Source organism: Gossypium hirsutum, chromosome A10, assembly GCF_007990345.1.
Source record: "Gossypium hirsutum isolate 1008001.06 chromosome A10, Gossypium_hirsutum_v2.1, whole genome shotgun sequence".
Classification (NCBI taxonomy): Eukaryota; Viridiplantae; Streptophyta; class Magnoliopsida; order Malvales; family Malvaceae; genus Gossypium; species Gossypium hirsutum.
Window position 1 is genome coordinate 102,420,722 of NC_053433.1, and position 72,089 is coordinate 102,492,810.

The 72,089-nt window shown below is 33.8% G+C and overlaps 1 protein-coding gene and 1 long non-coding RNA gene across 5 annotated transcripts; one reads left to right on the plus strand and one right to left on the minus strand.

Annotated features, from left to right (window-relative positions):
- Positions 1–8,518: 8,518 nt before the first annotated feature.
- Positions 8,519–9,479, plus strand: LOC107896584 (uncharacterized). Its single transcript, XR_001683783.2, has 2 exons — positions 8,519–8,961; positions 9,235–9,479. It is a non-coding gene; the product is annotated as an uncharacterized lncRNA (long non-coding RNA).
- A 1,312-nt stretch (positions 9,480–10,791) lies between these two features.
- LOC107896585 (uncharacterized) lies at positions 10,792–49,263 on the minus strand. 4 transcript variants are annotated; one of them, XM_016821783.2, is made up of 63 exons: positions 48,987–49,263; positions 48,284–48,365; positions 48,001–48,104; positions 47,722–47,817; positions 47,589–47,636; positions 46,845–46,895; positions 46,387–46,490; positions 46,121–46,238; positions 44,457–44,558; positions 44,119–44,319; positions 43,775–43,935; positions 43,440–43,598; positions 42,216–42,308; positions 41,759–42,110; positions 41,442–41,555; positions 40,691–40,786; positions 40,282–40,349; positions 39,242–39,362; positions 38,940–39,164; positions 38,601–38,828; positions 38,397–38,506; positions 38,122–38,218; positions 35,968–36,066; positions 35,744–35,884; positions 35,539–35,607; positions 33,591–34,052; positions 33,183–33,503; positions 32,831–32,962; positions 32,614–32,727; positions 32,196–32,380; positions 31,289–31,397; positions 31,071–31,214; positions 30,090–30,365; positions 29,217–29,888; positions 28,366–28,581; positions 27,127–27,230; positions 25,928–26,223; positions 25,741–25,825; positions 24,395–25,102; positions 23,960–24,278; positions 23,610–23,768; positions 23,369–23,532; positions 23,070–23,250; positions 22,707–22,973; positions 22,397–22,603; positions 22,066–22,120; positions 21,499–21,629; positions 20,918–21,391; positions 19,986–20,816; positions 19,813–19,889; positions 18,379–18,832; positions 18,145–18,231; positions 17,348–17,503; positions 17,064–17,248; positions 14,980–15,513; positions 14,134–14,320; positions 13,901–14,043; positions 13,676–13,802; positions 13,049–13,270; positions 12,240–12,596; positions 11,852–12,010; positions 11,453–11,737; positions 10,792–11,227 (listed from the first exon to the last, which is right to left on the minus strand). In XM_016821783.2, exons 1-63 carry the CDS (start codon positions 48,999–49,001, stop codon positions 11,078–11,080), a joined length of 12,789 nt encoding a protein of 4,262 aa, XP_016677272.1. In that variant the 5' UTR covers positions 49,002–49,263; the 3' UTR covers positions 10,792–11,077. The 4 variants fall into 4 exon arrangements, with proteins under 4 accessions (XP_016677272.1, XP_040935088.1, XP_040935087.1 ...); XM_041079154.1 differs by having other exon boundaries at positions 21,499–21,632; XM_041079153.1 differs by having other exon boundaries at positions 35,968–36,078.
- Positions 49,264–72,089: the final 22,826 nt, after the last annotated feature.

Sequence of the window (72,089 nt, forward strand, 5' to 3'; positions counted from 1 at the left end):
ATAAATTAAATTAAAGAAAAAAATTACTTTCAAAAAATTCATTGAAGTCGTAGAGAAAATCAGGTAGTAGGAAGGAAGTAATAACTGTAACACCCTATAACCGACCTGATCGCCAGGTCCAGGTACCGAATGTCACAATTAACTTGAGTATCGTATCAAAGTATTAAAATTTGATTTAACTACATACTTAAACATATCTCACTTTTGAAATTTAACTTCTATTAAAACTCTTATCACACGGGTGTTAATCCCACAATAATGGTATTTATTAAACTTAACAGTTAATTACAAAATTTTAAAGACTTTGATAAAGATATATATCCTATTTAATCCCCGAAGCATGACCTCTAAAGGCGCCCCTCTATATACATGAAACAACAACCGCACCCAATACTTCAGTCTAGTTGTGTCTGGCTTGTTCCCTTCATTCGATCCTTGAGTCTTCATGTATCCTGCATACAATCAGTAAATTTTATAAGCTCGAAAGAACTTAGTGAGATCTTGTATAGGAGATTTATTAAAATTTAGGGGAAATGATACTTCATTCGCAAATGGAAAACTCCATAAAGTTTGTAGGAGAATTTGTATATTCCACCAACGTAGCAAATGCTTTGTTTACTTTAAGCTAACGGACAACAGGTAAAACCACTAACCATCACTATGTAGTATCAAGATTACTTCTATCTTTTATTTTGTTATGGGCCTTGACCCTAAATATCATTATTCTAGACTTTTTTTATACCTTTTGTGTCGTATCTCATCTCGGATACTCGTTTTTGCCATCACGGAATGGTAACAACTATTGGCGCAGTAACTAAGACTTTGCCATAATTATGGATCCCTTTTTTGATCCCTTTAATCCACACTGAACTCCATATGCATTTGGTGTAGTATTTAGTCGGTAATCTGGTTTTTGTCTTAACCTATGTTAGAACCCTTTCCTGAATAAGGTCTCGTTCTATTATCCCAATCGGTGGACTCAAATTTGATACTTGGCTGACTGAATTAACACTCTCTTTTTTCCTGTGGTCTCGCACCCACAATGCAACCCTCAAGCACTTATTCACCTTAGTCCAATCTTTAAAGTGCTCTAATTAATGGATAATTCCAGCGGACTATCTCCTATTTAGGCATCCCTTGGTAGTCTCCGCCTTAGGTAGTCTCACATGGTCTATCTATGTTATTAGTACTAATGGATTTCCTTTTTCTTCGTTATTTTCTGGCTGACTTTTCACCCAAGATAGCGGACTTCTTCATTGGATGGTCCTTGTAGATTTTCTCTCACCTTGTAACCCTATCCTGATGTCCATTTTTCTCTGTAGATCTCTGGTGGAACTTAACGATCAGGTTGTTTGGATCAAAAGCTACTTCCTTGACTTATTTTATTTAACCTAACGCTAGTTTACCCACCAACCACTGGCAAACTCAAAATGTCGGATACTTCATAACCTGAAGAATGTGCCCATTTTATTTCCTCTACCCTATTAAGATCGTTTATACCAACTTTTTTCTCCATAGCAATTTAGTAGATTCCCTCATTAACATACTTACTCGTAGTCTTAAACACTTCTTCCAACTTCTTTTATATTTATAGGTTGGCGTTTCTTTTCCTTTCCTGGTTTACACACGTTCTCATACGCACCAAGATCATTCTGTCTTATCATTCACTACACAAGTCATTCCGGGGCTTCTCTTTTTTATGTCCTGGTTAGCCTCCAGGTTCTCCATCCTGGTGAACTTCTTATGTTGCCACAGCCTACCTATGGTCTTACATAGTATTAACCTATGTTTACTGTCCTACTGGACTCTATATGTTATCATAGTCTAGCTATGGTTTTACACAATATTGACCCATGTTTACTGTCTTAGCAGACTTCATATGTTGCCATAGCCTAGTTATGGTCTTACATATCAGATCTCTTTCGAGATGTCGCCCCGTAGGACCTATAAACAACTATCGCAGCGTCACTCCATGGAGTCGATAGACCTTTGCCACGGTGTTTCTCTAGCGAGCCAATCGATACATCCCATAAGGTTGCCCAAACTCCCTCGAATACCCATTTCAAGCTACCTATTCCTTCATTTCACCAATTATTCCTATCTTCATCTACCCTATAAAGGTAAATCCCCCTTACTCCGCATCATATACATACAAGTATTTCAAGAAATATATTGTACTTATTTATTTCTATAATATACAGTACACCACCCATTAATACTTCAATTCATAACTAATTAACATCTAACAAACATACATGGAAGCATATTCAATCACCATGTTCATACACAACCACGAATACAAACAACATTGAACATAAAAAGACACATATCATTTCAGCAGTTCAATGTTATTGGTCGTCTAAAGGTGGGGTACAGAAACTCACTTGAACTTTTTCATCCTCGTCAGCGTAGCTTCTCCATGTCACATCCTTTCTTACTTTGCTCCCTATAAATAGATGGCACCAATAGGACTATTTACACAATTTAAAGATATTGTTACTCTGCCCAAAAATAGAGAGAATTTATTCTCAACTATTAAATTTATTTTCCGGAATAACAATTTCTACAGGTTTCTGTTTGAAAAGAGATTTTTCGTTTTCACACTTAAATAAAGAAAACTATTCTAGTTTTGTGTTTTGATTCGAATTATTCGAGCCCACACTCGAAGCAGTTCGTGGTACGAGAATAGCAGAGAAAGTCGTTTAGTTAAAAGTCGGGAACGTTAAGGATTCATCTAGCCAAAAACATAGACGTGAATTCAATAATTGGTTTATTGTTATAAATATCACAAACTGACTCAGTTTTGAAAATTTTTATTTTTCGCTGTGCAAGAAAATCGTTTCCGAATTGAATTTTTCCAATAGTTTGTCACCTACAACGAGTCCCCATTCGTCCGATTGTTCAACCTTATTTTAGTTTGGGTTATGAGTCTACTTTGCTTTTTTTGGGTTTTGTTGAGAAATTTGAGATTATAGAAATTCCTAGGCTATTTCCGGTTCACATGATTTTCTAATTTTACAAAAATTAAAATTAAAAAACCTGCCTGGAGATGATATTCCATGATCTAATTTCAAATTTAAAAAATTTAACAACCTAAATTACAATCGATCTAAAATTTAGAAACCACAATTTTTGGTAAAATTATTTTATAATAAATTAAAATAAGCAATATCCATACATTCACATATGTAAATCGAAAACATGTTCATAATGCAATAATGACACTTCTCATCAATTTAATCAATCAAGAGGGAGAGGAGAAAATTTATTAAAACCAATTTACACTATAAACACAGTACAACTTGGCTCTAATACCGATTGCTGAAAAAATTCGATTTAGAAAATAATTTTGTTGCATAACAGAAAACTAAAAGTTTCTTAAAACTAAACTAGTTGTGTTATTTATAGAAATAAAATTTTTACCAAATTTGTACTTGTGTTTTGAAATAAACGGTTAAAGTTGATTCTCGACTTTCAACCAACACGATTTTTTCTGCTATTCTCGAACTTCAACTTGCTTAGAGAGTGGACCCTAATTCAGAAATTGATTAACACAATGAAACCTTTCTATTGATATTCTTTCAGAATAACAATAGCTCTCAAATATTAGAAACTGAAAAGTAAACTGTCCGAAAATTAGAATTTTATTAAAAAAATATATCTCATTAAATTTTGACAAAGTGTCGATGCTTAGTCCAGTCTATGTTCAACCTAACATATGGTTTCTATTTATAGAGAAAATCACAAGAGTCTTACTTGAATAAGGATTAACAAAATAATAATGTTTTGATAGAAAATACCACACGTTCTTACTAAGAATGGGGAGGGGAGTTCTGGGATCTAAGGTTGTTGCCCATCATGCTACAAGATGGGTCACAGGGTTAGTCTTGTGTGTTAGGTGTGTGTTAGGTACAATTATATGTATTATATGGTCTTTTAACCAACTCATATAATTAACCAACTCAATAAATAATTTTCTATTTTCCAAACATTATTTATTTAACGGAAATAAATTAAATTAATTTTCCTAATTAAATTATTTTCTTAACCCAATTCTAATTCGGTTAAAGTCATAACTGTAATACCCCAAACCTGGCCTAGACACTATGGTCGAATCTGGGAGTGTTACGAAGAAGGGTTTTGAAACTGATGATACTTCGATAAAACCATGTTTAGTTACTTGATAAAACATCCAAGTTTTATAAAACATATTTATATATATTATTGAAACCATTACATGTTGTCCTTTAAAGTTAACCAATTATTTCACAGCGGAAGTTTGAAAATAGTTTAAAATAAAACCACACTCGTGTTTTCAAAAATAACACATGTTCGCGTAAAATCGGTATTTTGTCGAATCATCGCAATTTAAAAATCATAACGTAATCAACCTAAAAAATTCAAACCAACAGTCCAAAAAGTCCGGAGAGTCAAAAATTACAAAACTCTCACGAAAACCGAAAATTTTAGTAACACTGTTAAATAATTTAATAATAAAAAACCTTTTCATCAAGTGGTCACCGCTGAGCCTCTTTCGCACCAATCCACCTATGTCTGTGGATTACCTGAATACAATAGATAAACATAAGTGAGATTTTGTAAACTCAGTGTGTAAGCTAACAGAGATAGTCATGCAACATATATAGAATTTCATATACAGTCAGATACAAATTCGGACCTAAGTCCATAACAGATACATATATCATAATCAGACAAACAAAACAGATATACATAATCTTACCCCAATCTTCTATACACCATTTCCGACCATCCCATCACACCATGTAGGGTTAAAAAAACCCACCCATCCCTACACGCCATATAGTGTCGATGCGACACATAACAGATAATATGCACTCAAACTACTAGAATATAGGTGAAAGGTCACCGTACAGATCACTTCCTCTACATATACAAATCTACCCCATACACAGATACGGAATACAGATGCCAAAAATAATAGAATAAACATGCTTAACATGCTCGTATACAGATAAATACATACTTAACAGTACAATCCGACATACATATCAATTTCCTACTCAAACAGACTATCATATCACATTAAATAGGGTTTGGTTAGCCCTTACCGACCCTACGGTAGACCCATAGTTGATTAGAATGACTCGTACGACCTTAGGGAAAATTTTAGAATTTTGGGCCCATATGCCTGTGTAACTTGCCAGTGTGGGCCCACACGCCCGAATTGGCTTTGCTCGTGTGGTTTACACGGCCTGGCCCAAAACTCACATGTCCATGTGGCCCATACGCCCATCCTGACCTAGCCCGTATGGCCCACACGGCCACGCTTACACCGTCACATAGCCTTGTCAACTGTACGACCACACATTCATCAGTCACATGGTCCTGTTTTGCACACAGCCAACCACACGCCCATGTTTAGGGTACACACCTGGTTCGTTTTCGAAGCAATCACACCCCCAGAGTGAACAGAACCTAAAATCATCACAAAACGCCTACAATCAAAATGAGTTCACAATTCCAAACGAGACACCCTCTTGAGCACAACGCAACCAAACGCAAAATCACAACAGAAATTCGTACTAAAACGATTCAAAAGCTTACCTTCGACAATGACAGGCCCAAAACTTCACTACGCAACTGAAGGGTTTCGAATTTCCTGAGAAACACCTATCAAAACGATATAACAAATTAGCCCAAAACACCCACAGAAACTAAAGCATTACGCAACCACTCCTTTAACCCACAACGAAATCTTACCTACTAAGCACTCTAAGGGACTGAAAATTAAAGGAAAGAATAAGACCAAAATCAAGAAAAGAAAAGAAAAGAAAAGAAAAGAAAAGAAATTGGTAGTGGAACAGAGAGGAAAACGTCAGAGAGAGAGAGAGAGAGGGGAAAAGAAATTGAGAAATTAAAATAAAATTTCAAATTAATTCCCCCAGTATCTCAACCCCCACATTATCCCACTACTAACCAACCTACTAACTCCTAACTACCTCAAAATTCCACTTCCATCGAACCTTGCAGCACGAAAATTATCACTTTCGCTCATGCATGGATTCAAACACAAGACCTCCAACAAGCTAACTCCTTACGACCTAAACTAGCAAGCTCATTCTAATATGGATATACAAACAATTTTATATAAGCACACCCAACAGGGATAAAGCTTGGATCTAAAATAACAAAATTTCCCTAATGTGGGACTTGAACCCAATGCACATTTATGTCTAGTTTCACAGAAACAAAATTAAATTACTCAGGGCATTACAATTACGATTTTATTGTACTAAAATCTATGAGTAAATATAAAATTAATTGTCTTGTTCAACAAACTAAAATGACTAATTAATTTAATTTTTATTTTGAATTTTAACTATTTAATTATAATCAATTAAATAATGATTTGAAGAAATTAATTTAATCCCGTGCAATAAGACATATTCATTGAGAATAGTGATACATGCGATCTATTTCTTTAATTCATCTCATCAATTCAAATGCAAACCGTCAAGGCTGTACTGAGCTAGCAAAAGGGACCAATTGGACTTATATAATTAGGGTCAATTAATTGTTTTAAGGTTTCAAGGTTTTAGTGTTTTAGGTATTTTTGTTGTTATTTAATAAGTTTTTGAGGTGTACATGTTTAGCTTTATTTTAAGGGAAGGGCTCCACTTACAGTAGTATAAAACTAAAGTAGTTTTACTCGTTCTGTAACTTTTTATATGTTTCATATTTTAACAATTCAACCATCATATTTTATGTTCTAATAATTTAAATCATGCACATTAAGTTTGGCGTAAATTAGAAAACTCTAACAATTTATTTTATGCAAAAAATCTCAACCGTTCAATGTATATTTATATAGATGATATTTTCGTTTGACACGGTAGAGATACCAAATCAATTTAACAATTTACATGTGTTGAAACCGTTTTTTGAAAAAAAGGTCGACTTTTATTTAAAAACGAAAATGGAGTCGCCACCAATCCTTTTTCATGAGGTGTGATCGGATCACCTCGTAATTTGATTGTTTTAATAAAACGATTTGATTTACTAAAACAAAGATTTTGGTCTACGAAATTCGAGAAAACGAGTTCGGGAGTAGGTTACATGCGAGGAAGGATTAACACCCTCGTAACGCTCAAAATTGGTACCTAATTGATTAGTTAATGTCTTAATGTCGAATGTTGAAAATTTGGAAAGAATTAAAAAAAATAAGGTTTCTTTTTATTAATGTTAGTTAAAAAAAGCACTTGAATAAATTGAAGCGAACATTTAAGACCCTCTCGTCTCTAGATATTGAAATGTCACATCCCGTAAGTTATGACACGACATTTTGGACCCTCGAGAATAAGCTTGTCTTTATTTTTATTTAAAAATTATGTATTCTAATTTTAAAAGGATATTCGATTATATAGGTTTGATGAGAAAAATCGAAACTCCATAACTTAGGGTGTGATTTATCGAATCTCTAAAATACGAAACGTTGACTTTATTTTCAAGATTTTCCTTTTCACGAATAAATAATTTATCTCGTTTGGGGTATAATAGAAAAGAATGAATATATTTAAAACGGCTCGTGATGTAATTGTAACATTAATAAAATGATAGCGTGGATAAACGGAACAATGGCACGTATAAAAAATAACGAAATATCATACAATGAAGCATCTATATAATAAAACATCAAATAAACAGTGACACTAATTAATTAAATCTAATATTAATTAAAAATGAAACATGCACGATAAAAACTGAATAAAATATGAAAGTATCAAAAAAATAAAATAAATAAATAAGCAACGAAAAAAAAATAATGAAACTAATAATAAAATTTGCGCGAATGAAAGAATATAAATGTTTAATTTTTAAATGTAAAAATAATAAACGAATAAGTGTATAAATACATAAATAAGTAAATGAATGCATAAATATACGTGATATTAAAATTAAGTATTTTACAAGGTAAAAATAATAAGCAAATAAATATAATAGGTAAAAAACAATATTAGGTTTAAGTGTTTAAAAAGTAAAGAATAGTAAATAAAAATATATATAAGACAAATCATAATAGATTTAAGTATTAAAAGAGTAAAAGAATAATAAACAAACAAATAAGATATATTAAATTAGGTATTTCCTTTTAAAAAGAATATTACATAAATAATTGAAACAAATATAAAAAGATAAAATTAGTTAAATAAAGGACTGAATTGAAACTAAAATGGAATTAAAGGTATAAATTGGAACAAAAAAATGACAAAACCTAAATAGGGACCCAAATGGAATGCTTGCAAAAAAAGGGGGGATCGATTGGGAAATTATCCCCATTCCTTATATGCAGCATTTCAAAATGGGCCAAAGTGAAGCAAAAATAAAATTGTGTGGCCAAATTAAAAAAAAAAGAAACAAACAAGGACTAAATCACAAGCATCTTAAAATCGGAGGGACCGCTCGCGCAAATAGGCCATTCACTGCAAAAACACTCACATCCTAAGGGCAAATGGGTTGGGTCTCGGGTCAGAGGCCAAAACGACGTCGTTTTGGCCTCTAAACTGAGCCTTCAAAACGGCGTCGTTTAATGGTTGCTATTTAAGCCCAAGTTTTTTTAATTTTCCTTATTTCAGCGCTCCCTTTTTCTTAAAAAACTTGAAATTCTCTCAACCCCTCCCCATGCTCTCCTTATCCGGCCACGGGGCCACAGTCCGTTCGTCGTGGCCGTCGGCTAGCTACAGTAGTAACCATCGTGTACGGTGGTCGGAGTTTTTTTAAAAAATGGGCTTGTCATATTTTTGACTCCCCAAACTTTGATTTGGGGTCAATTTTTTAAGGAAATGACTAAACTCGCCAAAAGAAGAAAAAAGAAAACCCTTTGATTCTAGGGTTTCAAGCACCTCTCGACATAAAAAAGAGGTCATCGTTCATCGGCGGTGACGGCCTCGGTCACTAGCGAAGTCAGAAGATCGACCACTAGTAAGTCTCCTCTCTTTTTCTTTTTATTATTTTCGTATAAAACTAAAAAAATAAAAAAAAATCAAAACTTAAAATGAAAATGGAAGTAAAATCACCTTTAATGCTTTTTTGTTTTTGTTTTTATTTTTAATGTCTGTTTGTGTGCCTTCGTAAAAAAATTACATAGGAAATATTGAGGCTTTTATAGCCGATTCATAAACTGTTAGCTTCTATTTTTTTGTCTTTTTGCATGTTGTTTCTTCTGCTTGTCCTCTTTTGCTTGTGTGTTGCAAGTGATGTCAGAGAAGCGTGGAGGAGCGGTAGCTAGCGTGCGGCTAGCGTGGGAGGAGCGGCGACTAAAGGCATGTGACTAGGGTTTTTTGTTTTCTGAACATGTTATGGTTTAGTCGGCTAGGGTTAGTTTTTTAGTTTTGGGCTAGTAATTGGGTTTTAATTGGGCTATTGGGTTTTTTTGGCATGCTATTTTATCTTGTAATTTGGACTTGGACATTGAACTTATTAATATTTTGGTTTTATTATTTGATTGGGCCCAAGTTAAAATTGGCCTATTATAACATGAATAACAAATACAACTATATTGATAAATTCAAAAATTAAATTATTATTGTATCAATCGTACAAAAAATTTATGTAAGTATGTAAAATTAAATAATTTTACGTGAGTATAAATAAGTCCCTCCCTTATTTTAGTACTTTTAGTAGCCTACTTTTGCTGTTTAAATGTTCTGTTTTAATACTTTTAGTAGCCATGTGCCACGACGAGCACCCCTCGGCATCTTGTGATTTTAAACTTTCTACACTTGGTCTTTTCACCAAGTCTGAGATTTCCATCTGCAGACAGCCATGTATTTAACTGAATTTGTATCAGATTTTAGAATGAGATTTTACAAAGAAATTAGAGTTCATTTTAAATTTTTAGGCTATCTTTGGATTTAATTATTGCCCAAACGTTTAAAACGAGCTATTTTTATTGATAAGCTTCAATTCAGTTGAAACTTCACACAGATATCCAATTTTTTAATTGGTATACTCCAACAAAAGATAAATTCGGCCGTTCAGTTTTTGGACTGATATGCTCAATGAAAGATTAACTTTTCAACATTTTTCCAAGAGAGCTTTTTAAATATTTAATCGTTTTTTAGCTGTCTTTTCAACCATTAAATTTTAATTTAATTCATTTATTTGCTTTGAGCTAATTATTATTTTTTATGTTAAATTATATAAGAGTATTAAACATCATCTTTATTTTACTGCCATACTGGGTTTGAATCCAAAAGCATATTTCACCAATAATTTTAATCTTAAATCTCTATCAAAACAAATTGCACTACCCATGAATAGAGCCTTTGATTTATTTTTGACTTTCGAACTTCTGTTTAGTCTCTATTAACCGCATCTCTAGATGTTTAACGTAATTCTCTCCCCAATTCAAGTTAGTTTCTAGTCGATTTTGAATTTCTCTTTCATTTGTTAGATTAAATTTCTCATTTGAACGAATGGATCATAAAATGTGATGGAAGATCAATCAAGCTTGGACCTTGGAGATTATGAGCTAAATTATTGGATGAAGATTTGACATGATTGCACGGTGGATCTAATACCAAATTGTGTTTAATCAATTATGCTTAATAATCTAAAGATTTGACTATATTGATTAAGCAATTCCAGCTCTAATATCCAGAGAGTTGAGAAGTTTAACAAAAATGTTAATTCGCCTTTTTCTCCTTATTTGATTTCTTTATTATTGTACGCAACAAAGTCGATACCCAGTATGGACAGTGGCTTCATCATTGACGACATTTCTCAAAGAAGAGAACAGAAATGTTAATATATCTCTAAGTCAAGAAGCGCCTACCGAATTTTGATTATATAATATTATATAATATATACTAACATATGCTATGTATAAAGAAATATCAATTGAATTTCACGATCACCCAATATTTGTTATGGGCTTTGCAAATATATACTACTCCACTAACCGTTTTCCTTTAATGCCATTTACAGCTCCAACAATGCAAGCATGCAAAATTTGTAGCACTCGGCCAACGCTGATTCAATGATCCAAGATGGATGCTGAAATTGATGTTAGTGTCTGTTGGCACTCATTCCCAAATTAGTTGTTGCTGCTGCTGCCAAAAGTTGGTCTCGATGTAGGCACCTGTTGAGGAGACCAGGTGGGACCCCCTTCTTTCAGGCTCATTTCAACGGCAGTGCTATCAGTAACTGGTGAATATGGTTTAGTAACATTCTTCTTCAGCAACTCCTGTTTCATTGAAAGAAGCTTTTACTACCAGGAATAAAACATTAAATCTTAATAAGGATGATCCAAGGCCATGCTTAGAGATATTCCAATCTGTGTTGCACCCATTTCAAGTTTTCAATATCCAAACCTTAAAAATAGCAAAAGAAGTCCAAATATGATATGGTGCAAAATACCAAATAGTGTATATAAACATAATGAAGGGAAAAAAATCATCTGGAAACTAACCTTTGAAATGTTTTGTCCATATGTCTTCATTGCTCGTTCTATTGAAGAGTAAACTTCACGAGCCTGATGAGTATCTCGGCTGCATTTTACGATACGAGCTTGTTCTCTTGTATCTGATGGTCTAGTCCTTAGGTAGAGTATGAGCCGTGAAGGTGGCGCTTTGAATTGGTCTTTCTTTCCCTGAGTCAATTCCATTGTTGCCAGATCATTCCATGGTACATCCCACAATACTAAACATGGATCCCTCATCGGATTGAATTTCCTCTGAGTTATGTTAGAGCTTTGCTGAGAAAGACAAAATAGAATGTGATCCTTTAGTTTGATAACCAGCTTCAATAATAACAAGAAAAAAGGCACCAGTCAACTATAAAGTCTTTCCGACAAGGTTAGTTAACCTACTTGCAGTAATATTACTCTTTGATGAGTAACTATAATAATTTTTCCCTTTGGTAACATGAAATGATCTTCATATGCATCTGATAATGCAAATTTCCCGCGTACTTTGAATAGATCAACTTGGCCCAAGAAAGAAGTTGACTGCGCCAATTGCAATATTACCTTCAAAAAAGGCCGGCAGGTTAAAAGAGTTGTAATTATAACGTAAGCAGGTGATCATCAACAGAATTTTAATATTTAAATACAACACATAAAAAGTAAATACAAAACCATAACAGAAATGGAAGGACAAAATTATATTAGAGAAAGGGTCTTTTCCACTTGCCCTTTTAATTAATGTACTCAAAACCAACTATACCCCTGAGATGAGGGGACACAAAAAATAAAGTACCTGTCCTTGTGCTTTATACTCATCATATGGTCGAAGCAAATTATCACCACTAACTACACGAGGCAGTCTCCTGCGGAGGAGTTGGTCATCTGAAGCTATAGCTGATGCTATCTTCATTCTCATAGCATTTGCACCTTCAGTAGTTTTTGACAAAAGATCTAGAACCCCACTCACAGGCTGTGCAGCTGCGCCAATTATGCCCTTTCCAACACCCTGAACAAAGCCCTCAACACCTGAAGTTTTTGCACCTTCAAGAGGCTTCGTTAATATGCCAGTAACTCCTCTAAAGAGGCCTTTTGCTAGTGCTCCACCCCCTTCTCTAATGACACCACCTAAGTCCTCAACACCCTTGCTCTCCTGCCAGAAAAAAACAAATTGAAAAGAAAATGTGAATGTTCCGGGACAAGTATTACCCAAGAAGAGGTCCATTGGATGACAATTGACTTTAATAGACAGAAGATTATTAGCAACAGCACGAGTAGAAAAAGAAAAAAGTTGACAGTCACCTAATTGGATGACCATATATTGTCTAAGGGAGAAATCTACAAGGGAAAGTCACCCCATTCAAAATTGACATAGACACATCCCTTTTCCCAGTTATTCAACAGTTATTACACACGTCATACACATCATCTTTCAGGGTTTAGAGCTATTACACACAACTTTCAAATTAGATCAAGCACCTATGTAGTAAACAAGGCTCACAATAGCTTTATACAGTTTGCAAAAAAATTACAGCTGTTTAGACAAAAGAGCACAATCTAGAATAATGAATGAATAGTCATCCAAAATTTGGGTTTGTGGAGCACCTGTTTCTGTCGGCTTTGAATGAATTTCTTATCCATTGATAGAGCAGCAACTCCTTTACTCATATGACCAAGAGCACTACTTGCGTTCCCCAATATATCAAGGCCTGAGAGCAATTGAAGTGGTTGACCAAGAAGATCCTTTTTGATGTTTGAAACAGCATTACTAATCATAGTACTCTGCCTCATGCACACATTCTCATGAGATCTTTGATTTATCTTGACCTGTTTATTCAAAAGGTTGTTATCACAACGTGCATAAATAACCACAAATAGCTCATTAAAATTTAGAAAATCTAGAGATACGCATAGCTCAAAGAGTTGCCAGTGCTACTTCATCCAAAAAATATTACTTAATTAATTGAAACATAGCAGTTAATAGAGTCACAGTTCAGTGTTACGCAACCAAACCCTTGTAATTACCAAAATAAGTTCTATCAACAAATTTACTGCAACTTAGAGATATACATTTGGAGGCTGTGACTCATAAGAGATATTTATACAGCAAATTATTTTCTAGCTTCCATATACATACATAAGTGGCTTCTCAGGTCCAGCCAGGGAATTGAAGGTCAAACGCTGAGAGATATAGAAATGAGGAAACATAAGGGGATTGAATGTAAAACTTACAGTCATATTCTCAGTGTTCCCTAGTGCAGTCATTAGGGATGCCCAGAAGCCAAGTACTCCCCTAGGCCTTTGACTAGGTGACATAGTCATTGACACTTTAAGTCGAACTTCTGATATGTTGAGAACCCTGCATTTCCAGTTAAATACAGGTAGTAAGCGCCAAGTAATCATGTACAGAGCAAAGCACATTTTTAAAACGTAAATTGAAGAAAGGTCATCACATACCCAATTTGAATAATTGGATCAACTGATACAGCTGTAGCTTTAGCATCATATAACCTACTGAAATTGACCTTCTGCATCATCTCATGTATGCGCCATATAATTGGTTCGTGTATGTTTATCAAAAATGCAGAGTTATCAGGCCCCTGGTCAAAAGCCAATAAAAATGAATATGATGGTACAAGTGACAGAGATGGTAAAAACTAATACACTCTACTCATGATGTTGAGATTTACCATGCCCACATCAAAACCTATATATGGATAGACACAGAGATCCAGTGATCCATTTGTCTGCAGAGTCACAGAAATTTTCATAATATAATCAGTTTCCTGCCCGATTTTCTGTGGTCTGAAGAGAACTGGAGTTGGGGTTAATGGCAACTGGTTATCCATTTGAATTCCTCTCATCCTTAATTTGAACCTGAAAAAGCAAAATTCCATAAACATTGACAAATAGTAAGAAAACAGAGAATGGTTTTGGTATAAGAAATTACAATTTTGGACATCTTTTCTGCCTACATAATAAGTAGACGATTTATTAGGTTGTCTGCAGAACAGTGTGCAAAAAAGAAGAGTTTTGCTAAATCTAAGGTTTCACTAAAAACTTCAGAGCCTTCTTTGAGGTTGGGGTGTGAAAGGGGAAACAAGGTGTGGTATCCTCAATTATTTAATGTACACAAGCAAGCTTAGAAATTCTTAACGTTCAACATGAACATAAATAAATTTATGCTTAAAAGAACTTATTTAACTGTGTAATTTATACATAATTGTACTAGCAATAAGTATCCTATAAGAATTGAATGGATCAAGGAAAATCCACAATGAGTCAATAGACAATTTATCACTTGAAATAGAATTCCCAATAAAAACAGAGCATCATTAACTCAATGATACACAATAATTTCATGAATAAAACCAAGTTGAAATTTTTATATAGAGCATATAATGAATGGTTCAAATAAAAAATTTACAGTTTTTCTTTTTCTAAGAGAGCAATTCTTTGAGGTACACGCAAATTTGTGTTGTGATTACATAAATCTCTCTATTGCAGCATTGCAGAATTTATTAAAGCAGACATACCTGCTACAACCAGATCCCAAGCCAGTTGAATATGCCAAATGAAGATTTTGCAGTGAAATGTATAATAGTTCCTCAGGTGTATGGTCAATAATGGACACCCCAAGCTCAGAAAGTTCGACAATAAAATGAATCTCACATTCTGAAGCAGACTGCAATTGTTGTTGCCAGGACTCATTTCTAGAGAAATCTGATAACGAGGACGAAACCCTTTGTCCAGTGATTGCTGACTCACTTTCAGGCATCCAGTCACTGATCTTAACAACATTTAGTTTTTCTTCTTTTAGTATGGTAATCCGTAAAGCTCTGGCAGGGCCAGTCACATCAACTGGTAGGTGATCAGCAATCTCATCAATGTCATACTTTTCTGACCTTGATGGGTCAGTCCCATCTACAAGGATTTCCAACAAATGCTGCCGACCAAGATCTTCCCATAAGAAAGAAACAGCAGTGTTGGGAAGAAGAAAGTGCCATGAATCACTGGTACCATCAACTTGCCGGCAGCGAATTGGTAAAAAGATGGAACGATTTTCAATCCTGTCCCAAGACGATAAATCATATTACAAATGAATATAAAAGAAACACAAGAATTTGAGAAAGTGGATTAAGCATGCAGAACAAAAAATCCGACCCAAGCTGAAATGTGTGCTGGAACACATCCAAAAGGCCCTGATCCAACCTTATTTGACTTGGTATTCATGACCTAAATTTGAACACGAGTTTGATGCAAATGGACCTGAATAATCCAAAACTTCAATTGAGCATAACTTTTATTCTTTTCTCTTTCTAAACTTCAACTTAAGAAATAATATATATGTCAAATGGTGTTATCACACATTTTTAAGTCTTGGGTTTTTCGTGATCTTATATGCAAGTTGAGTATAGAGTGTTTTGCTCTTACTACCTATTAACCCAGGTGAGGCTGTCCAAATGCTTGTTGAACTACATGTGATGGGGGTTTTAACCCGCATCTGTTAAGTCTTGAGTTTTCTATGATCTTATATTCAAGTTGGGCTTATTGCCAATTGCTTTTACATTGGATGATCAATACTAAAATATAAATCATCTAAAAAAATGACTAGGTGGTGCAGTTTAGGGGAGAAAACAGTAGTAACTAAATGAATTAGGGCTGAACAAATGAATAGGAAAGAAGATGAAACTCTAGAAAACTTAGGGTTATAGAAAGCCTCTAGATTTTCTATTAATTCAATAATAATGATGATAATTATTATGGCTGTAAAGCCAACAACTTATTTATATATTCTTTCTTTCTTGCAAGTAAAGTTACTAGGCTTTCATGTAAACAAAATTTTATCCGTAGCCCTAGGTTTAAATCCTAATGATACTTAATAACCCTAGCCGTCGATAATATATATCCCATGCTTAAATAAAATATAATAAGATAAAACTGACATAATAAAATATTATAATAAAAAGAAAAGCTCCTGCGTCACTAGGACTTGAGCACTGTTTGAAATTAGTTAATTGATGTTATCCCACACCCATTAAGTATTGGATTTCCTATGGTCATATATGAAAATTTAGCCCCTTAACCTATTACCAACTAGTTTTAGGTTGGATGCTTAACATGGTAGCAGAGCCCATGTTTGCTTTGTTCTTCCTACCTAATCCTATGTAAAGTTGATGACCCTTGGTGAGGTTCTTCACATGTAGGCCTTGAGAGATACACCTGGGGAGAAGTGTTAATTGGTGTTATCCTATACCTGTTAAGCATTAGGTTTCCTATTGCCTTACATTAAGTTCAGGTCCACCACCTATCACCAATTGGTTTTTAGTTAGATGCTTAACAAAATCATTTTAAAAAGTTGACAACCCAGAACCGAGCAATTTGAAACCCAAAGATAAGATGATCATACCATAACCAAACCCCAAAATGACTCAACTTGCTGCTCCAACCAGAACCCAACTCAACCACCAAATTGCCAGCCTTATAAGCTTGGGAATTAATAGTAGTAAATGGGAAAAAGTAAAGAGAAATACAATGGGAAACATAAAATCCTCTACCCCATCAACCATTCTGTGAGTATTTAAGTAAATTAGTATGTAACATAGGTGTATCATGTAACCTGTAAGGACTGGATGAGGAATTAGGGCGGAAAATAACTTCGTAGCGTGAGCTTTTTGTTCCACTCCTAACTTCAACCTTAAAAAACAACTGATCGCTTCCATTGCCATTTTTCAAAGAAACACGCATCACACCTTCATTAGAAACACTGAACGGTGTACTCCAGTCATATCCATCTACATACAACTGAAAAAAAAAAAGAAAAGAAAAGAAAAGTCCATTCAGTTAGAGTGGATACAATGACGACTACGACGACGACGATGATGAATGACTGATTTACACAACCTTCAACAGTTCAAGTTTTGAAGAACCCTGCCACCCAATTGGTTTTGGAGGATCAGTGGGATGGATCCATTCCACTGTATGAGAATCACACTGCCGCAGGCAAAGGCTTAAACCTATCCTGTTGATAAACAGCATGTATGGCTGAAGATGAATGACCTGAACATCAACCATTTTTAGTAGTTATTCACCAAACAGTATATCTATAAATAAACATTAACTATTTTTAAAGCTGTTTCAAAATCTAAATCAATATAAACTTCCAAATCTATAAATAACACATCCTTTATATTCTAATTCAATACTAGTAGAAGCACGCTGAAAAGTGATGATTTACAAATCTATAGGTTACTCAGATGATCTACAGTAAAGAACATAGTCTGACCCAGAATTTCCAGGTCAGTAAATGCCAACACAGGGATAAAGTAAGTAATACACAAGGCAAGAACTGTTTCTGAGATTGAGGCTGCAATGATCTTAATGCCTATCGGCAATTATCTAGGCCAGAAGAGGGAAAAGGAAAGATAGCATAGATTGCATAGATTATAAAAATCTCAATTCAGCATGAAACAAATGAAGGTCAAAGTTTATACGGATGGCTACAACTTTCAGAAGTAGAAACACTATTACACTATTATTATTATTTTGGAGTGAGAGACAGAGATGCAAAAGAGGAAGCCCCAATGAGGAAAAAAATGTGTTATAAAAGAATAAAACTACTATAGTATTATTGCCAGAGAATGGAACCAAGAACCACAATAAAATCCAGCAACAGCAATTTTTTAAAGACAGGTTTCCACCTTTGTTCTGTCTGAGGTCATATTCATTATAGCTGAAAGCTTATAGTACAACCCATCTGAACCAAATGCTTTTACAGCAACACGTTCCTGGAATAGAAGTTACATATCAATCAGCAACACCAATATCTGAAACACCACCGAACAATTTAACAGAAGCAGTACCCCTCTCCACCAACCCCACAAAAGAGAGGAAACAAGATTCAAAGTACTTAAGCATTTTGATTCTTGACCTACCTTCTTTTCAAGCTCAAGAAGAGAAATACCAGGACTGTAAATTTCAGAATCACGGATAGCCACAGAAATGCCAACCCGTGGGGACACATATGTATCTTTCTGTGATGGAAACAACATAACACCACTACGACCAGCAGAGTCTTGTGGGGAAAGCATACTTGCTATTGGACTGGTGTCCTCAATAGCTTCAAGTACTTGTATGTTTCTCCTCAGACCAGAGTTTCTCCTTTCCAGCGAGTAAGAAGGGGTCCTCAAAACTGTTCTTGCAGATTTAACTGCTCTAGAGAGTGAGTGTGAATCAGTGTCTGCACTATCTGAACCTTCAATTTCTACCACTTGATAAGCTAGAGGCAGAGATGAATCATTGATGATCCAATATGGAACAAAAAACCTTATTGTTTTTGGCGCAGCATTGGTACCCCCCATATCACTTTCAATGCTCACACGCAATCTCCTGTAAAACCATGTGATGGATCACGCGTACTGCATAAGGGTTTTTTTTCTAGGAAAGAAAAAACTTAAAAGAGAATTTACAGCCTACCGTTCACAATTAGTGACTAATTTATCCCTTTACCGTGGAAATTTTATCAAACTATCTTTCTTTCAGTAAATAAATTCCAACAAAGTTGATCATGAACATGCATGATTAAGAATCATATATATATATATTCCTTTCACTTATCTCATGAATCCAATGTCAGAAAAAGATATAGAGAAACATGGCATCAAATTTGACACCATTCGCTCAGGTTTCTGTACACTTGGAACTAACCATTATCAAGGAGCAAACATACATGAATGAAATATAGTTTACTTCCATTTCTTTTGAGAAGTAGCAAACTACACCTAGTGAAGAATGGGGGCACCAGAAAATATCATGCATAAACAATCAGACAAGGATTCTTACATATTTAAGATCACAACAAATTTAGGTCTGACAAAAACCTATAACTAATTTAGCAGGGGGATATATATAAATATAAGTAGAAAGCAACAAACACATTATGCAGAATTTGTATACCAATATCGAATTAGGATTCTTTATAGATATATAAAGGATGTAGTGAAAACCAAATGTCGATCTAAATATCAAAGTAGAAACTAAAATGAAACCATAGTATCCTTTCTGATACCTTGTGCATTGAAATAGGTGTATATAAAATCTAAACTGCTTAAATATGCATTTGTTCTGAGGGAAAAAATCTGTCAAACCAAAAAAAAATTTCCGAAAGGTTAAGTCCAGTTTGTATTAAACCTCATTCATAACAATTAGTGTTTGAATTAAGGGAAAAAGGACCCAAATATTGCAAGTAAGCAGCATAGGAAAATAATGTAGCAATTTATGCAGTATCCTCCCATACTGACAAATCAATAAGAGATGTAGGAAGGAAAACTTTTAGGAGCTCCCATCCATGAAAAGAAAAAGAGACAAACCTTTTACTTCGCTGGTGGAACATCCAGAAAGATGAAATGTGAGCACTGGAAGAAAGATCCAGAATAAGAACTGGGTCCTGCAAATAATAATGCATTGACCACAAGCTTTAATACACATTGGCATGCAGATGAGAAAACACAATGCACTGTCCAAACAAAGTAAAACTCATTACCTTTTCCAAAATCCAACCACCCTGTACACGAAATGTAAGATATACGGGTCTTCTGATGTCCACTGAATATATTTGAGCACTATTGCGTGAAAAAATCATACCATGCTCTCGCTCAATATAGTTCCCTTCTTTTTCTTTTTCCCATATCGTGAATGCAGCAGGACAAGGAAGTCGATTTTCCAACTTCAATGGAGAATTGACAGATATCTTCCAGTCATAAACAGGTTGATTAAGCTCTGTAGGAAGGGCTGATGCATCTGCACCTACACTGAGCCATATCTGTTTACTCCCAACAGTAGGGCAACAACAAAGAACTACATCCTTCTTCTCAAGTTGACTCAAATGGAGAGCAAAATTGGGCATTTTGCTTCCTTGTGGAAAAGAATCTTGTCTATATAGTGAACCTAGATCCAAGAAAGGCTGGTCCTTTCCACTAACGAAACTAGAACTGACACCAGCAACAATGGCACGACCCCAAGTGTATGGGGGCTGAGGATGATCAACACAAGGACGAATGCGTAAACACTGGTTGGATGCTTTAGATGTACTTCTACATGGTAAAACAGTAGAACATCCAGGACTTATGCAAGTGAAGTCACTCTTTATGCAACTTTTTCCGCACTCAGCAATTTGTTGCCTTCTTCTGATCCAACGCCTCCTGCGGACACCATGACTAGATTTAACATGTGACTTCGAAGAAGTTGGGGGCCATCTCAGATTTTGATAGTCAGGACCATAAGCCCAGCCGTCTTCATCAACAAATTGGGATTTATCAATACTCCATGTTGATATCCATTCCCACCCATTGGGAAGGGGAGGTTCAAAGAAATCCTTCAAGATAAAGGAGGATATAAGAAACAAATACATATCGACAGTTACACAAGAAATAAATACCAAGAATGTGACAACTGTTAGCACGCAAAATCACTCACCTTCGAAGAATATGAGAAGTCTTTGGTGCTCCAGAGCGGGAGATCATTGCCCTGACCAGAATTTGGTTGATAGCGTTGATTCTCAAAGATTTCTTCCACCACAATATTATGACTGCTTGATCCTGAATCCTGAATCATTGATGCATGACATACTGAAATATCCAAATTAATATCAGAATCATTTACAACTGTTGCAAGGCCCCTGAAAATAGCATGCTTCTTTCCATTTTTCATGACAACTTCCATTGCAATAAATTCACTTTGTAATGATTTGGGAACTACTGACAACGGAAGCAGTGAACGAATGCTCTCCCATGAACCCTCTTTTCCAAACCTAATCCAGAAACCAATATCCTTAGGAGAAGTATCCTTGCTTTCTGCATCTCTTTGAAAATTTGCAGTTGTTTTCCTCTCAAAATAAGATGTCGAAATAGAGAGGTATCCATGGTCATGAGTATCTTCAGTATTGTTGGACTGAACCAGTAACAGAGGGACAATAAATATATGTCAGATACTAAAATCCATTGAAACAAAGAAACATAGAACCCTTTAGACCAAAGATGCAGAAAAGAGGGCCTCACCTTTCTCCTCAAGGGATATGATTCGACATTCTGAATATCATTTATTTGAGACAGAATCCTTGATGAAGATACCTTCTTTAAAATACTGGCACCATGTCCAACAGGAAAAGAAAGTGCACCAACAACTTCACCTGCTTTATTAAATTACAAGATCAAGAGAACAAACATATACATGTTCAAGATTGAGTAAAGAGCATGACCGAATATTTGATGTATTATAAAAAAAATAATTAAAAACCTACAAGAAGTTATAAACCTAGAAAGATCATGAGACAGAACTAAATAAAACACAAATTAATACATAGAAGAGAGCAAAGGAAGAGAAGAATAACAAGTGAACCACACTATAATGAATAGAAAAAATCATCATACAAATTTCTATGGCTATATAGATAGTGTTCTTGTTACCAAAATATACATGAAAATAAATGCAAGAGGCATCAACTCATAAAAATATAAGAGACAGATTTAGCACCACAAGCAACAAAAACCAAAAAAAAAAAAATACACTATCTGGTTTTACGTCAATTCCATTTTAACTCAAGTTCATGCGCCAATAAAACATACCTTTACCAGCTTTTGCTGAAAGGTTTGTTACCTCCACCTCCAATTTTGCAACCCCCTACAACAGCACATGCAAAAATACCTTAGCAATTGGGAAATTAATAGCTAGTGCTTACCAGCTCTCGCGAAACAGAACCACATTGCAGATTTCCCTTAATTATGCCTATCATAACGTGACATTTTGCTATGACGGAATATTTTACTACTCTTAATTAGCTAACATACCTTAATTCCAGAACAATACGAATATATTAGCAATTTTTACTGAAGACCACAAACTAAACCATGCCTATTGTAACAGTCAATAAGCAAAAACAACAAAAACAAAACAGACCTTTCGAGGAACTTCGAATATGAAAATTTCGTTCCACTTTGCAATGCCTTTATTTTGGTACTCCATGTCTGAAACTAAGGGCTTCACACATCTTGTCCTCGCACTCTGAGGGAAAAGTTTTTGCTGATCTGTTGCTTGACCATCAACGACAAGGCGCAAAACACAAAAGAAGTTATGGCTATTACCATCATTGATTAAAGGTAAACCCTGCCAAATATACCGGGTCATATTTCTGTTTACAAGTAATTAGGCTTCAAAGAAAAAAAAAAAAAGAGAACTTATGTTGCAAAAGCATCAATCATAATAGAACCTTGGCAAAAAGAATCTGCACAGCAACAGAATAGCGTGCTTCCCTAGATTCCTCTGCAACATTTAACCTGTCTGAGAACCTTGGAGGAGGAATCCAAACTGAAGCACAGTCACCATGATGAAGTTGGTCAACCACATTTGAATCTTGCTCAATTCTTTTCAGGAACAGATCATCACCAAGCTTATTCTCTACTGTCAATGTTTGTAAATCCTCTTCATCCAGGGCAGAAAAGGCCATATCTTCATGTCCAGAATGAGCACGAGCCTCCTGAAAAAGAATAACTAGTCAGATGTTTGAAGGCGCAGTATAGAAATCAGCTCAGCATCTTCTTAAACCAAAATCAAGATGCAAGTTCCAATTGACCTCAATCAGCTTGGTCGTTTTTTGTTCAAGCTCTAACTGTCGTCTCCATGATAGAATGGTCCCTACTAAAGTTTCAAGATTTGCAGCACTGACATTTACATTCACAATGTTGGTGGCAGCAATGCGCATCCTCTTCCCAAGTCTTGATGGTGAATTCACATCCGCATCATATGTTTCGAACCTTAAAAAGGAAAAAGAGAAATAATTATTACAAAGAACACCAAACTCATTAAAAGCTTGTGCACTTTTGCCACTCTCATTAGAGAAAAAATAGTAACTAGAATGAGGAAGAAACAAACTTGAATATGCCATCAAATGGCTCCACCAAGGGCTCCCATGCTTCTAGTTGTGTATTAAAGGTTGAAGCAGCAATAGAAGCAACAAGGACTGCATTCATAGCCTCCACCCGACCGTGTGTCGCCAACTTGATATTAGCAATGGTCACATCAAATAGCGGTGTCATCTGAAACAGTACAAATACATCATAAACAAAAGGCAAATCATGTCAAAAGGCCCAGGTCATTAGTTTAGAAAACATACCATTCCATGTAGGCTGTCTAAAACAGTTAGAGAGAAGTATCTTAGTTTAATCTCAGCAGTAACGTTTTCCCGTGTCTTCGGCTTCACATAATCACCAATAGTGTAAGCCAACTGTGTTGATGGCTTTTTTGTATCAGAGCATGCAAGAAAAGTACAGGCCTACAGAGAAACAGGAAGCAAAACATTATTATTTTTTTCTTCCAAGTAAAATTCAGACAATAAACAGCCATGGACTAAGATTATATCAGTTATGAGCTTCAATAAAAAAGCATATTTTTTTAATAGACATTTGTTTCATTTTTAAAAATGATAGACAATCACGGACTGAATTTAATGAGCATTCTATTTACCTGATTTTCAACTTTCCAAAGGCTCCAGCACTGGTATGCCTTTGAGGTTGAAGATTTTGAAATTGGCATTTCAAGAATGTTGGCTGGGTTAACAAGATCCATCCTTGGGCAGCACAAAGAATCCACGCATGGGGTTTCATCTGTTCTGGAAACCACACACCCCAAAGAAGCATAACCAGGGGGAGCAATTGGGTACCAGAAGAAAACTTCATCAAAACCTTTCCCTGTAATTTGGGCCACTTTTATAAATTTTACCGGCTTTGCAGAGATTTCTGGATCATCAGACTTAAAGATCAAACCCTGAGCAGGGGGTTCTAAGCTGGAAAAGGGGGAAAAAATACAATGGAAAATGTCAACAGAAACTCATAGAGAGACCAAAAGATATCTATGATAAAGAGCTTAACAAAGAAACATTCCAATATAAAGAGAACTAACCCTTCCACAATGCAATCACCCACTGTGGCATAACCACGACGAGATATAGGCCGCCAAATTGACACCGGTCTACGATGTTCACTGCCTACATCCCACCACATTCTCTCAAAGTGACGGGTTGACACATAACAACTACTTGCTTTTGCTATTGACCTGAGAATGTTCCATCCAGATGAACTAGTGCTCTTGTCACCTTTTTTCTGACTAGCACGATCGTTATCCACAGCAAACCCAGGAATAGATTCCTTAATAGATGCATAGGACAAAGCTGAATTCCAGAGTAGTAGATGACTCAGGTCAGTACTATTTTCTCTGGACGGGCATGTGGTTGAAGAATGGGCAGAAAATGATCCAATAACATTGTCCAAACGCCAGATGCTAAATCCAGAAGCAAAATGCTGATTTGATGGTATGATCATCATGCATTCTGAATAAGTTGTAGATGTTACAAGGTCAGAGCGCAGGCAATATACAGCATGATTTGGTGGTGGATGTTTGCCTATATTTACTATGCAACCCATTGAAGTATACCCTGGGGGCGGAACTGGCATCCAAAGGGAACAGTCACTGTCAACATCAGAATGGCCATCCTTTCCTTCCAATCCAAGGACACGAGAGAGAGAGCCAATAAGATTAAAACCCACTGGCTTCCGCACACGGCCATATGTATTACTTACTGCTAGTACAACCTGTGAAGGAGGAATTGGCCTAGAGAACAATAGAAGGAAAACCATATTAATAGTAAAAGCTTAAGATATTAATGAAAAAAATATAAATGTAGCAGATACAAGTAATTACATTAAAAACACCATTTACATTTAGGAAAGCTGGATAATATCTTTCTTCAAAAAGTAAACTCAGTGAAAGAAGCAATAGCCAGAACAAAGTGCAGAAATAAAAAGAGCCATTAAATATTAAAGAAAAAGAAAAAGAAGAGTCAACAGAAACATGGAAGAGCATTAATGTCAAAGAGAAGACTAATATTAGTTCCAAACCTTGAAATTTTACTAAACCTAAGTCTCGTAGTAAATAATACTAAAACTGTCAAGCATTTCCATCTTAAAATATCAAAAAGAAAAATAAATACTCTCTTCAAAGACATCTTCCTAGCCCCACTTCCCAGTCATAATCTATCTCAGCCAAAAAACATTTCCCCAGAAATCAAAAAAGACCCAAAGACAGATATTCAGCCTAAAAACAAAAACACAGCCCATTAAACACCCAACTCATCCTCAGAAAAAAGCCCGTACATCATTCCCATAAAGATAGGAGTTAACAGCATAGACCAGGATTTCGTTTTAATTTGGATATATGCCATGGTTGAAACATGGAAAATCATCTTTTACCTAGATGTCACACAATCCCCCAATATAACATAGTTTGCTGGAGCCTGTGGCCTCCAAATAGTAAGATTGTTATGGGATCCATTTTCTGCAGACAAATTAAAACAAGACAGAGAGAAAACCAAAAAAAAATGTTAAAAAAAATAATTAAGATAAAGCATCATACTATTTCAACTAAATTGAAGAAAACCTTTAGGCGACACCCAAATTCTGTCAAAATTGATGCAAGGAGCTAGAGGAATTGCATTTCCAAACTGTAATGCTGCAGTTGCTTGGTTCAGTAGGTTAAGTATAAGAGAAATTGCACCTAATGAAAGATGAATACAAATATCAGCTAACATCAAAGACATGTTTGTTTTGTCTTTGATGGAAGTATATCCCCCCGAGATATCCAGTGGATCCAAAATGATAAGACCAGAACCAGCCTCAACAGTCAGATCCTTCACCAGAGCACGAATCCAGGTATCGTTCTCCTTTGATGCATACCTATTCATAAGATAAATATACAAGTGAAAACATTTACATTATTCTGACCAAAAGCTTGATTTTTATTAAAATGCCAAAAGGATATTGTTCAAAAACCATGTATGGAAATAAACATGAACATTCAGAAAAATAGAAGGGAAAAATATAAAAAGAGACAGAGAGAATGCTTACACTAATATAGAGACTAACAAGAACCAACAGAGAGAAGTTACTGAATAGCATAACAACATTCAAGTAAATAGGACCTATCATTAGTCATGTATATTAATAGTTCCACACAAGATATTGCACACAACTTACATGTTATGTTCTGTTAAGGAAAAATAAATAAGATTGTAATACAGTTACTTCTCTTTTAAGCTAGCATAAAACTCAAACTGACCAAAATGTCAATATAAAGAATAATAACATCGATGTGTACTAGTTTGATTTCCATATTAATGTTCCACAAACAGTAAGGAACCAATACATACACAGACATAAGATATAAGATTGCATGGATTCCATCCATACGTGGGTAAATCAAGACATGCATACGCATATTATGGGCTAGTCACATACACATATCCTTATCAACCTATCTAACGTCACAGACAAGCGTACATGTTAAGAGAGAGAGAGGGAGGGAGGGACAGAGAGAGAGAGAGCAAATTTTCTGTGGCTTAGATCATGTTGCAACCATATATCAAATCTTCACTGCAACTATATTTTATGTCAATTTTATTCGTAACTTAAAAACCAAACGCTCCTACTTTATTTTTCTCGTACCAGTTTTCACGCTAAACAGCAGAAAGAAAAAATCCTGTGAGAAATCATTTGCTGCCTCTTATCACACACCAGCAAAATGAAAATAACCATGAGAATATACAAAAATATAGAAACAAGATCTGGTGCAACTCTTACATGAAGTTCAAGTCCATTTTTGCACGTAAAAGCTTTTCACCGTAAGACGAATCATCCAAGTAAGACTTTGTACCATCAAAGAAGGTAAACTCTGGAGAAACAACCTAACCACAGATGAGAAGGTTTAATCAGGTATTGTCAAATCAGAAAAAAAATAGATTTCGGGAATGATGAGAGATGGATCCCAATTAGCCAAGTAATATAAATGTTTTCCAAAGTTTCAAACCAATGAATGAACCACTTCTAGATCTCTATTTGTCAACTCTTGATAATACAATGCTTATATAATGCAAGAACCATTGTGCTGAGAACTACAGCAACAGCAAGGACAATTACGAAAGGTCTTAAATAAAGCTCGATGTTAAAACTAGGCAGACAGCAAGCCCACACTGCCAGTGGACTATAAATGCAAACTTTCACAAATACAGACATGCTGACATTTGGTCAAACTCAGCTCCATATGCATAAGCAAGCAAGGAGCTTTCCGTAAAACACTGCCACTCTTCCTGAGGAGGAGCAGTTTACATAATTATTATGAAATGCATATCTCATTCCAAGGCATATTTTATCAAGTTAGTATATGTTTCATTTAGTTTCCTAACAATCTATTTCATTTTGCAGCACCAGAGACAGGATTCAGGAAAGGAGCACGTTCAAACTTTGAAGCAACAGTTGAAAAAGTTGATAGAATCATGATTGCAGCAGAGAGTAGACAAAACAATATAAGATATATGCAGATGCTAATTATTGGAAATCTTTCCCATTAACTGCCTCATTTCAGCATAGCAAGAAATATTAATAAGGTACAACAATGTTCCAAAACCATGTCCCAAAAAAACGATTTGATATTTTAGTAACATTCAATTTACAGAGTGAAACCAAGAGGAGCACAAAATATGCTAAATACGTTATAAAACGTTCAACAGCTTGAAATTTAGACTGCCACAATCCCTTCAGAATATTCGAGAGAAAAACTTATCTATGTTAATTATTGACTTCAAAGAACACAAAATCTAGCATAAAACCAAATAAAAGGATCATAAAATCCATTGTTTTAGAAGAGGGTCAGGGTGGAAAGTACATGCTGGCAGCAAAGTGAAACCAGAGTAGTGAGCAGGAAAATCTGAATAACAATATAGGCTTTAATGCGAAAAGCCAACAACTATAGGTTTTTCACTTTAAAAACTCCACCTTAAAGGATTATCTAAAATATGCAACTTTTTAAGGATTTATACATACCTGAGCTTCAAAAGTGAAACTCTCCACAGAATTCTGGTTGTCTTCTAAATCTGAAGAAGCCTTTGAAGCTTTTATTAGCTCCATACTATCTACATTCTTCTTGTCTCCATCAGAACTTAAATTATCCATCAACAATATATCAACATCATCTGCTGGTGAGACTGAATAGCTGCTATCATTGCTCAAGTACGTATGCTTTCTCAAAAGTGAACCATTCTGATGGAGATATTTTTAAAAATACAATCAAGAAGTTTATAAAATAAAGACAATTCTGATAATAGTTACATGACAGAAATTCACGATCATGACCATCAAATACTCAATAACAAAAACATAACATATAAAATTTGCTCTTTATAGAGAGTATGACAGCATTCAATGAATAACTCAACCATAAGACAAGCCATAATAACCTTTCATTATACAGGGAACAGTATTCCACATTATATCACTTTTAGAACATATTCTTGAAGCCAAACTATATTTTCCAGTATGTAAAATTCACCAATTTCATACTTAATAGGTATGCCAAGGAAATAACCAAATGAGAAGTGATAGCTAAGATCACTTTGCCAATGCCCACAAATATCCTGGCCACGCAGGTGTTGACCATTAGCTGGAACTATTAACATTTTAGTGTGATCATTTAGAATTAGTTGTGAAATGCATTGGACATTATTCATAATGATTGTGGTTGCCTATTTTATATGATGACAAAAAAAATACAAAACAGACATTCGAACACTTAGAAATATTTCCAGTTCATGTCTGACATTTCTCATTGGCATATTCATTTATGCAAAGAAGCTGAACAATATCAAACAAAACACAAAGTTTAGAAGCACAAATACCTCAATTTTCACGTTGACAAATCGCAACCTCTTACCACATCCAATGATAACAATAGGACGAAAACTTGTAGAGTGAGACTCCTTTGCATCATTCTCTTCACTTAAAATGATAGTCTTTCCACAACCATCATATATATACTCATAAATGCCATGGGTATCGGCAACCAACTGTCTGCTTGATGACAAGTGCACAACATCATCTTCCTGTTTATAAATAATATCAGAAAGCACGATGCTATTATTTTTGCTTATTGGATCATTCTTCGGGTCCATTGTTTCTTCCCTTCCAGTTATTGCCCCCAATGCTGGTACAAAAAACTCACCCAAAGCAAGAAGGAAATCCGGCACAACAAGTACTCGAGGCTGCTGAACTCGAAGCACAAATGATTGGGAGGATAGCCGCCATCTGTAATCCATTAAGAACATCGTTGAAATGGGTACATTTTCAAAACCAGCTTCAGAATTCACTCTGCTCGAGCTACGCTTGTTTAATAAATGTGGAAAGTTTCCATTGGAAGCTTGTTTGGAAGCATCAGCAGAAGATCCAAGCATGAGTCTCATTTCAGGCTTTGTATTGGAGCGGATATCCAGAACAGAAAAGGTCGGGATAGTCACATACAAATCTGTTTCTGATAATGAAGTCATTCGGTATGATACCCAAAGGCCTTCTAGCTAGAAAAAAGCAAGAGTATGTGTAAGTGAAGGCATAAAACTTCAAATTAATTAAAAATATCCAATCAAGGCTATTGTCTTTGTACTTATTACAAACAATACATGCTTAGTCAAGAGCAAAACATTAAACAAGAAAATAAAATATCTAGCCTCAAAAACAAACAATAGCAATAACAATAGTAAATAAATATCAATACTCACAGCTATACGAGCTAAAGGTGATTCCTCATGAATGCCATTACACAATTCCAACAATGCATAATTGACTTCAACTGCCACAGTAGTTACACTACGTGATAGAAGCATCTGACTATTCATGTTGACCTTATCAACCAGTAGCCTCATTGTATCTTTAGAACCAGATTTGCCGCCACGGAAACTTGGAGGCAGATTTGGGGTTTCATTGAAATTCATAGTTGTACAATTCAGAATAACATCATATTCTTTATCAGACATTACACCATGCAAAAAATCAACCTGCAGAGAATAGCATCAAAAGGAACTAACTGAAGAATTTTATTGTAAAAAGGAATCACTAGCAAGGTACTCCAATCCAACAAAGCCAGATTTCATATAATATGAACTTATGAAATGAAACTAAATACTATTAAGAGTTAAAAATTAAGAAAAAGAGAGCAAGGGATACACCCCCTGATATATGACAAGATATAATGAAAAAAAATTATATTTGGAACAATGCAGCCTCCATTAATGCATTACAAAGTATAGGAAAATGAGAGTTCTAAAAGAAAACAACTGAGAAATGTCCATGTTCAGTCATAGTGCTTAATAGTGCTAAAACTGAAACCAGTTAGGCAGTGTAAGACAGTCTATTATGTATTCATATAATCGCTAAACAAAAGATTAATTTTTGGGTTTCCAACTTCAATTTGAAGGACCCAGATGCCACTAACGTGTTTTTCATAGGGTAACTGTGCACAAGTATCAACAGCAAGAACTTGAATCTAACCCAGTGCAAAGGTTTGCAGCCATTATTAAGGGGAAAAATGATAAAAGGGGAAAAGACTTAAATGCAAGATGTAGTTTCACAGTTTTCAGTATGAAGGAACAACTAACTAGCATGCGCACAATATTACCCACTATATCAACCTAACAAAATGGAGCAGCCACTATAGTACTTTAACAATTATAGAACACCAAAATTTCAAGTTCAAAGATTACCTTAACTTCCAAAGCAAATGATGGGACTTTTCTGAAAACATCCCTCAAACTCCGTCTAACATAAACATCGAGCCCTCTGCCTTCACGAATCAGTGGTTTACCAATACAACCATCAATTCCCACGTACATGTTTACTCCAAGAATCTGCAAATTTAACACAATTTCAACCATAACTTAATACTCAAAGTTGAGACACTGCATAAACATAAGCAATATACCTCAGCATGAAGAACATCAAGATGAACAGCTGAAGGGTCTTTTTCAGGAAATCCATGCCAAGTTATTTCATTAGTGACCTTTAGCAGACCCACATCAAGTTGAATGAAGCTGCAAAAAGAAAATATATTAATAATATTCACACAATTCAGTAATATAAACATCTTGGGAAGTTCAATTTCTAATTAAAAAGTATCCTATTCCAGCATTTGCTAGGAAGTCCTATATCTAAATTTATTGGCAGGAACAGAACTTTTGGTTACATGGGAAGCAAGGAAGGCAGTTTCCAGATATTCATTCAGATCAAAATTAAAGTTCAAGATGGATACTCAGCTCAGTGCAAATTCAGACTTGTTCCTAATAAGATTTTTGTTAATTGGGGATCGGATAATTAACGTAATGTGCAGGTTTTTGACAGCATATTGGGTGATTCTGTAACCATTTCATAGTGTTTTTTTTTTACCAGTTCATAAATGCAGCAAACAGTTTTGCTTATACTTGGATAAACAAAGCATCTTATCCCCAAAAAGTCTACGAAGAATAAGTAGAGGAAACAGGAACAAGGCTAAAGACATTGAAAAAGAAGCAAACAGAAAGAACTTTGCAAACAGATGCAAACCTAGAAATATGCTACTTATGTTAACTGTGCTAATTGAAAGTTGAAACACTTTTCAGAAGTTACAGTTCAAGAAAACATTGATCATATTGACAGAAATAGTAAGCTATATGCCATGTAAATTTACACTCATGTGAATTGCTAACATTCAGGCATAAACTAAATGGATACAAGGAAAGCAGTTCTCGATCTTTACTATACAATCTCAAAACTGTTTAATGCAAAATTTTAGAGAAGTTGGCTAACCAAATGAGTACTAAATAATAACAAGAGCTGACGGAGTATAAACTTACTCTCTGCTCAGTGAATTCCTTGGAACTATAATTATAGGAGTGTCAAGTGTGAGATCCAGCTTCAAAGCAGTAGTCCCATCAATTTCGGATTTCTGAATTAACCACTCAAAATCGCCAACTTTATCAACAAGTTTTATTACTTCTTCAGTATGTGGGGTGGCAAGCTCCATAAAATAAACTGTTATCTGCAGAACCGAGTTTCCAGTCATTTATAGATACAAAATAACAAACACTGTGATAAGAACAAGAAAGGTGGGAATAGTCTAAAGAATAAGCGAACAACTAGACTTAGTGCAACACAAAAATGATCAAATGTTGGCTATTTGTGAATACAAGAACTTCAAATGTTAAAATGTTAACCATAACTTAATGTGCGAATGCTAAAACTGAATACAATTCAAACTGTATCCCAGCATACCTCCTGAATAAACCTATAGAGGAAAACAATTCGAACGGCAGAAAGTCGCCCAAACAAGCTGTAATCATACCCTTCATAATCATCATCTCCAGCACTGAACGAATTGAATTTGAACTGAAAAAAGGAAAATGTGAAATCAGCAAACATGTATACAATCAAAAGTAATCTAAATGCCTCATATGCCAGCAAACGTATATCAGCATAAACATCAATGTACCTTTATAAGGGATTCAACCCCTGGATTACGTATATCACATAGCCAACCTAAGCAGTTATCTGTTCCAAGTGACATATCACGAAGTCTCAAATTTCCCAATGTACCTTCAATAGAAAGGGATGCCGGATGGACCTTAGTAGGAAAAGTTTTTAAAAAATCGTCAGAAAGTAGAAAATTATGAAACCAAATCCTAAGTAAGATATGCACAAGAAATTTAAAACCACAGTTGAGCTGACCCGGAGTTTATAGATGTAACAAAATCAAAATAAAATATGAGAATCAAATTCAAATTGCAAAAGAGAAACCATTAGAGACAAACATTATTAGGTGATTAACAAGATGTTATCTTCACCTTAAGATCTAACAGGAAACTTTCTTGCACAAACATTGCCAACTGAGATCCATCCTCCTTGTTAAGAAACACAGTGACACTATCAACATTCATGTTCAAATAGAATACAACACGAGCTTTACCATGCCCCAGCAACCCATCAACACGACCACTTTCTTCAGCCTTTTCTTTATTCATCAAAGATTTATCATCCAATGTTTCATGTACATCCATAACAGTTGCTGGATAGCTCATAGAGCCTAAATCCAAGCCAAACCCAATCAAAGCAACTAGAGTTTGTCTGTTACAAAAAAATTCCAGCTTGGACATGCGAATGCTCATCTGATAATTTCAATTGAACCAATTAGCTGTGTAATTCAGTCAAGTGAAGGAAATTTAATGGATGTCAATGATGCATATTCTAAATACCTGTGTGTCAATGCCATCATAAAAAGGTGAACCAGAACCCCTCTTTGAGAAAGTAACACATACAAAATCCAAATCATCACCACCTTGAGCTTCATAAAATATCTCTCCAGAAAGTCTCTTTCCTTGTAACAAACTGTTTTCATGATTTAACACTTCAGAAGACTCAAACCCAGAAGCATCCTGCATATCCATATATTGTGAGAGAGGACCAGGATCAGTCAGAGACATAAATTCAGGCAGAGCATCCTTGAAAGTATCATCATCATCTAGGTGCAACTCAGACATCTGGTTTCCTTGTGAACCACAAAATTGATGGGATTGAAGTGAAGTGTCATTTTTCAGCACAGAGCAGGCCAAGTACTGTGGATTGCCTGACAGATGACCTTGAAGCTCATCCTTTATTTTCAAAGAATGCAGCTTTGTCTTCAACAATAGGTCACTCCCCAAACTAATCATTGTCACCTGTAAAAAGATATTGCTGAATAGGTAATAGCAACAAATAGACGAATAGGTAACTCAATGGAATTAAATATAGTTACTTGGGGTTGAAATAAACAAATAAAAGATTTAATGAGAGAGAACAATATACAGCAGTAAAAAATCTAAATAAGAAACTAGCAGAATGGTAATTCTGCTGGAGATACCAAAAGGCAAGCAGACATACCCACCCTCAGTAAAATAAATCATATAGAAAGCACACGCACGATATCTTCTATTTGTTTGAGAACATGAACTATTTTTATTTTTACAGAATAGAAGAAATACGCAAGAATATTTATTTGAGAATGTTGAAAGAAATAACCAGTCACTTGATCTATTTTTGGAGCATACAGAAAGCTAACTCCCTATATGGAGATTACTGGTATTTCATTTACTGAAAACATCTAGTTTTAATGTTATAGTGCTTTCTCACAAGACTAGATATGTATACAAGTAATCATTTGGATATATCCCTTTCCAATCCCATGAGTGGAATTTGACAACACATATAAGCACCTCTTTCATGACAATCTGCAAGAAGTTTTTGTTTCTTTGTATGCGATCAATAAGGGTAAGAGAAGACTGATGCCAAGGTGAGACGGAACTGGCAAGCCCAATTTGCATAATACCACAAACAAAGCTGATGTATTGAACTCTATGATGATTGGCTGAGACAGAATTTACAGTTATATTGCCTAAATGGTATGTTCAAATCTTTAACCTAGAAAACATGATTTATGTACAAGATAAATATCCCTACTCCATGACATAAAAGAGAAAACCTTTTTCAAAAAAAGAGAGAACCAGAAGAGCATATTCCAGATTAGAAATTTGTAGAGATAGACAAATAGAACCCCTTTTCAAGTATGATGGTAAGCTATAAGTCACCAATGAAACATACAAAATATCCACGTCAGAGTTTGAAATGAAAAAAAAATGGTTCCACTGCAATTCTACCACAGGATAACAGGAGCACTATGACTGAGATTCTCAGAACAATAGGGTTCAGATATAGATGTCAGTGGCACCTCCCATCTCAGTAAGAGTTACTTGCAAGCAAGATGACAGGATGTTTACTGCTACTGTTTCCAGTTTTACATTACCAAAAGAAGAGATCTCCTCCAAATTATTGTAAATAAATTTGCAGGAAGTTTTACTAAATTAAGTTTCATCTTTATCATATCCGAAGGGATGGTAGGAATAGGCTGGGTTCTTCAATCATCAGTACAGTTCAAAGATGCAGCAACCTAGAAAATAAATACAATAAACCTAATTTTCTCAAAATATTTTAATGCTACACATGCATGCCATGATGAAGAACTGGAAAACAGAGAAGAAACAGATTTTTAAAATAAAGTACAAAATTTTAAAAATTTGAGTTGCTTTCCAGCTTAAAATATCACAGCAATTGTTCATATTAACATTTCCAAATTGGTTTAGCACCAAATAGCAACAGAAAGTTGCAAACCTTTCCACCACTAGCAAGAACCTCAAGAATCAGTTGCTCTTCTAGTTTCTCAGCAACACCCTCTCCTGTCTGCAAAATGGTGTAAAATTTGATTGCTCAATAAGTAAATATTTTAAGAGACATTAAAACGAAGACATTGGTTAAATATCTAAAGTAAGTTCTAGCCAGAAATCCATCAAGTTTTTAAGAATTGTATAACCATAACCTTTCCATATATGTATAACTTTGTCTCCACAACAGCCCCATTAATAACAAGGTCTGCTGCTTTTGAATTTCTTGTTTGAGGATCATCAGATTCACTTATACCATCACTTGTTTCTCCAAGTATATCAACAGATGGAGGAGCCTACATGAATATGAAGTAATCAAAACCAGATGAAAATAAATAAATAAAAAGAATGAAAAGGAAACTTTATATCATCGCCATACAGAAGCTTGATATGTGGCTCGTATAAGTCCTCTCAACCAAGTTATCTTTTCTTCCTCCCCTCGGAATTCAATAACCCAGGTACCTGAAGACTCTAAAGCCTGGAAAAGACACTCATATTTGAAACAAGGAAAGAAATTATTATTCAAGCCCATGCAAAAGTACAATACCATAAAGTATAATTTAACAGTTTGCTTTATATAAAATCAAGAGTGTTTGTTTTACCTAATCAAAATTAAGAAAAAAACGTAATGCTTTTCCTTATAGATAAATAAATACCAATTCCATCTGGTTTGTAAAAGCATCATAACTATTAAGCTTACCTTAGATAATGAATAAATATTTTTACCTGATATAATGGCAATATTTAATATAAGAATCCCCTCCTATAATGTGAGAAACCAGTACACACCAGAAAATCTCCTTCCATGAAGCACTTATGAACGTATAGTAATCTTATGACCTAAACCGGTGCTTCCTGTGGCCTTGACTCTTGATGTTTAATACTTCTTAAATACTCCCTTTTTTTTACCATCTTTAATAGTCAAATTAGACCATATTTCTTCTGTAGATACTGATTATGAATTAATCTTTACTACCAAAAGACATGCTAGTTATTGAGGAAACTATTTAGTGACAACCAAAAAGAAAATGAAATGTACCACAAATTCTTAAGTGTAAAATAGTGGCAACATACAATGAACTTTTTCCAAGAAAGGACAGTAGAATTGAACTTCATACCTCCTCATTTCCTTGTATATCATTTCCAATCAAAATTGATCACTTGTTCTGAACTGGAAATTGATACATAATTCGTTAATCATCTATGTTAACATGACTCGGGACATGGGTGTCGTACACAGGTAAGGATCTAAGGGTCAGATTCGTGAAGTGGTAAAATTTCTGACACGGAGACACTGTCCAAAATTGGGACACGGATACTTAGGGTGGATTTTTTATAATACCCATTTTTAATTTTAAAAAACCAAATTAATGATTTTAATGTTTAATTTTTAAAATATCAAATCTCTTTTTAATGCTTTTAAAGGTTTTTATGATATTATATATGGTCTAATTGGTTTAATACTATACCCATATTCTTTTACTTTCTCTTTTATTTTACCTTTTTCCCCTGCCAGACTCTCCACCTTCCTAGTTTCCTTTTTACTTTTTTTCTCGCTGACCTTCACCAAAAATTGTGCCTGACATTATTTTTATATATTATTCTCTGTTATGAAGGCAAAAAGTCTTATGGCATTTATTATCCCTATTATTTATTGATTTATTTCAAACGTTTCTTTTTTTCTCTTTCTTCTATCATCGTCACCTTCTACCCTGTTTATCTTTTCCCTTCATTTCAGCAAATCAAAGTTTTTCTCCTCTTCTCAGATATAACCCACAGCCGTGTCCACCTTTTTTCGACGGATCTGATCCGTACCCCATGTCAGATCATGTCAACACAGGTACGGCACCCCAAAAAGCCAAGTCCGGGTAACGAAGTTAATCATTACCAATTCTCGCTATCAAGTTAAATACTTGAGGTTTAAGGTTTAAAGAGATGGTAGAATTTCATGAAAACTGATAAATGCCAGGGAGATAACTGAGAATCTGTGAGTTTTAATAACTAGTGACTAGAATGTTATTTTGCAGGTTACCATGAATGAACAGGCTAGCAGATATTCGAAGCAATCACAACTTAACATGAGTGTGTCAAGAAGTCAAAAGCACCAAAGATGGAAAGAAGATAAACAACTTTATTTTAGCAATATTCCTAATTAGAATAATTCGTTAAGTACTTTACTCCAATTAGAAGTACATAATTTTACTTTCTTATTCTACAAGTTAATTTTAGCTTTTTAGTCTACAAGAATAAAGCCCTATACTCTCTCTTTCTAATAAGTCTAAGGTTAGCAGCTCTCTTTGATGAGTTCTAAGGTTAGGATCTCCCTTCGACAAGATCTATTTATTAATAATCATAGGTTCTTCACATGATAGGAACTGAAATAAGGCTAAAGCTTTATCAATCCAAGATGGTTTTCCCGTGAATTGCCCGGTGACTCGATCCTTAACCCATGAACTTAAAATCTAGAAGAATTAGAATAAGACACCATACTAGCAATGAAAGATCACTTTGTTTGCAAGATTAAATGGCTCACCTTCTTAGTGTCCATCCCTCTTGGACCCACAGCAATACAAAATGGAGACCCACCAATATTTGTTGATGGAACCTCATGCACCTGTCTTCCAGCCATGCTGCAGGGTTCCAAAAATTAAATATAGATTAGATTTCCTAAAAATACCACAGGGACTATCAAATAGAAAAGGGAAATCAGTGAAAATTCAAGAAGACAGAGACCAAAAACTACTATCCTACATATTAACCACCAATTAGGAAATGAACAAAGGCAAAGAGATAAGGAAGGGCCCACACCTCAAGTACCGCGAGTAGTTCTGAGATTTTTCAGATTCCAAGACATAAAGATAGAATCCAGATAACACAATAAAACAGGGCTGCCATGAAGCAACAGAGTTTCCAATACCCTAAACCAACAAAGTTAATCATGGTTAAAATCAGGTGCATATGGACAAAGTACCAATTCTAGAACTCGCTTTTACAATGGAGTTAAAACCAAACCCGCCAAACTAGGATTTTGGCATCAGTAGCAAGATCTGCAGCACTCCAAGGAGTCACCCCAGCTTGGAAATCAACACCACCAGGCTGACCACAAGGATCCATAGCAACATATAATATGTCTAACAGTTCCATAAGTCGGCAGTATCTTTCTGGTGAAAAGTGAATGCCAAGATTCGGCACTTGAACAGACACATGGGTCGACGGGTAATTTAGGCGAGGAACTTTAATCTGCAGTACCAATACACAAGTAGAAATTATTTGAGTAATTCAAGAAATTCAAAATGAAAATGATCTAGTGATAGGTTTTACTTGCCGCAACCAAAAATAGATAAATCATACCTGATCAACAACTACTGCCATCCCGCACTTATCAATGAGAGAATAGAAATTGCCGAACTTCTCCAACCCAGGAGACATCACCATTGATCGATTGCTAGAATTCGGTTCAACAGAAGTGCAGCTCTGGCAATCAGAACCACAATCTGTAAAAAAAGCAGTAATATCCCTTCCAGATATGTACACGCGAGAATAGATATTCTGCCTCTGTTCATCAGACTGACTCTCCTGCCATAATGATTAACTGTTTAGGCAAATAAATTTAATTAATGGCAATTTGAGAGGTCACTAATTAATACACGTACCATGGTATGCAATGTAAAATGACCAAAATCCAAAAGAAAATGGCTCTGACATTTGGAAGAGCCACGTGTCCTTAGAGGAATCCTAACTTTTGGAGCATCAAGATCAATGTCCAGAGCAAATCTGAGAAACAAAGCAGAAAAGTAAATAACCATATAAAAGTTATCATGCTTTTTCTCTTAAGCTGAAACTAGGAAAAAGAAATAAAATCCAGCATTGCAATAGTTACTCTAAGTTATTTTCCAAGATAACAACTTGAATTCTACCATACAGAAATTTTTCTGCTGTGTAATCCAAGCTTAAAATCAAGAAAACAAGACGTAACAAACTAATAAACCAAGCATTGGTCCAAAACATAAACTCAATTATTTACCCTTCATGACAATAAATAATGAACAGAAATTAAGAATGAACCATCCTGCATCTCAAAGTTTGCTGAAAAAAAAATTCAAATGTCAATCCAAGCTTATCAAGGAGGGAGAGAGAGAGAGAGAGGGTATGCCTAAAAAGGACATGGGAATACTCCACTTTTGGGGGAATTTTAAAAGACCGTTCTGTTTTAGAGCAATAATTATAACTGCACAAAACCTAGTTACCTTCCTTTTCATTGTTTAGCTAGTTTAATATTGTTTTATATTTACATATCCTTTTTACCAAACTACACTGACATTGACTTCATGTCATTTTGAATGCCCAAAATATTTCAATAGATACAGGGTCAACACAACAATACCAAACCATGCATCAATTTAGTTTTCACTTCAATCATATGAACCTTAGCCTCACTTGCATCAAGTTTATAAAATGGCATAGCAACCTCCAAGCAACATGACCAGTACTGACATGAATAACATAGCCAACCCTTAATAAACAATTATTTCATAGACATGTTCCTCAACTTCAAGCCCTTTTCAACAGAATGTATATCAAATAAGATAACACAGCTTAAAACATAATATCAAGTAAAAAAAAAAGCACCAATAAAATGATCAAACAAATGAGATATGAAGAACACAATTGAAAGTAGAAACAAGCATTTAACCTGCTTTGTTCCTCTAACACTGTTTGAAGCTGCTCCTGTGCTCGACGAGTCACTTTTTCAATCTTCGTCTACCATTGGTTTTAAATAATTATCAGCACAAAGGATAAAAGAAGTTGTTTCTATGCTCATTATTCTACAAAGTGACTGAGACTGACTGAGTTTGGTATCATTTAGTCAAGTGACGCCATGCATTGACACAAAATCCAAATTATATCATAAAATATAATAAAAGATATAATATCAAACTTAAGCATATTTTGAATAATTTGTTTTGAGAAAACTACCCCTTATTTTTATAGTTATCGTAAATTCCTGTTCTTAAACTATTTTTCTCAGTTCTTTTTAACTTTTATCTTTTTTTAACCCACATAGTGGATGTGTAAAATTCTAGTTCTATTAATGTCATTACCTGCAATGCAGTGGCAGTTTCCAAAGCAACAGTTGGACTAACTGCATTACTCCTCTTCACAAACTCAAAAAAGCGATCACAACTTTCCTTCAAAATCTGCAAAAAGCCATAAGAATTTATCCAGCCTCATCTGCTAAGAGGTGATAAAACTAACTAAAAGAGAGCAGAGAAAGTAAATAAAGGATCACTTGCCGAATGTTAACAGATGAAGTGCAAATGATGGATTTGAACAAGGAAAAATACTGTATAAAATATCCGGGGGAGCAAAATAGTTGACAACAAAGACCAGGAACTTCATACTTTCAACCAGAATTAGAATGACATTTTCATAGCTTGGAAGGTTAAGGGCCTCCAGAGAAGGCCTCACAAAATCTAGTAGGGTTACCAAGTTTGCTCCATTACCCCCAATGGGATTTGAATACAAACCATGTCACTCAGCCTGCATTCAGCTAGACCTTTCATATCAGTCGGGCACTACCCTTTTCATTGCAACATTTTGTCTTTCCTCGATCCAAGATGAGAGATTCTATAAATCTAAGGGATTATTCCTACCTTATACTAGTTGTTGTCCTCCTAAGCAAAAAGGCTTGGAGCCAATTTTGGAGATCATTGAAAAGCATTATCATAGTTGACAGATCAACAAGATACTATCTATAGTACAAGATGCAAAACACAAGTCAGGATAAGTGTCCATTTGTAAATTGATGCTGAACAACCCATCCTCTTTTCCTTCTAGGATCAAAGAAATTACCGTAACATGACAGGGGGAAATTGTAGCTGACAACCTCCAATCAACATTCTCTCCCACTGGTGAGTGGACAAAACTAGCAATTAACGCATTCACCTTTTTCTCACTGCAGACACTCTGCAGACAAACCCAAGATAAGGCAATGCATGTCATTATATCATCATCCAATCTGGCAATAGCATAGAGTTTGAATCTATTAAAGCCATATTTAAAAAAAAGGTTAGTATAAACTTCTCCCTGGTATTCATTTTAAATCTTTGGTTATCATCAACTAAGTATCTTTTAGAAAGAAACAGCTCAAACATGCAAAGCAAACAAACCTGAGCAATCGAACCTTCAGGGGCTGACAAACCATAGAATCTTAACCTTACATCACAATGGGTACTGCGATGTTTAAACTTCGCAGACACATGAAGTTGTTCAAATCTACCACAAATAATCTCTGTCTGATTTAGATTGATGATCCTCGCAGCAGCTTGACTAATAGATACAGCAGCCATAAACCGGATCATACTTTGCAAGTCCTTCCCTGAATGTGACATCAAGTCCTCAGCTGGCTGGTAACTGAGTAACTTATTGATTGCCTCCCACTCTTCTTTACTCAGTCCTTCATCTGTTAACTGTGATCCATCCAAAGCCTCCCCATCAGATGCATCTTCAGATTGTGTGCGCCTGAGATTATAGGTAAATACAATTTGTAGAAGTTAATGTTTGGGGGGAAAACTAAAAACAAAATCATAACCAAAACCAAGTTAATCTTTTCATATTTCCACATACCATATTGATGAATACCAACTTTTCTTCTTAAGCCTTCTCCGTTCAGCTGCTTCCTTTGACTTTACAGATTCAACCTTTGCATGTGCAAGTAACCTAATTGGTCCAAGCAGAAATGGAAAATGTTAAACATTTGACCAATGAAGAAGCAACATCGTTGAACTATGTTGTACATTAATATCCTCAATCACTTTTAAAAACAGATTCGCATAAGTATGTATATACATATATGCATCTATATATATACCTAGAGCAGTCTATTCAATATTTGAATAATAATTCATCATATAAATAGAACAAATATGGTAATCCAACAACTTCTAATCCTAGCAAGTAGTTGAACATAATGAAAAATTATGGCCAAGAGAAGACATTCATAATAGTGCGCTTCTCTCTCCTTAGTAAGCCATGATAGGTTCTGTATCTTGACTGACCATATCTGTCCCTAGTCTAACATCATTTGTTAACAACTTCGCTGGTGTATCTGGAGGCATCTGATACATGTCCATCCATTCCAAATGCATATCCATACTATAGCAGGACATGTACTGGTACATAGCAACTGGAGCCAAGTCCAACTTTCAAAGCAGAAAACATGACCGCTGGTTTCACTATCATCTAATTTCTTTAAATTATTACGCTAGAATTCTTTTCATTTTCAAAGAGATACAGAAGCATAAATACGGCTAAATGGCAAGAACATGACTGCTAGTTTATCATCTAATTCCTTAAAATCATTAAGCTAAAAATCTTTCCATTGTCAATGAGATAAAGATGTATAAATACGGCTAAATGACAAGAACGTTCATGTAGCAATCACAAAAGCAGTCAGAATCTATGGATGTTTCATCCTTAGCAGTGGAGGTTACTACTGACATCATACACCAAATAGCAAGTTGAGACTAATACAGGACTTTGAAAACTAATTACCTAAAACAAACCTAAAGTTATCAGCCTGCAAGACTATAACTTCATGTACTAACTACTAAAATTATGCATGATCATGATGGCTCACAATAAGCAAACCTATCTAGTTTCCACTTGAGCTTAAGTAAATTTGTGCAGTAGTTACCAAACAATACCTCAACTAAACTAAACCATGTCTTCCCAGAACTAGTAAAAGATTGGGACGTCCAGCATGCAGCTCATTTGTCCAAGCAATGACCAAGTTGTGCTTTATTTCAAAGAGGGGGAGCAGCGAGTTTAGGCAAAGCTAAACATTCTTACCTCCATAGAAGAATTACTTTTGAGTCAAGATCTTTCTCAATGTCTCTAACTTCTGACTTGTCAACATTGGATGACTGTTGTAGCAAACTGGCATACAAGTGAACATAACGCCGACGAAGCTTGCACATAAGTGAAATTCGATCCCACGAGAACCGAATACTGAAATAAAGATAAATTTTAATGGGAGGATACATTTATTCACACAGATGATGGAAAAGAGACAACTAATCCCAAAGAAAAAGGTTGAATTCAAGTGTAAATCTTCAGATTATCAGACAAGGTACTCTTCAGAGTAATTATCAAATGCAAATATTTATATAAGGATTACTCCATACCACATTTTCCTCTGCTGCAATGCAGCCTGAGCTGCATATCGCCACCACAAGAAATAAGACTCCTTTGAAACTGGCACCATGGGTCTTAAATGGGAAATTTCAATATATGTCCTATATCTTGAAATAACTTCAACAAGTTTTATCCAATCATGATATTGTGCCTGTAGAAAGGGAAAAAAGGTTAGTTTCAAGACTTGATTAGAAGAAGCATTTCCCTTATTGTTTCTTGGTTGGAGATGCAAAGAAGACTGAACTTTAGATCTATCTTATTCTCTAGGGAATAAATGAAATGGGATATTAAGTAAATACATACTATATATATGGAAAAAGAATAAGTATAGGACCTCAGTGATGGTTAAGGAGACATCACTTAGGACAAGAGAAGCCTTCTCAAAAGGAATACTTGGATCATTTCTTTCTTGATTGCCAAGCCTGTGATACTTAAGTACTCCATTGATTGGTGACACCAAGTAATTGCGATTCATAGCCCACTTCGACACCACTTCACATCCAGTAGCAGGTTCATTGATACCATCTTCAAATACCTGTATATACAACAATTTAGCAAGATGAGACATTTAAAATTTAGTGAATGTTTCAGTTAATCATCATCATGCTAACACAACGAAAATTATGGAACTATGGGAGTGAATGTGATTATAACGCAACATAAGAGCCAAACCTCAATCCACTCTTCGGGACTAAGATCTTCCCATTTCTTATCCATCTTCCAAGGCAGTTTATCTGAATCATGATACATAGCAAGCCTCTCCAGTTGCAAAGACTGAGCACAAACTTCACAGGCATTAGCAAGAATATTTTGCATGTCATTCAAAAACAAAAGGCAGCAGTAGCAATTATTGACAAATCAACAAAAGAAACCTAAAAGGGAAAGCATAAAAAACTCAGAAGTTCAAAAGGAGCATAGACCCATCTTCTCCCATTCAATTAAATGTGAAATTTTTAAAATAAATCTTCAGTTTGGCATGTAAGTGGAGTTGTTTAGACCATGCCATCATCCAGCCACTTCCACAACCTAGTTTTCACAAATTGTCCTCTCCAATATGGTATGACATCCAACTCACAAATCATGGCTTTGAATTCAGTTGCAAGCTATGTTGCTCAACCTCGGGAACGGGTGTTGGATACAGGTACGTGTCTAAGGGTTTGACTCGTCAATCGAGTTAAACTCAAGACTGAGGGATCTGGCACAAAAGGATCCGAGTAGAAAATACAGATACAGGGACTCATTTTATATGTATTTAAATATATAATATTTAATTAAACAATTTTTTCAACCATTATCAATTATAAATAATTTTGAAAAAATATAATATTACTTAAAGTATAATAATATATTATTTGGAATTAATTTATACATTCAATTAAAAATATTTTGGGCTTTCATATACAAAATAAATAAAGACCCAAAATCAATATATAGGTTTTTCAACATTTTACCTTTTCTTTTTTAACTTTACTTTTTTACCTTTTGTTTAATTATCTTTTTACTTTTCCAGCCTTTTTTAAAGGTTATTTTTTCGGTTTTCATATTCTTTCTTGGATTCCAAGATTCCAATCTTCTTTTTTCTCTTTCACCCCACCCAGTTCTTCTACTTTTTTTCTTTTCTTCTCCTTCTTCACTTCTCACCCAGTCACAAAAGTCTGACAGATCCGACCCATATCCCGTGTTGTGTCGTGCCGACATGGGCATGGCTGTCATTTTGCCGAGTCCCGAGCATCAGAGGTTGCAAGAACTCAAAGAAAAGACAAACAAATTTCTCATCAACTCAATGTTTTTCTAACCCCAAAATTTACTGATAAAATTCAGTTCCAATGAGGGTTAACGAAAGTCTAAATTCAAGAAGACTCGTATCATCATCATGGAAACTATATTCTCTAATTTCAAATAATAATAATGCATTTAACTTCACAACTTCAAGGAGCCCCAATCATGCATTAATTGATTCATATACTTGTTTCGAATTCAAGTGAAAGTTCCATGCATACATAAAACACAAAATTTGAAACATCAGAAAATTAATCTTTTGCCATCAGACTTGAAAAGCAGATCGCCATTTATCAAACTGGAATTTTGTTTATTCAAACACACGTCATCCTCTCTTGAGAAATCCAAGAATAATTATTAGCTTCAAAGCAAGGAGAAATTGAGAAGCATCTAGATGCCACACTCTATTTGGATGCAATACCCTCTATATCAAGAAACAACCATAGTGTTTAACCATTAACGTCTTTTATCAAATTACTTATACCCTTCTCAAGTCTCAACTGTTTCAAAAGGACAGTAGCATAATCTAATATGGTAGGAAACAAAACAGAGCTAACCTTACGCAACTTATCCAGAGCACCACTGGTATCAAAGGTCTCATTTCCTTGCTCATCCATCGTAACAGCAGCAAGCTTAGCCAGTGTAACACCAGAAGCAAATGGATGGCCTGGATTGCTACAAGATTACAGTCCATTTATGTTAGTAAAGACAAAGACAAATATGGAACTGAGAGATTAGAAGGAAAAAACTATCTTAGCGTACAAAGGTTAAGAAAACTACAAACTGAAAACAGACAGAAAAAAAAAAAGCACATGATCACCACCTGATGCAATCCTCATATCTGATATGTACATTGCTAATAGTTATCTTCAGGTTTCCAATAATTGTAGCAATCAGAGAACCAAGCCATGAATTCCCAGAAGAAGGCTGCATATACAAACAGAAAGGGGAAGAAAAGAGCTACCAATGAGTGACTATTATTAGCAAAAAGCAACACATTTTCTCCAAGATACATAAGCTGATATGTAATAACAAAGAGCATTATCAAATTAGTCAAACTAACACAAGCTGCATAAAATAACTATGAAAGATATAAAGTAAAACAATTAGCATATCAAGAGCCATCCATCACGTTTTTACCAGGAAGAATATATTAGCAAGAAGTGAACTAGGCATGCGGCAGATAAAAAAATGTATTTCAGAGTATCTTAGTTAATCTATAAAAACAGAACAAAACAGTATCGAGAGGAAGTAAAACATTTTTAGCATCCATAGACATACATTTCCCAGCTTTGACCCAGCTATTGCTTCAAGAGTTGCAGATTCTGCCTCCTGCAGACAATAGCATAAGTGTAAAATAATTATGTCCTCATGCATGACCAGAAATGAAAACTCTCATACAGCAAGCCATCAAATTACAAAAATGCTTGTATGATATGGCATCTTGAGTGCACAATTCTACATGACTGCACGACCATGTAAGCTTAGGATAATTAGTTCAGGTTGCCTTCAGTTATTGAAAACGTTATGTTGAGCATCCATTTTTACCCTTCCATATATGGGGGGTGTAAGAAGAGGAAGAAAGAAATAAGAATAAAGTAATAACAATCTATAGAAATCATTATTGATCTTAAAAACCAAAAGGATTGTAGATCTTTCAACTCAACAACACAGCAAAAACCAGTAACGAAAAATACAATATTCTCAAACTGTTGTCAGTAAAGTTGATGTTAAGAAATATCTAATGTGCTACAAATAATAGCTCCTGTAACATATCTCTATACAGAAATGTACTATTAAAAGAACGAAATGTAACAAAATCATTAATGTTTTAAGCATTAGATAAAAAATCCAGATCTTTAAGGACTCCATTTGATGACAAATATTTAGTCATGAACTTGATGACAGAAGAATGTTATTGTCTTACTGGTAAATTTTCAAGAAGAATATAGTTGGAGGAATCACAATAATATTCTGCACACATGCTTTAAGCATACTAAATCATATATGAATGCAAAAGTTTACCTCAATTTGTTGAATTTTAGCCTTGAAAAGTTTTTCCCTATCATCCTCCTATACACAATTGAAATAAGATCTCAAATCAAAATAGAAGAACGTTAAAACGAATTCAATCCTAGCAAACAAAATATAATCCTACCTTAAGAGTCTGGCCATAAAGAGCTGGGTGAGCAAGAAGAAATACACGATCAATAAGAACTATCACAGGTTCTTTACCTAAACTTTTCCAAGGAACCTACAATGTAAATTACAAAAATGAAAAAGAACATAAATAATTAGAACAAAAATTTATATGTCCAAGCATATTTAAAAACTAATATATAAGAAGGATTTGTTTTTCCAAGACCATTCAATGGCTGAAATGCCAGAAGATAAACCTAGTAGAAATAAAACGAACACTCATGATGAACATAGTTACCTTCAGAGTTATGGTTCCCACAAAACCAGCTTTGACGGTAACTGGAAGATTTAAAGAGTTTAGTGCCTCTGCCTTCAATTTCAAATCCTTGAGAACAACATCACCTGTAGAAAGAAAGAAATTTTGTAAAAAAGATGCCATCATGTTCACATCCCAAATCGGTTTCATAAGAAACTGCCATTTAACAGTTGTAGCTCAAACAGATGGTAAAAAGATCAGCAAGAAAAGAACAGAAGAACAAAGAATATTTCCTATGAAGAAAAAAGAATAGTTCTGAAGAAACCTTTCCAAACACTGATCTTTAAAGTCTCTAATGAGAGATCATGAACATACTCCCCCAAATATCTTCGAAGCAAATGCAAAACCTATAAACATAGAACAATATGCACAAATTCAGTAGCCTGTAGCCCCAAAAGAAATGTGCAAACAAGTTATATTTGCACAAATGATCAATTGTCTAAAAGCCATAATAATAAGTAATAACATGAGAAAAATAAAAATATAATAAGCTCAAAGGTTCAACGGTTAATAAATAAAAATATCAAGGAAATATGATGATTGAATGAATGAATGCAGACATCGAATTGAAACCAAACATCCACGTATCATTAACCATGTTAGCTGGTTCACATACCTTGATATCATTTAGAAACGAATCTCCCCACTAGAAAACGTGTATAAATTTATGCCTAATATAAGTATGTTTCGTCACTCCTCTCTTATCATCTAACACTGCTGTTATTTATGCTCTATGTGATGATAACCACGTAACTCATTTTGCATTCTAATTTACAACGGGTACAAACCCCTTTTTTTCTAAGAAAAAACCCTTAAATTTAGGCTCCTCCGATATAAATCGTTAAACAAATACTCACCGAACAATAACAATTTAATTGACAAAATTTATAACCTTCCAAAATATTGCGAAGCTATATAGACTCAGCACTTGAATTACTGATTCGTTCAGGCAAGAAAAAGAAGCTTACATGAGCTTCAAACATGGCGATGATCGAAAGAGTGCCTCACTCACTCCAGCTTGGTGATTCGGTTCGAGTAATTCAAAATGAGATTGACGGAGAACGTCCAATAAAAGCCATATTTTAGGGTATTTGATTTGGAAGTATGTGATGGAATTAGGGTTTTCGGGGAGCGGTGAAAGCTTTTGAGTGATTGCACCGTATACAGCAGAAGAAGCGGACGGTTCTTTCCAAGAGAATAGAGAAATGTAGAAATAAAGCTGTTATATTATCATCGCATTCCATTACATAATAAATTCTCAAATGGAGAGAAATTAAAATTACTAATATCGTTTAGGATGCTTGCTAATAAAAAGAACAGTGCACAATCAGAAATTTAGTCCCCAATGTTTATATCTTTTATTAAATTGGCCACTTTTAGCTAAATTTGACCATTAATTTTTCAAATGGAATCAAAAAAAAAATTTTTTAAAGTATCTATGAGAGCGCGTCTAGTGACAACTCATTCATATTCTGCGAGCTCATTAAAAGGTAGACATTGGCCTTGAGTTTTAAAGTTGTTTCATATCTAAAGTAATGATCGAACTCTCGACCACTAATTAAATAGGAATTCAATTAAAATTTGATTTTAATAATGTTAGTGTGACAACCCTCATAGTAATCCATGTATATTTATATTGACATAATATTATTTGTTTTATATGTCATGTTAATGAATAATTTAAAATTTATAAAAAATCAAAAAATTATAAAAATTCATAAAAATTATAAAAAAATAGTATGGAGTATAGTGAATTGCTATGTGTGTTGCCATCTTTAAAATTTTAATATTTTAGTTATTAAAAAATAGTAATTTAATTTTTTAAAATATTAATAATTAAATTTAATTCTTTTTAAAAGACTACAGGTTAAATTTAATTAAAAAAGTCAAATTAATAAAAGAAATAAAAATATATAATTATATTTCATATTAAGACTGAATGTATCATATTTCATATCTTTCATATCTTTGTCTTTTTTATAATTATATTTTAATTCATTAAACTCTAATATCTTAAATTTAAAAAATTTATTTATCGAAAAAAAAACAATAAGACAAGCTAAAATATTAGTACTTTAAAACTTACAATTTTTTAAAGAAGTTATTGAATCACACGTTTAAGAAACTTTTAGATAAACTTTATGTCATTTTTTATTAAAAAAATTTATTAAATCTAGATATTATGCAAATTAAATCCTTAATATTGCATAATAATGATTTTAAGATCTTTAGAATGATATGATTTTTACTAGTATAAGAAATATATGCTAGGAAATTAGAATTGACCATTAGACTTGATGAAAAAGAAGACTCAATAAATTGATTTCTCCCTCTTAACTTTTTCCTCTCAATTTCACAAACTTAAGTGATGGAGACTATAATTTTGTATGTATGTAACTCAATTTATAATGATCGACTTTTAACCCAGTATGTCCACCAAGTAATTTGAATGAACAGATAGACTCTAATTTCTAGTAAAAGCAAAACTCTTATCCCCTTTAGCTTGGACTATACTATGTTAAACTTAATTGGATTAACATAATTGGGCTAAAAAATCTTACATTCTTCCACTTGGCCCAATGCAATAAAACATAAACTTTAATAGCACAAGTATTGAGAGCGCATAAAATAACACTCATCATAATTACCGCATTATAGTGAATTGCAAATATGAGTTATATTGGAAAAAATTCGATTTGAAAATGATTTTCTTGCACAGTGAAAAAATAAAAATTTTGAAAACTGAATTGGTTTGTAATATTTATAGCAATAAACTTTTTCCAGAAATAGTACATGTGCTTTGAGCGAGATCGGATCTTAGACGTTCCCGACTTTAACTGAATAACCTTCTTTGTTATTCTTGTACAACGAACTGCTTTGAGTGTGGGCTCAAACAATTTCGAATAAAACACCGAATCAGAAATAATTTTTCTTACTTTGAGTAAGAAAATAAATCTCTTTCTTATAGAAACCGGTATAATTGTTATTCCAAAAAAATATAATTTATACTTAGAAATAAATTATGACTATTTTCTAGCAGAATAACAATATCTCAAAGTTGTGTATAACTTGTTTTCTTTTTTAGTCCTATCAGTGCCATCTATTTTGTGACAGCCCTAATTTGACCCTAGTCGGAAAGTGGTTTCGGGACCACAAAACCGAGTCAAAAAATAATTAAACGTTATATTCTATGCTTATTATATGTGTAAGTGCATGTGTGAATGTTTCATGCTTTAATTTTGTCATTTGTATGTGAAATTTATTAAATAGGACTTATATGAGAAATTTTGAAAATGTGATAAGTTAAATTGTAGTGGTCTATTAATGCATGATAATAAAAAAAAGAATGGACTTGCATGTCAAATTATCCATTTTAAGATAGTGGCCGGCCATGTTGTTATTTAATATAAAATATATGTATTATCTATTAGTATTATGGCAACTAAATGGCTTTATATTTTATAATAATGATTATTAAAAAATAGAAAAAAAGGGTGAAGAAAACAAAGTGTTCATCTTTGTTCTTCTTAACCGATTTTAAAGAAAGAAAAAGGAGCAAAACCATTCGGTCATCTTAAGCTTGAAATAAGGTTAGTAATTCATGTTAGATTTTGAAATTTTAGCTTATTTTAAGTTAGTTACCAAGTTCCTTACTTAGCCCATGTCAAAATTTTGAATTTGGGTGATGATTTGAGCATTCGGCCATGGTAGATAATGAAGGGGTTAGATTATTGTCCTTATGTTTTGATGAATAATTGTTGATGAGAGAAGTTTGAACTAGTTAAAATTTAAAGTGCTAGTACTTATATGTGTAATAGTCGAACTTGAACTTGATAAATGACTTGAACAAATGTTTTGTATTAAAATGTTAGAATGTGAGTAATTGTCATTTGGGTGATTTGAAAAAAATAAAGTAGATGTTTGAATGTCTAAAGGTTCGGCTTTATGCATTACTTTAATGGTATGATTTTGAATAATGTAAGTAATGGAATGTGAGTAATGTTTATGCATAGGTGAAATTATATATGTTCGGCCAACCTAGGTCTCTATGATATTGAAAATGGAAATTATCATGTTAAATGATGTACGGTAGTGGACTAAGTATTTATTTGTATCTTATATATATATGTTAGGATGATGATTGATAGATGAGAATTAAGCTTAGTTACGAGGTATAAATATGTTAAAATAAATGTTGTATGTGGTTCGTGATTAGTTTTATTGACTAAACAATGTGTTTTGTTTCGTTGAGGTTAAGTATGACTTGGCATATGAGTAAGTGTATATCATGTATGTATATGTATTGATTTGGTTGAATATAAATGGTAAATTTTATATCAAGCTTATATTAAGGATACAATTATAATAAACACATTTATCATGAATACATGAACCTTCAGTCATATAGATTTTTATGTATGTCTCTAAGTTAATATGAATTATGGTATTTATATTAAGACATGCACACTTGACCTTTCTATTTGTTTAATTTTGTATGTTACTATGTGTCTCGAATGTGTTCAAGGTGTTTACAATTGTGAGTGTTACTTACCCTGTTATGTGGCTAAATGGTTAAGTTGATTTTGGAATGTGTCTTAGTTGTGATAATTTCTCCACTTGAATTCGGTTTGGTGTGTGCAGGGTATGAGCTTAATAGGGTTTATATGTTGTGAATGAATGAAACTTTAGTTAAGCTGTTGTGTGATATGTGCTTTAAAATAAATGAATTATGCATGTGGTCTTGAGGGTGTGTATAAAGAAAATGTTAACTTGTTTGTATCTTAATGCCGAATAATATATTTGGCCAAGGAATGGTTCAAATTGATGAAAATAGAAAGGTCAAAGATGACCTATAAAGTTTTTTTTTTTGTTTACTATGATCTATATATGTGAAAGTCGAATATGTATATATATTATATTTTGAAGTAATGCTTGAATAGTCAAATAAGGATTAGTTTAAAATTTTTTTGAATTAAGCTCAAGAGCATAGAGGAACAAATTCGGATAAGGGAAAAGCTAAAGTAGTTGAGTAGCCGACCCGTAGTTGTTCGGAAAATACTCGAGGTAAGTTTTCAGTATTTAAACATAAGCTATTTATGAATGAATCATGATATGTCACGAGAAATTTGCCATACCTTTAGCATATATATATACACATACTTGAAGCCGAATAGTCTGCATGAGATTTAAATAAGGAAATTTGTTATGATCATCTTGCTGTCAGATGTATTCATTAGATTGGAGATATGTAATAGTAAATTAAGAAGCAATAATGTGATATTTATCAAGTGATTATACGTGAATGAATTCAAAGAGGACTAATGTGATTAGCTTATGTGAAATGCATAAATATAAGAAGTTTATACGTTATGAATTTGTGAAATTTGTATTTGAATTATTATTCGGGCCTATGGCTCAGCAAGCTTTTAGCAGGTGGAATTGTTTCGGGCCATGAGCCTAGCAGACATAATGCCGATGAATGAGTTTCAAACTTAATGTCTAGCAGGCCTCGTGTCGGTGATAGATTCAGGTTTATACCTAGCAGGCCTCATGCCGGTGTTAAGTTCGGGTTTATACCTAGCAGGAAAATTGCCGGTTAAACAATAAAAGTCTATGAATATGAGATTAAACTATACGATATCTAGATTCATTCAATAGATTAAATTGTCCAGGTACGTATAAATTGTTATACATATGAAGAGATGTGAATTAAAGTATGAATTGAAATGAGAAGTATATGGAAGTTGGTTGTGTATATTTATATTCGGCCATCTTGAATTTAGTACATGGAAGTATATGTTATATACATATAATTATGATCATTGAAATTTATAAGGTTGAATCGATGAGTTACTACGAGTCATTTAGAAGGTATGATTATTCAATTCGAACTCTGAAGAAATAATAAGTAGTCGAAATGGATTTTTTTTACGTGGTTATGTATTTTCGGTCAATTGGTATTATATTTCGAATATGATATAATGTGTATAAATAAGTTTTGTTGTTTAAGATACTTAAGACTTACTAAGCTTAATGGCTTACTGTGAATGTTTTGTGTTGTCCTATTTTATAGATTTTGTTGAAAGCTACAAGCTCGGGGATTTCAAGTTCAAAATCATCTACACTATCATCACTGTTTTGGTACTTTTGATAGTTTATATTTTGAGATATGGCATGTATAGGCTTAACTCTCCTTTGAAGTAAGTTATATTTTGAAATTGTAAATATTTTAGCCATGCGAAAATGGCTTGCTAATTTCCTAAATACTAGTTTATGGTTCTATGGACTTATGTGTCAAATATCTTGAAATTTATTAGTTACTTTAACTTTGGTTAAATTTTATTCATGGTTGAATGATTAAAGAAACTATACTTTGTTATGCATGATTGATTATGAATGGCTAGTCTGATCTGTTTCTAATTGGTAATAACTTATGAATCTATTCCGGCGACGGATAAGAGTATAGGGTGTTACATATTTATAGGAGAGAAAGTGGAACACTAGTTGAATTAGTAGAATACAAATAATATTTATACAATAGAAAAAAAAACTCATCCCCTAGTTAAACTAGGAGAGAAGAGCGACCAATAGGGTGTGCCTCCCCTCAAATGTATTATGATGAGGATTCGTGCCTCTCTTATATTGGGTCAAATTATATGTGCTTCATGGACTTTCATTATTTGCTAAAACAACATTTGTGGTTGTTGTAGATAAAGGAACATTTATAGGTGTAGGAAATTCTACTCTAATTTCTTTTATATTCAGAACCTATTTTGAAACACTCCTATTAACTTCACCATTCTCAAAAAATTAACATTACCACTTTCTACAATTCTCAAACTATGATTTGTTATTTAAAACCTATATCATTTATATTTCTTTGGATAACCAATAAAATATTCACTTTTCATATGGGAATCTAATTTTCTTTCATAGGGATTATGTATTCTTACTTTCACTTGATAGCCCCAAACATGTAGGTGCCTTAGGTTAGGTTTCCTTTCGATCCACAACTCAAAAAGAGTTCTTGGAACTGCCTTACTGGGAACCTGTTTTAATAAGTATATAACGATTTTAAGTGCATGCATCCACAATGGCATAGGTAAGAAGAAGTTACTCATCATACTCCTAACCATATCCAATAAAGCTTGATTACATCTTTCTACAACACCATTTTGTCAAGGTGTGCCTGGCACAATATGCTATGCACATATGTCACGACTTTTAAGGAATTTTGCAAATGAACTAGGACATTATCTCAATTCAATAAAATTTCCATAAAATTCACCACCTTTATCAATTCTCACTATTTACACATTTCTATCTAATTACCTTTCAACGTCATTAATGTTCTCAAAAACATTTACTAATTAAGAGTTTTCATCAAGCAAATAGATATAACAATAAGATGAAAAATCATTAATAAAAGTGATAAAAATACATTTTTTTACATTAAAAGATGGAACATCAAAAGGTCCACATATATCGATGTGTATTATCTCAAGTGTGAAAAATAAAATAAAATAAAATAAATAAAATAAAGAACACACAAATTTTACGTGGAAACCCTTTCGGGAAAAAACCACGGGCAGAGGAGAAGAAAATTCACTATGTCGAAAATTTTGAATCAAATACAAGAAGAATAGACTATGTCTATTTATAGGCTTGCAAAACCATATTCTAATAAGATTGAAACACCTTATCCTACAATATAAAATAGATGGAGTTTAATAAGGTTTAAAAACCTTATTCTAAAATAAAATAAAAGAAGTATAATTCTATATGGATTTTACTTTTATTTTATTTTCCATCGTATTTATTTAAATAAGAATTTGGGTCACTTAATTTTAACAATTTCCACCTTGACACAAATTCTCAATGAACAAGTTCTTCATCGCGAACTTTCAATAAACAAGTTCTCCACCTCTTCCATAAAACCCCTTAAGGGTTTAACTTCAACAATGAACACCAACCAAGTCTAAGCAATGCTCAAACTTGGTTATAGGATGTGACTTAGTCATCATATCTGCAGGATTTTCATGAGTACTAATTTTGCTCACAAGAATATCACCACGAGCAATAATATTACGAACAAAATGATACCGAATATCAATGTGTTTTGTTCTCTCATGAAACATTTGATCTTTTGTAAGAAAGATGGCACTCTGACTGTCACAAAATACTGTGCTGATTTGAAGGTCTTCATTGAGTTCAGTAAATAGTCCCTTCAACCAAATAGCTTCTTTACAAGCCTCAGTAATCACCATGTACTCAGCTTCAGTGGTAGACAAAGCGACTGTAGTTTGCAAAGTGGCTTTCCAACTAATTGCACAACCTCCGATTGTAAAGACGTAACCTGTGAGAGATCTTTTTCTATCAAGGTCTCTAGCAAAATCAGCATCAACATACCCTATAACTCCATCTTTAGTTCTTCCAAACTGTAAGCAAACATCAGTAGTGCCTTGTAAGTATCTTAAAATCCACTGAACTGCTTTCCAATGTTCTTAACCGGGATTTTCCATATATCTGCTAACTGCACTGACTGCATATGATAAATCTGGATGTGAACAAACCATAGCATACATGAGAGATCCCACTGCACTAGAGTATGGAACATGTGACATGTACTCAATCTCATCATCTGATTAAGGAGACAAGGCCGATGAAAGTCTGAAATGGGCTGCTAAAGGAGTACTAACAGGCTTAGCACTCTGCATATTGAACCTGCAAAGAACTTTCTCAATGTACCCCTTCTGACTTAGGTACAATTTACTTGCTTTTTTATCTCTGAGAATCTCCATACCAAGTATCTTCTTTGCTGGTCCTAAATCTTTCATCTCAAATTCTTCACTTAGTTAGGCTTTAATCTTTCTTATTTCTCCTTTATCTTTTGCTGCTATCAACATGTCATCAACATAAAGAAGTAGATACACAAAAAAACCATCATTGTTTTTCTTAAAGTAAACACAACTGTCTAAACTACTTCTTTTGAAATCATGAGAAGTCATAAATGAATCAAACCTCTTGTACCACTATCTTGTGACTGTTTCAAACCGTAAAGGGACTTTCTCAGCAAGCAAACATAGTCCTCTTTTTCTGAGACTATAAAACCCTCTGGTTGTTGCATGTAAATATCTTCCTCAAGTTCTCCATGCAGAAATGTAGTTTTTACATCTAACTGCTCAAACTCCAAATCATGCATGGCCACAATACCAAGCAAAGCTCGAATCGAACTATGCTTAACAACTGGAGAGAACACATCTGTGAAGTCCACTCTTGGAATTTGACTGTAACCCTTTGCAACAAGCCTTGCTTTATATCTGGGTTCTTCAACTCCTAGAGTCCCTTCTTTCTTTTTAAACACCCATTTACAACGAACAGCCTTTTTACCTTTAGGAAGTTTCACAAGGTCCCATGTTCTGTTTTTGTAGAGTGATTCCATCTCTTCTTGCATAGCAAACATCCACTTTTCTGAGTCTTCACAGCTAACCGTCTCAGAATAATTAGATGGCTCTTGATTCGCATCTATATCTTCAGCCACATTTAAAGCATAAGCAACTAGATCAACCTCGGCATACTTCTTTGGAGGTTTAATTTCTCTTCTAGTTCTGTTTTTGGCGATAGAGTATTGTGGTGAAGAAGCAACTCTATTCTCAATTTTTGTTCTGGCTTGAGGAGTTGACTCTGTATTAATCTGATGCTCCACCTGCTTTTGATTTTCTTTATTGGAAGAGTCTTTAAGAGATAAGTTAGGTAGCATAGCAGTTTTATCAAAAACAACATCTCTGCTAATCACAACTTTTCTATTTTCAGGACACCATAACTTATACCCTTTTACACCAGCTTTATAACCAAGAAAAATGCATTTAATAGATCTTGGTTCCAATTTTCCATTATCAACATGAGCATACGCAGGACACCCAAAAATCTTTAAATCAGAATAATTAGCAGGATTACCAGACCATACCTCTTGTAGAGCCTTTTCCTCAATGGCAACGGATGGTGATCAGTTGATCAAAAAACATGCAGTAGAGGCCGCTTCTGCCCAAAATACCTTCGGTAAGTTGGCATTTGACAACATACATCGAACCTTCTCCATGATCGTTCTGTTCATTCGTTCTGCAGCGCCGTTTTGCTGTGGAGTATGACGAACTGTCAAGTGTCTCATGATCCCTTCTGACTTGCACAATCTATTAAACTCATCAGAACAAAACTCATCAGAACAAAACTCTAAGCCATTGTCTGTGCGGAGGTATTTTATCTGTTTTCCCTTCTGTTTTTCAATCATAATTTTTCAAGACTTAAATGAGGAAAACACATCGCTTTTCTGCTTCAGGAAAAACGCCCAAACTTTTTTGGAAAAATCATCAATAAAGGTTAGCATATAATTAGCTCCACCTCTCGAAGGCACTCTGGATGGCCTCCACAGATCAGAATGAATATACTCCAATGTTCCCTTCGTGTTATGGATTCCTCTAGTGAATTGAACTCTCTTTTGCTTCCCAAAAACACAGTGCTAACAGAAATTCAGTTTACAAATTCCTTGCCCATTAAGAAGTCCTCTTTTGCTTAATTCTGTCATGCCATTCTCACTCATATGCCCTAGGCGCATATGCCAAATTTAGTAATATCATCATCAGACAAAAAAGTGGAAACGACAGCTGTATCACCAGTAACAGTAGAACCCTGTAAAACATATAACTTGGCAATCTTTCTCTTCCCTTTCATCACAACAAGGGACCCTTTGGAAATCTTTAAAACCCCACTTTCAGTTGTGATCTGTACCCTTTTGAATCAAGAGTACTCAACGAAATTAAATTTCTTTTCAATTCTGGGACATGCCGCACGTCACTAAGTGTTCTGACAACTCCATCAAACATCTTAACTTTAATTGTTCCAACACTTGCGATTTTACACGAAGCATTATTTCCCATCAAAACAACACCTTCAGATACTGTTTCGTAAGTTGTAAACCAATCCTAATTGGGACTCATGTGGAAGGTGTAGCCTGAATCAAGTATCTACTTCTCGCTTACTTTAGAATCATTGACAGAAGCGACTAGAAGTTCACCATCGCTGTAGTCTTCTAGAACATCAGCTTCACCGAAATTTTTTGGTTGTTTTCCCTTTTGATTTGTAGCCTCCCTTTTAATCTTATTTTGTAGCTTATAGCACTCAGATTTAATGTGCCTTTTCTTCTTGCAGAAGTTACAAGTTTTACCTCTGTTTGAAGACTTCGATCTACCCTTAGATTTACCACGAGGATTCCGTTCATGTGTCCTACCATGATCATCATTAGTATTTCGATCTTGTCTCCAACGAACAATGAGACTCTCTCCCTGAGAGTTGGGTTTAACCACAAGATGCTTCATCTTATCATACGAGGTTAAAGAATCATAAACCTCATCAACTGTGAGAGACTCACGGCTATATAAAATCGTGTCTCTAAAGGTTGAATAGGACGGGGGCAACGAACAAAGTAGAATCAACCCTAGATCTTCCTTATCATACTGAACCTCTATGGCCTCCAAGTTTGAGAGAATTTCTTTAAACACTGTTAAGTGTTCGTGTATAGACGCACCTTCCTCCAAACGATGAGCATAAAGATGCTGCTTCATATGCAACTTGCTTGTTAGAGTTTTCGACATACATATTTGTTCTAGCCTCTTTCATAATGCAGCGGCAGTTTTCTCTTTCATCTCATCCTGCAAAATTTCGTTGGACAAATGCAGATGTAATTGTGTTAATGCCTTTCGATCCTTACACTTCTTCTCTTCATCTGTTAATGTCGAAGGCATCTTATCTATCCCTAGCAGGGCATCCTCCAGATCCATCTGTGCAAGAACTGCTTACATCTTAATTTGCCACAACGCAAATCTGGTGTTGCGATCCAACAGCGGAATTTCATACTTCAAAGACGCCATTACCGTGATCGAGATGAATAACTCGGAAGCTCTGATACCAATTTGTGAAAAATAAAATAAAATAAAATAAATAAAATAAAGAACACACAAATTTTACGTGGAAACCCTTTCGGGGAAAAACCACGGGCAGAGGAGAAGAAAATTCACTATGTCGAAAATTTTGAATCAAATACAAGAGGAATAGAGTATGTCTATTTATAGGCTTGCAAAGCCATATTCTAATAGGATTGAAACACCTTATCCTAATCAATATAAAATAGATGGAGTTTAATAAGGTTTAAAAACCTTATTCTAAAATAAAATAAAAGAAGTCTAGTTCTATATGGATTTTATTTTTATTTTATTTTCCATCGTATTTTATTTAAATAAGAATTTAGGTCACTTAATTCTAACATCAAGAAATTGGGTAGTTCTAATGGCAAATTTTTTAATATATTTAGTTTTTTCCTTAATGCAATCAACACATACATCAAGATCAATAAAATCTAGATTCAGTAAAGTTTCATTATTTACTAATCTTTCAAGCCTTTCTTTGGATACATGACCCAAATATTTATGTCACAAGTGAGCAAAATTTTCATTTAGCATATTGCGCTTAATTCCAACATTTTGATGATCAACAAGTAAGGATTCCACAAAAAAATATTATCAATTTTTAATTGATATAAACCATCAATAAAGTTTCATGAAACTAAAACAATATTATTCTTAAATAAATTGAAACAACCATGTCCAAACTTAACATTAAACCTAGAAACATCTAGTTTTGAAATAGATATAAGGTTCCTAGAAATTGAAAGTACATAAAATGTTTGAAATAGGTCTAAGTGATGACCAATATCTAAGACCAAATGATAAGTCCCTATGCCTTTAATCAATGGTTCCCCATATATAGGAAATCTTCAATTGGATTTGTGGTTTGGATTTAAAGGAATCCCTGCATCATGTTGGATACATGAGTAGTAGCACTAGAATTAAACCAACAAGTAATATTAGGAACTTCAATTAAGTTTGATTCAAAACATATAGAAAAATAAAAATTACCTTTCTTTTTGAACTAAACTTTGTGGTTTTGGCAATCTTTCTAATGGTGTCCTCATTTCTTACAAAAGTTATGCCTATATGACATTCGTTCCTTTTTTCTCACCATTAGAGACATTGACAAATGAGTTTTTCTTCTTTTTAAACTTTTTGGTTTTTTCCTTAAGTTCTTTGCCAGCTCCTTACCCACGAGGTTGATGGAATTACTTCATTGACTCTTTAATGCTTCCTACTGAATGAGCTTACTAGCCAATTCATTAACATCCCACTTTTCTTTAATAGTGTTATAGTTAATTTGAAATGACCCATAATTCGAAGGTAGTGAGTTCAATATGAATTGCACTAAAAATAAGTCATACACCATCATCTCTAAAGTCTTTAGCCTTGTTGCAATATTGTCATCTCAATGATATGTTCTTGCGTTCCTCTTGACCTATGATACTTTATGATCGTAAGTTGTGCCATTAAAATACTAGCAAGTGACTTATCTGTAGAACAGAAACATTCTTTCACGAGCATAAGATTTTTTTTCACACTTTCAGTTTGTGGGTTTGTGGTCTTAATGTTGCTGACAATAGTCATTCGTAAAAACACAAGGCTCAATCTATTTGATTGTTCCCATTGTTTATGGTATAACATCTCTTTCTTACTACTTGAGTTTGTAATAGAAGCATGTTTATCTTTTAAAAATGCCAAGTCACGATCCAAAACACCTGAATGGTACTCGTTCACTCCATTCAGAGAAGTTTAACCGATTAAATAAAGTAACAGATGAAGCTTGCGAATAAAGAGAAATAGCTGAAAACAATGCATAAATTCTCAAATATTGAATTAAGATATGTAAACAATCCAAGTATATCCTAGTTCTTCTTTGGTAGATACTACAATATACTATCATAAATAAATGTTAATAACCTTAATGGTCAAATAAATAATTTTCACCAAATATACATGTAGCCTTTGGACATTCATATATATATATAGCAAAAATATTAATTTTTCACTGATGAGTCACTAAACTAGCTAACTTCGTGACAAAGGCAAGCACACCTATCAAATAGTAGTATAGCTATGGTGAGTCGGGAACATCGTATCCACGAGGACTAAAAGTACTAATAATTACTATCTTTTTATTATCTAGCTAAAAAATTGGAGGGGATGTCTTTAATCTAAAATTATCTAAGCTAATTACTTAGAACGTGACAGAGAGCAAATTGGGAAAATATTTGAAAAAAACCAATGAGATAGACAATACCTAGGAAAGAATCTACCTAGACTTCACTTATTATTCTGAATCTGAATTAAAAGATTTATTCACTTGTGCCTTGATCCGTAGAATTCTCTAAATTATGTTAATATCTCTTTCGAGAGTAAGAACAACTAACTCTAGGTTGATTAATTGAAATCTCTTTCTAATTAAAACCCCTATTGTCGCATTAACTCGATCTATGAATTCCCTTATTAGATTCTACTCTAATCTGGTAGATTTATGTCGTTCTATTTCTAGAATTGCATGCAACTCCACTCAATTATACCATATCTACTCTTAGACAGGGACTTTTACTCCTCTGAAATAAGCACATCACACTTGAATTAATATGCTGAAAATATTAAAGCAAGAAATAAGCATAGATAATTGAGATTAAGAATCAAGTATTTATCATGTAATTCAGAAAATCAAATAATAAGATCCATAGGTTTCATCTTCCCTAGGTATCTAGGGAATTTAGATCATAATTTGGGAGAGAAACATCTCAAAATTAGAATAACAACAAGACATAAGAAACCCAATAAAAATTCGAAGAAAATTTAAATGGAGATCTTCAATCTTGAAGGAGATCTGCTTCTAAGTTGATTCCAACAATGTTCTTCGAGTAATTTCTTCGTTCTACTCTGCGTGCTCCATTTAGTCCTCTTCTAATATGTATTTATAAACTTTAGAATGCTCAAAAACCCTAAAAATTGGGTTTTTCTGCGTAAAAGAGAAGCAGGGTTCGAAATCGACACGGTCGTGTGCCCAGCCTGTGTGGAAATGCCCAGGCCGTGTGGTTCCTGAAAACAACTCTTTTTGTCCGATTTCAACCCGTTTTTCCCTCCTTTCACTTCTCTATGCTCACCTAAGTATAGAAACATAAATTTAAAGGATTAAGAGCATCAAATTCACTAATTCACATTCACATAATAAATCATCCAAAAACATGCCTAGCATGAGATTAAAACATGTTACTTTTATGATTTATCAGTCACCATAATTTTCACTATTCATAGAGCAGATGATTTACCTTTAAGTAAATTTCAAAATTCTAATGAGCAGTGAAATTTAGCTATCCACTTTTTCATCATAAGGCTTTGATTAATTAATTATGTATACATGAATATTAACAATTTACATACATAACTTAATTGGCATCTATAAAAATTTCTAATTTGACCAGTTTGGTGACTAACAATTTATATACATCATATAGACATCAAATTAAAAAATATTCAACTTTTGGAGATGAAACTTTTTAATACCCATTCATATAAAATACATAAAATACTCATGATCGGTTATATCCTCAAATTTATATATCAAAATATAATTCATTAATTATATAAAATACTTAAAAGCCACATAATATAATATACTTAATTTTTTTAACAAAAATTAAACACACTGATGCTATCAAATGTAAAATAGGTATAATAGTATTCAATTTCATAAAACATACTAAAAATCCTATCACACATGTATTCGTGTGGAAATTACAAATATAAAATATAAATGTATGTTTAAAAATAGCAAACAATAAAAATAAAAAATATGATTTAAAACTAATTAATAATAACATATGAAATATGTACGACATTAAAATTAAGAAATTAAATTAAATTGTTTATCACTATATTGTCATTAATCTTGAGTCGACGTCGAGTAACTTGTGACACCTACTCAATTAAATACATTATTAATATATATACAATTGTTGGAAGTAATAAAGTTTGCATAATAAAATTAAAATATATGAAAATATTAAAATAAAATGTTAGCTGAGTAGTAAATTAAATGTTTTACTAATGTAATTGGTTTTGGTTCAAATATCATCATATGCATATTTTTATTGTTTTTAAGTAAAAGACTAAAATACCCTCGAATAATATAACTTATTTTAATTATGAAAGAAAATTTTTATAATTTCTCTAACCAAGTCGGTGACTCGATTAAGGGTGACACCAACTCAATTAGTAGGTTAAATAATAGTATAGATTATAAATATTCATGTTGTTGCCTTTCCTAAACTAGAACCAAAAGTTGTAAGGGTAAGGTATGTATATTTATATTGGTCATCAATGTCAATGCTCTTTTTATATTCAAAAAAATTTATCAAACATATATGCATGTAGAAACCATAAATTTAAAGTATAGATGTATGTTTAAAAGTAACATTATTAATATATACAACTGATAGAAATAATAAAATATTTATATTAAAATAAAATTGTATTAAATAAATTAAAATGAAGTTTTGGTTGATTAGCAAATCTAAATTTTTTAATAATTCAATTGGTGTGGGTTCAAATCCAACTATATTTATATACTAATTGGCTTATGTTAAAATAAAAAGATTAAAATACCCTCAAATAATATAACTTTTTTTAATTACAAAATAATATTTATGTAATTTTCTAATTAAGTGGGTGATCTGGTTGAGAGTAGCACCAACTTAGTCAAGAGCTTAATAAATAGTATAGATATACAATTGATGAAAGGAATAAAGTGTGCATAATTAAAATTAAAATGTATAAATATATTAAAATAAAGTATTAGTTGAGTGGTAAATTAAATGTTTTGCTAATAAAATTAGTTTAGATTTGAATCCCATCATTTGCATATTTTTATTTGATTTTTTAAATTAAAAAAATTAAATTACTTTTAAATAATATAACTTAATTTTATTATGGAAAGATATTATCGTAATTTAACAATTGAACTGATAATCCGATTAAAGACAACATCAATTCAATAAAATGTTTAAATAATAATATAAATATATATATCCATCAAATTCAAAATCTATACTTACTATCAAAGCTGAAACATAAATTGTGCAAATCATAATGATAGATGGAACACGTCAGGAAATCGAAACGTAAATCTTTAAAAGCAAAATAACGCAATTCTTTAGAAATAAAGTAAATTCACATTCTTAAACAATTGATGTGAGGTTATTTCTATTGTAGCGACGTAAAAATTTTGGTTTCGGTCGCTAATTGTGGCGATTTATTGAAAATTTGACGTTTGATTTTTGAAATAAATAGGGAGCCGCCACCGATCCTTTTTCCTAGGTGTGATCGGACACCTATTAGATCTTTTATTAAAACAAACAAAAGGCTGAGTTTAGGTCTACGTTAAAAGCCAGAGGAAAATTAGGGTTCGGGAGTCGGTTACGCGCGAGGTAGGTATTAGCACCCTCGCGACGCCCAAAAATTGGTATCTCATAAACATGTGTTGTCTTGATTTTCAAAAATGCGAATTCAATGTAAAGTTTAGTTATGATCCGAAAAAAAACGAGAAATTTTAGTTTATCCCGGTTTTTGAGAAGGGTATGCCGTTTTAACACGAGTCAATTGACGTTCACCCAACATAGCGATGAACTCGATGACTTAATGTTAAATCGGTATATTGCCTTGATTATTGAAATTGATTTAAATCATGAATAAGAATATTTTCGAAATAATGCAAAGTAAAATAATATGAAATAAAAATCAATAAATGAAAGAGCTAGGAATATATTGAAACAAATAATCGAGGTGACAATAATATTAGAAAAGATGAAGGTATAATGTAATAATGGAATTGAACACGAAATGAAAATAATGAATGTATACACGTAATAATAATATTAAGAATGCGTGCGTACGATGACATATGTATATATAGCAATATTAAAATCCATATAACACGCATAGAACATGTACAGTATATGCATACCTTAGAAAGGATAAGAATAATAATAAAACTATTTTGTACACTACACAAATACATACACACATATATATATAAACAATAGTATATACAATATAATATTAGAAATATGTGTACAATAGTGTAAAAGAAAAATATAACTAATAATATTAAAATATGTACAATGATAATATATATAAAAGATATATGTATATATAATTATATATTATAATATTAAAATATAATAATACAACATAAAAAACATGACACAAATAAAGTATAGTATTAAGAACACATATATATAATACATGAAGAATATACATAATACTAAAATATTTAGGTAATATATGCGTATATTGAAAACTAGTAATAATATTACCGAGGTATATACAAATATATCAAGTATATATACGTATTATAAATATATAAATATATAACAAAGCATAAACTAATAAAAATAATAAGAATAATAATAATGATAACATTGGAATATAAAGAAACAAACATAACATTAATAAAATATTAAAATAAAGTGAAATAAAAATATTAAATATGAAAATATATATAGGTATACACGTACATAATAAAAATATATACTAATACATAATAATAATAATGGTAATACTAATAATACTAATAATATAAAATAACAAGGATATTTAATAAAGATATAAAAATCAACAAAAAAAGGACTAAAATTGAATTAAAAACAAAGTTGTGGTGCCAATTTGAAATGAAAACAAAGAAAAGGGACTTAATTGTACGCGCGTGAAACGTTGGGGGACCGAAACAACAATTATTCCTTTCCATTAAAACGCAGCACATTGGCGGGGACTAAATCGAAAAGCGCGAGAAATTATAGGGCCAAATTGAAAACCATAAAAAACTTAATTGTGAAGCATCAGAAAAGCGGAAGGACTGCGCGCATAAATATCCCATTCAAACGAAAACATGCGGATTCTCTAGCGGGTCGGGTCGGATGGGTCGGGCATGGCCAAAACGACGTCGTTTTGGGGCTTAAGTGTAGCCCCCAAAACGGCGTCGTTTTGGAGGGCTATATAAGGCCTAAAATAACCCAAAAAATCATTTGGGGAGAGCGAAAGAAAAAAAAAGAAGAGAGAGGGAAGAGAGAAGGGAGAGAGAAGAGAGGGGAATCCGGCCAGGGGCCGGTCACCGGACGGCCACCGGCGCCGGCGCCGGCCACCGCGTGCGGTGGCCGGAAAAGGTAAAAAATATATATATATTTTTTTATTTTTTTCTATTTTTTTATGCTTAATAGTTTTTATGTTTTGATATTTTTTAGTATTTTTATGTAAAAAACAAACTCAAAACAGTAAAGAAAAAAAAGAAAAAAAAAGTCACCTTAGGTTTTAGATTTGATTCTCCGATTTGGTGTTAGAGCCCCTGATTGTATATGTATTTTCGAATGGTTCTTGTATTTAATCTGTTAATATTGAAAGAAAATCTTTGTTTTCATAGCAAAAATCCCCTTTTACAAATGTTTATTTCTCAGCTTTATAGCCGACTACAAAACTAGGAAAATATTGTTTATCTTTTGTCCCATTCTGTTTGGTCTGCTTCTGTCTTTGCAGGGTATGGAGGAGCTGGTGGTGGAGGAGGAGCATGCGGCGGCAGATGGTGTCAGACGCGTGGGGGTATGGGGCTGCTATAGTGGAGCAGTGTATGGGGCTAAGTACAAGTGGGGAAGGTTGCGGCTGACTAGGCTAAGGTTTCTGAAACCCTAAGTCTGGAGTTTGGGCTTCTGGGCCTGGGTCAAGTGTTGGGTTTTGGGTAGTCGGGCTAAGGTTTGGGCTTGTTTTGTTTAATGGGCTTATTGGGTTAGGGGTTTTTGGATTAGGGTAGGTTAGTTATTGGGTTTTGGGGGTGGCCCAAAATTGGCCTGTACATCTATCATATACCATAAATACTTATTTTAACCACATGAAACTTTAAAAATTAATAAAACTTGCCAACTCTTATCGCATGGATTTATGGTAAACACAATACGAAAATCATATGTTCTTCAATCAGGCTCATAATTCCGAATGAATTTTTTTTGGTCAATATGAAAAATTAGTCAAGGTTAATTACATTAAACATAGTCTTCAGCAGGTAGAATTTTCGTCGCACGACAGATGACGTCTTCAAGTAAGTTCCTCACATATATTAGTGGATTCACATGAATGAATAATTCATTCATGCCGCCTTGAGCTTCTCTAGCAAGACGATTTGCCACCATATTGTTGTCTCTCACAATCTGATGGAAAGTCACATTCCAATCTTTAAAGCACCAATCATGTATAAGTCAAACTTCACTATAAATGTTGCGTGCTGCTAACCCATTCTGTATAACGGAAATCAGTATAGCATTATTGCTCTCGATCTCCACTTAGCAGTATCCTTTTGCCCAAGCTAACTTTAAGCCCTCGAGTAGTGCCCGAGCTTCAACCTGAAAAATATCAAACAACCTTATTACCATTTTAAAACCCCCATCCATCCTCCATTTGCTTCTCTCACTACTCCTAGTACTTGACATAGAATCATCCACATTCAGCTTGATCCATCCATGAGGCGGAAGCTACCACCAACCTTTAGTCATTGAAGTATAACTCCAATTATGAGGCCCATCTGTACCAAATAAAGATCTCGTCCAAGGTTCCGCAGATGTTAGCAGAGGCTGACTACTACCACTAGTTTGTGTAAAAATAAAATCATTTCGGTTCTTCCAAAGAAACCAACACACAATGGAAAATAAGGTAGGCCATTAACCATTTTTTAACACTATTTTACCTTCATTACTAATGTTCCAAATAATCCACTAAACAACAGGTAAACTAAAGAAACCATTCAAGAGCTGTCTAGGTACTATAGATTGCCAAATTACTTTTGATAAGACACAATCCCTAACTACATGCATTATAGATTCAATGTCCAAACCACAACAATCGTAGAAAGGAAAAGTCGTCATACATTGCCTAGTTCGTTCCTCATTTGTTAGAAGTCTACCACGAGCCAATAGCAAAGAAAGGTTCGAACCCTTTGCGGTGCCCTAACTTTCCATGTCATTTCATCGTTGATAATACTAACTGAAATGTTATCAAAAAATAAATGTTTATAGGATTTCGAAACGAAGAACTTACCCTCTAAAAACTATCTCCAACTTAAGTGATCCATGTCTGCATTCGCCGATAAAGGTATATAAGACAAAATATGCTCAACAATCACTTGTGGAAGAATCGTAGCTAGCCAATGAACATTCCACGCCTCTTCTATCACTACATCACAATCACGAAGTGAGTCTGGAAGGGCCTCATGACCAATGTAATAGTGTCATAGAATACCCAAGTCCCGGAACCAATCATCATTCCATAAATTCACTAGCCTACCATCACCAACAACCCAATATATACCCCTTTTCACCTCACTCCATATGTTGGCTATAAAACGCCATTTATAGGAGCAGCCAGTACGATGAATGTCCGTTGGCAGTAATCCATGCACTTTATACTTCTTTCTCAAGACCTAAACCCACAACTCCTCTATACTAGTAACTAGTTTAAACCCCAACTTCATGAGAAAAAGTTTGTTTTGGTCTTGTAATCTCTAAATACCTATCCCCCTATACGCCCGAGGTTTGCAGCAATCCTCCCAACTCACAAGTGACAGTTTCCACATACAAGATGTTGAACCCCATAAAAATCCACGAGCTAGTTTTTCAATTGCATTACAAACTGAGCTAGGAATTCTTGTTCTTGACAAGAAATAATTTGGAATAGCAAGTAACATTAACCAATGTTAGACGATCTGCCAGAGATAGTTTCTGTGCCTCTCATCCATTAAGTCGAGTGCAAACTTTATCCAAGATGAATTGAAACTTCCCAATACCAACTCGATTGTGAAAGAAAGGAACACCTAAAACATACCCAGATCCTTTACCTTTGTAAATCCAAGACTGTTACATAAATTAGTTGATTCTTCCTATGTAACATTGTTTAAGAAAAAAACCTGGGTCTTTTGACGATTAACCCGATGTCCAGAAAAATAATAGAAAGTCATTAGAACATGTTGGAGGTACTCTACATTTTTCCAATCAGCTTTGCAAAAGAGAACCAGATCATCTGCAAAGAAAAGATGTGAAATACCTGGTCCCAGTCGAGAGAGAAAAAGAGGTTCCTAACTCCCTCCTCCATAGCAGCTTCAATTAGATATCCTAGATGCTCTATTCCCAAAACGAACAACTGCTTCTTGATTTCTAAGCCTTGTCATATTCCGCCTTTCTAAAGCTCTTTATACCCTTTCTAATTCTCGTATAGCTCATCTTTTCTTAGAAAAAATATTTCCAAACACCATTTTATTCTAATTTTAGACTGATTGGGTAAAATTCTCCAAATTCCCAACTCCATCATTTTTTTACCATAATTATTTCACCCTATCCTTGAACTCTAGGTGTATCAGCCAGCTAGTGAGGAAACAAAATAGTCTATCTTCTCTCCCCATTTTCGCCTTGTCAATCGATGAAGTATCGGACGATGGTCCAATTTAAGCTTATGCAAGTGTCGCACCCTCTAAATTTGGTGTGAAGGATTGCCATTGGTCATTACAAAGGCCTCGATCCAAATGTTGAAAAAGATTCCCTCTATTCAATATGAAAAACGGTCCATAAAAACCCATATCATAAAGACCATGTTCAAAAACAAAGGAATTGAAATGATTAAAGTCTGCTCTGTGGGATTCTGAACCCCCTCTGCATTCCTCACTACACAAAATTACATTGAAATCCCCTACCAACATCCAGGGCTCATTCATTTCTTTCGCAACTTGACCCATGCTTCCCATAATTGCATCCTCAAAGCTTGTTGTAGACCTACATAAATAACAGAGCAAAGAAAAGAAACATAACCAGTTAATTTTCGAACACATAAATGAATGAACTGAGCATGGGCTTTCAAAACTTCAATACTGATATTATCACAAGTTTAAGAAATATCTTATTTGGAATTAGAAGTGACCATTAGGCTTGACGAAGAAGAACACTAGATAAATTGATTTTTCTCTATTAATCTCTTCCTCCTTTAATCACACAAACCCTAAGTGGTAGAAGCTATAATCTTGTTTGTGTAACCCTAATAGGTAGAAAGAGGATCAATTTATAATGATCTAACTTTTAGTCAGGCATGTCTATCAAATAACTGAGTGAATAGATAAAATTTCACTTCTATTAAAAGTAAAACTCTGCTCATATAATTTCATACTTAATTGAGTTTTCATAATTGAATTAAAAAAATCTTGCATTTTTAGCTTGTCAATAAAATTATTGTCACCATAGATACTTTCAATAACAAATTTCTTTTTATCAAGTAGTTAATATTTAATCCATTGTTTCTCATTACATTTGCAATCATTTAAACAATTGGCAGTATAGATATTCCCAAAACAATTTATTTTCTATCACTATATACATCATTCTTATATACTTTTTCAAGAGTAAAATATTTAAACATCCATCCTGTAGATAGTTTTAGCAACAAATTATCTTCACTACATTCATATTCTTTTTAGTAATGAAGGCAAATTGTCACTAAGACTTTTCGCAGAAACATCAAGCTTGATGTTGCAAAATTTTACAAACCATCCTTCAGAATAAACAATCAATTAGCTAAAGGACAATGCCTCAAGTATTGTTGGTTGCTTTAAGATTGATCAGATTCCAAGGCTTATAGATAGGATCCAGATAACAAAACTAAGCTTTTAATCTCAGTAGCAATATTTGTAGTAATACCTAAAGACTCAACCCAACTTGGGAATTCAATAGTATCAGGCTGAACACAGGGATCCGTAGCAACGTGTAATATGTCCAACAATTCATAAGGCTACAATATCTTACTGGTGAACAATTCTACAAATCTGCAACTATTTTCCTTGCAAAACTACCCACCAGCTTTTTTCCCATGTGCTGTAGAGGACGAAACATTATAGTTTGTGCTCATGTACATTATCCTCACTATATGATTTTATTTTTAAAACCAAAACCTAGCATCATAGTCAATTAGAAAATCATCCTTGTTATGTTGGTTAGTAAACATATTTCCTTTAGCATCATTATTTCTTGCTTTACTTGTGTTAGGGCCTCCACTCTGTTCACCCATTGTATTTGAGAA

Coding starts and splice junctions, on each gene's coding strand:
- LOC107896585 (XM_041079152.1), bottom strand. Junction 46,896..47,588: donor CTAAAATTCAACAAATTGAG/GTAAACTTTTGC, acceptor TATTGTCTGCAG/GAGGCAGAATCTGCAACTCT. Junction 33,504..33,590: donor ATGATGGCATTGACACACAG/GTATTTAGAATA, acceptor TGAAATTATCAG/ATGAGCATTCGCATGTCCAA.